Source organism: Pinus tabuliformis, chromosome X, assembly GCF_031772625.1.
Source record: "Pinus tabuliformis cultivar Carrire ecotype Pingquan chromosome X, CPIR1, whole genome shotgun sequence".
Lineage (NCBI taxonomy): Eukaryota > Viridiplantae > Streptophyta > Pinopsida > Pinales > Pinaceae > Pinus > Pinus tabuliformis.
Window position 1 is genome coordinate 102100733 of NC_142308.1, and position 72089 is coordinate 102172821.

Consider the following 72089-nt stretch of genomic DNA (forward strand, 5'->3'; position numbering starts at 1 on the left):
ATCAAGTACAGAACATCCACCCCTTACCACCCACAGGCTAATGGGAAAGTGGAAGTAACAACAGAGCATTGGAAGGAATTCTAACCAATTTTATTAGTAGCATTAGAAAGGATTGGGAAGACAGATTAGTTGAGGCCACTTGGGCCTACAATACCACTAGGAGGACCACCACTAACTTCACTCCTTATGAGCTGGTCCATGGGAAGAAATCCCTCTTGTCCATTGAATTTTAAGTCAACACCTTAAGGATGGTAGCACATATTGATCCTGATATCATAAGGGCACAAAAAGAAATATTGCTCCAGTTGAATGGGTTAGATGAACTTAGGATGCAGGCCCTCCTACACTTAGAGGTGACTCAAGTTTAGAAGAAAATATGGCATGATAAGAATATAAAAGACAAACATTTTCAAGAAGGTGATTTGGATTTTTTGTATGATTCCTAGTACAAGGATTTTAAATGCAAGTTAAGGACTATATGGTTAGGTCCTTGTCTCCGAGAAAACTAGTGTTGATTCAAACTGCTAGTCCCACTAAGTTTGGTAGTGATTCAAAATGTTAGGTGCAATAGATAAGAGGGAAGAAAAGGGGACCAACCTGGATCTTCCGCTTTGATCCTTGCTTGATTTCTCTTTCCCTTGATAGAATTTTCCACTCCTCTCCTACTTGTCCCACTTTAAAGATTACCTCTAGGGTCAAAGTAATAGAAAACCATCAAAGCATCTCTATCTAAAACATCATAAACAATGTAGAATCAGAAACACATTGACCATACAATTGCATTCATAAACAATAAGATTCACAAACACATGATTATATGGAGGAAAACTCAAAGAACTTTATTAATAGTAGAAGAGAGGATTACGACCTAGCGGTCTGATCCAGCATCATCCTACCAGCATAGAAGCCCGCTTCACCTCATGAAAAGCAAGATCACCCAACAATACAATGTCTCTTCTCACAGAGAAATCAAGAGCACTTCCTTACAAATTACAAAATTCCAGCCCCCTAGATCTCTCAGATGAGGGATCCATTTATAGTTGTCTTGCAAGGGTGTGAGTCAGCTTTGGGTTTTTGATTAGGGTCATTCCACTTGTAGTTCTTAGCTCCAATTGGATATTTCTTGGATCTCTTACTAATCCCTGGGCGAATTCAGAGAGGTAAGTGTCATATGAGAAGTTTCTGGAAGATTCCATGATCATCCAATTAGCAAAGTATCTTGGAAATTTGTCCATCCTCGCTCATCACACCCTACAGAAGGCCTTTTCATTATGCATCGCACCTCTAGTGTGTAGAAGATGAGATGCATTGCACCCTGCCAGTGGAGCAGTCAATATGGTCCAGTTTTGGCCAATTCTGAGTGGTTTTTCAGGTGGAACTTCTGGGAAATGATGTAATCAGTTGACCATGATCATTTAGGGTATGAAACAACACTTTTAGAGGTTAAATATCCCTTTGATTATGGACATATAGGATTGGGGTTGTAGTGCCCAAATATGTCTATAATAGTTGCCCCCTAAAGCATGAGGTCGTAAATCTTTTGGTGTCGGGTGGAATGCTTTATCAGGAGGATCCGAGGTATTCGAACTGGAAGGTGACCTGTATAAGATACAATACAATACATCATCATCATATTATTTTCATGATCTAGCTGAGGTGGGCATTCCCATGCTCAACTTTATAAATTCATTTTTATGTACATAGGACAGGCAATCATCTGTTGTTGCAGACTCGTGATTGTTCGCATGAAGAGTCATCTCCCTTGGCTTAGATGACTATCTATGTAGCTTCTGTGTACATTTGATGGCTTTATGTTCCTGAATATATCGCAGCTCGAATGGATGAAACTAGATCGGGGTCTTCAAAACTCATTCAATCTTCGCCCGATGTACAAGTCGATCCATGTAAAAAGATGTTCTGAAGTCGAACATGGAAAGACATCGCCTGATTACCAACCAATAATGTAATTTGTTAACAAGCGCGAGAGGAATCACCAATAATGATAATGACCCTCAAGGTACTACAGTACAATTCATGTGGTGTGAATATATGATCTGATGTCAAACACCATGCAAAATCTTTCGGTCGAAGGCCATTGATGTAAACCTGTCACTGGAAGTGAGAAACTTGCCATTGAGGCATGCAAGCTTGAAAGTACTGAAAGGGTTGTTTCTAAGTCAACTTCTTGGATAATGAGCTGATGTCGACAAGAAGTGACCCGCCGTAGGAGGGCCTTGATGTATCCCACATCTATGACACGAAACAAAGAAAATGATTTTTCTAGAGGTGAAAACGATCTGATGATACAAGGTTCAGGAATGGCAGTCATGAAAAATGAAGGGTGAAGGTATTGCAGTGGATGAGACGTTAGTTGGATGGTAAATTCTCTAAATTACTTCTCTTGAACATGTCGGCGACACTGAGATGGATTGGTAGTGTTAACCCCAAAAGATGGATGGTGTGGAGGACCAATGGTGATATGACCAGTGAACGGAATAACCCAACCCGACTCAATCATGGTGATGGAGTGAAAGTGTCATGTTCAAGAGCGACCTGCTACCAATAAAATTCTTCAAGTTTTCTTCCCTTTTCCCCTGTCATTGTTGACCAGTACCTCTTTATTTTTGTCAAGCTTGAGGAGGATAACATATGCTTGTTCTATAATTTTCCCTTCAGGCAAACCCGTCGCTATATTTTAGTGAGCCCAGCGACAGTGAAACTCATTCTTATCTAGATGGACAAGTTTGTCGCTATTTTTTTTTAACGAGTTTAACGACAAAGATAACTCAGTCCTTTTCATGTTTAGAGAGTTTGAAAAGGGATGAAAAGGAAACTCCAGTAGTCCTTTTTCGTAGCATAATCCTTTAAGTTTGAAAAAGTACAAAATAATATGAAAGGGATGACTTTTCGATCGCTTTAGCGAGCCGAAAAGACAAGCACTCGATGTTTTTGTTTGATAATTCCTCAGGTCCAAAAAGATTAAAATATATAGGAGGGATGGTGCTTCCCCTTACTTTAACGAGATGGAAAGGCCAATCGCTCGACAATATTTTTATATTTAACGAGTATTAAAAGAGTTTAAAAGAGACTCGTTTTTGAGGAACAAGTGGTGTTTTTGGGTAGCAACTGGTTCCAGGTAAGTTTGGAACTTCTCAAAACATGGCAGTGTGAAGAGGGTGGCTAACAGGACCACTCATCGCAGCTATTCCTCAAAAGGGTAAACAATCAAGTGGAGGTGTATGATCAGCCAAAAGAATGGAGGTAATGGTAGGAACACAACCAAGGTTAAAAAGGTTGATAGCAGGGCAATCACAAAGGTTATTTACCAAGGGTGGATTCATTTTTTAATGAGCTTGAGCTGGTGGAAACTATGCTCATAGGCAGGTTTATTCTTTAACAAGCTTGAACCTTGCGGAAACATTTCTCATAGGTGGGTTTATATTTTAACGAGCTTGAACCTTGCGGAAATATTGCTCATTTTCCTTTTTATGTAAGCTAGGAATGACCAAACTATAAGGCTAAAAGGCTAAAATGATAAAAGGCTAAAAAATGAAATTGGTCATTTTTGCTTGCATAAAAAGGTATGCATGCCCCCAACATAAAAAAAAAGTCTTCAGTAACCATATGGAAACTTACTGCGGTTAAGCAGGATGATTTTCTGTCAATACTTAGACAAAACACTTCATGTACTTTGTCTGCGAAATAGAGAAAGGTGAAAGGTCCCTCAGACTAATCACATAACTTACAAGGAAACTTATCTCTATAACTAGGTTTGTCTACAAAATAGACAAGGGTGCATGCCCCCTAAGCATCATTATATTTTCCGGACTACTCGCAGTAATTAGGTGGATGGAATGAAGGTTGAAGAGTCATACTTGACTCAAAGAGACCATTTAGGGATGACATTTGACTTGTAGCTGTGTTTGAACCGGGAAATGAAAGCTGGTTGATAAGCTGGACAACTTTCCCTTCATGTGGGAAACACATCACTCGAAAGAGTGTGGAAACAATAGCTTCCATGCTATAAACATAGTCATGTCCAAGGAGTAGATTATAATTTAATGACCATTGGACCACCATCACGTTCAAGTGAACGTTTTTCCTTCTCAAAGTTATCGACAACTTAGGAAGGATCCCTAACAGTCGACTGGTTCCTTTGTTAAAACCTGATAAATTTTGCGTACCAGGCGTAAGCGATGGCGAACTAAGCGCTTTCCAAGCAGTTGAGGAAAGGATACTCACTGAAGCCCCTTCATCTATGATAGTTCCAGACATGATCATTTTGTAAAATTGTACTACGATCTGGAATGGTACATTAGATGGAAGGCAGGGTCCTGCTAGTTGATTCCAATTGAAGGAAACGACTAGACTGCTTGGAGGGGTTACCAGATAAAGGGTTGAATGAACCCCTTGAACTGGGGAATTTTCCTCCTATTGTAAAGGAACAGGTGGCTTTCCCCCAAGTTCATCGGACTATGAAGTAACAAAATAATTTGAACGATATCGTTCTCACTTTTTCAACCACTTGGTTACTAGCATCGCTATCTTCACCAAGCGAAGAGGAAGAAAGGGAGGGAGATAAGTTTCCACTGTGGCCACTTCCACTAGATTACTTGGAGGCGGGAGGGAAAAAGTACCCATTAAGGAAGGGTCTTTTAGGAGACCTACTCCAACATTTTGAAGCGATTGAGAACTTCCATGGATCAATGGAATGCTTCCAGTAGCTTGTGAGCTGTTGGGGAAAAAGGTTAGTTGGTTAATGATTGTACTTTTAACTTGGAAGGGAAATGCTATCTTTCTAAAATATGTTAACACAACGACGACCATAGCATAAATCCAGGGCCTTCCTAGCAAGATATTGTAGTCAAGGTTTCCATCAATGACCTCGACTTCAATTTCTACTGTCTTGCCCCCAAGTTCAACTTGCAAGTTACTTAATATCCCATACGGCATGTATGTTCTTCCATTGAATGCTTTTAATGTCGTTGATGATCGTGGCAAGGGTGGTGAACCTAAAGTTTTCCAGCAACTCATTGACATAATACAGGTAGATGCCCCTCATCAATGATTGTTCGATGAACAGTTTTATTGAGGGATTTTACCTGTATGAGGAAAGTGAGTTGGGTCGGTAACTGAGGTTCATATCCTTTATGGTTGAAGGCCATAAGATTGGAATCCGTTGGGTCAATTGCACCTATTGCTGATCGCAAAGCTTGCTTTCAGGAGGGGAAATTTTGCAGTACTCCAAGCATCGACATAGTAGATGGTGATTGAGCCAAATCCTCCACTATATTATAATTCTGTGCTGCTCGAGCACAAGGATTAAATTTTGATTTATTTACTACTCCCTTTGGCAGCTTTATAGTCAGTTCAGGAATGATGGGTGGAACAACTTCAGGCGAAGTTGTTGCCGAACTACTGGGTTGATCTATAACCTTGTTGTTTGACGACTGTGGATTCCCATAATCTTTATTCCTTTTCGATATCAAAGCATAATTTTGCTATTTCGAGATGGATAACATAAGCACTTGGGATGGAGAAGCATGATCGATAGCAACAAAATTGGTTTCTGGGCTTGGAAACGGATCAGTCAACACCACTGAGGTTCTTGAAGTTTTTAAAAATTTCATAGCCTCAGCTTTGTGTGGACAATCTTTCGTGAAATGCTCGTCATCACATATGTAACATGGATAACGAGGTTTCTTTTGCCCAGTTGGGTTTTGAGAAGATTTTTCAGGAGGTGAATTTTCTTGTTTCTTCTTATTATTTTTTCCTTTCTTCTTGCCCCCTGGTTGCTTTGGATTTTTGCCCTTATCAGATGACATGACATTAATCTCCAAGGCAAGAGGTTCTTCATTTTCTTTTTGACTATAAACTACAAGGGATTTTTTAGATGGAGCCTTTGTGGTTTTTGTGCTTGTTGTACCGATCACGCCATCGCCGACATGCGAGTCCTAGTTTGATTTAGGAGGGGGAGGAACGGAAAATTCTGGTCTAGGAGCGTCAGGAATTTTGTCGTAGAGCGTACCAGACTGAGTATAGATCAAGTCTAAATATTGTGCACGAGCAATGACTTGCTATTTAGTGACAACTCCTCCCTTAGCCACATCCTCTGTAATAAAGGGAAATAATGACTTTATAAACCATTCAACTAAAAGCTGATAAGGAACATACATCTTTACCATTCGATGATGAAACCACCACTCATGAATATGATCAGATATGTGAGTGGCCGTTGACTGTTTAAAGTTGGTAAGGAGTTCTCTCCCCTTTTTGTACCTTATGGGTAACTAAAAATGGGTTAAAAAGGTAGTGGCAAGGGTGCTGAAGTTATCGAATGAAGCTCTATGCAACTCAATATACCATTTTTCTGCCAGACTAGTTAGCGTTCGTTGAAAAGGGTGAAGCCTAATCGAATCATCATTCAGGTTGTTAGATGAGCACCACACATGGAAGGTCATTACATGATTTGATGGATCTTCACCTGGATTTCCATTGAATTTAGGAATATTAGAGGGAAGTTTATGAGGAATCGCTGGCCACCAAGGGGCGTAAGCAATTGGATCATTCATCAGCCAGTTCAGATCTGGTAATTCTAGAGCTGCCACAAAAGGCAACTATTGATTCAAGTTAGGCGAAGCATACCCAAGATAAGATGGAATCGCCTGAGCAGTAGGTCTTTGCATACCAGCATAATGTATCTGACACTGGTAACTTTGATAAGGTTGTTGGATATAACCATTATAGTATGGTTGTTGATAACTATTTTAAAAATGCAGTTGTCATTACCTACAAAACCTTGTTGCTCAAATCTTTGGTAGGTTTGTTGGAATTTTGGTTGTTGATATTGTACAAGCCATGGTTGTTAGACCATTTTCTGTTGCCCAATATTAGATGATTGACCAAGATGCGAAGTGATAGTACCTATTTGAGCCTAAGTCATTCCAGATAAGGAGGCACTAACCTGAGGTTGTGATTGAGCCACAGAGACAAGAGGCTGTTGTATTGCAACCTGAGAGACTTGAGGTTGACACACAATAGGTAGTGCTTGTACTTGCGATACAGTCACAATAGCAGGTGTAGTGGGAATATTCGACACAGGTTGGACTGGTTGCATTGAATATATAATCCTTGTTTTTTGAGGTAGTATTGGTACCCAACCACTTGATGTAATTCCAGTTTGACCTAAATTTTGTTGTAAACCCTCATATGGTTGCTCTCGGGGAGGGAACAATGAAAAGGCATAATGCCCCCCATATGGTGGTAATCTAGTGCTTCAAGGATAGATCGGTATTTGAAGAGTAGATTGCCCAAATTGATACTGACATACATGATCAATTTTTTGAGTTTCAACATAAGAAATACTAGATGAGACTCCGAATGAAGAAATAGGAACAGACCATGTTGTCAAAAAAGTCCCTGAGTGGACTCCAGCTAGAGGTAGGACAGATGGTATACCAGCAAACATTGTAGGAATGGCAGCAGGAAGCTCTGCTATAGTTGTGTTAGTTGACATAGTCCTAGATGTTGATGGTTGCTCAGACATATTTAGTCTATCCAAAATATTTTCTAGCGATTCGATAGGAACTTGCGATGAAGGATGATTAAAAGAACTAACTTCAGGAATAGAAGGATATAACTAGATCCCAGTTCTAAAATGCAATGGAGTACTGGATGGAATATCCTTTACTATCTCATCTATGGAAATTAGTTCAGGTGGAAGAGGTAGACTATCAGGTCCGTAAAATATTTCTGGATCCGAAGAAGGTATATTTTCTGCAGTAACAGATACTAGAGGGGTGACACCTTCTGAATTCTGGAAATCAAGTTCCAGATGTTCAGGTAAGTGAACTTCAGTCTTTGGTTCAACTCTAGATGGAGCGGTCTCAAGTATAGAAGTTCCTACCATTACACTAGGATCAGTTCTAATATCCTCTTGTAACCGTAGAGCTTCTTCTGTAAAGGCAGATGTACCAGAAATGATCGGAGTAACTGTAGTCTCTGACGATGTTGAAACACAAGTTTCAATTAAATTAGGTGAATTGGGCTCAGTTAAATGAGACCATTTTGCCTGGAATGGTTTCGTCTCCCAAGTAAAAGACAGTTGACTCACTAGTCTCTGCAAACAATGGGGATTTGATTGACTTTCTTCCATTATTACGGATTACTTGATCAACTCAAAATTAAGGGGAAAAATGTTCTGTATTAAATAAATTTTAATGATGCTTTGACACAACTTTTCTTTCTCAATTTTTAAGAGTCAAGAAAAAGCTAAAGATGACTCTAGTCGCCTTCAATTTTTAATGAGCCTGAAGTGACAAGTGCTCAGATGGACTTTTCTTTTAAGGAGTCGAAAAGGAATCAAAGTGACTACTCTAGAAATCTAGACAGAGGGATTACCAAACCAATCGCAAAACTGCAAAATACACCTTGGTGATAACTTAAAGAGAAATTACCATGGACTTATGTACAGCAGCCAATCTTCCTGAATGTTGTGTTCAATGCATTGTGATCGATAGGGCAACAGACATGTCTTCCTATGGATAAAGGGTATCAGCCTATTGTGGTCTCCTAATATATACTCGACGGTACAGGGAGCACAAGTCCGTACTGGAACTTGTCGTATGAAAGAGGAGGAATCACCCAACCTTCGATGAAAATGATAGTTACTAGGTTTTACGACCCCGGAACACGTCTCTAGCCTCGACTTCTAGATGTGTTGTGTTAGGTTCCAAAGCGTTTTTATGTTCATTGAGATTTATTTTATAGTTGATCTTGATTAGAAGTTTGTCTTTCAAGGTTCACCACGTGATGTAGATGTAAAATTCCTAAATATCCAATCTAAAATGATAAAAAGTCATTTATTTTGTTTTAGCAGTGAAAATCCTAGCTACTAAGGAAAGAAGAGTATGATTCTTTAGCATAGAGCAAAGAGCACACACTAAATGCACTTTTCCTAAATCATCTTTCGCACATAGTCTAAATGCAAATGCAAATGCATGTATTTGTTTTTCGCTTCCTTCATGTGAGAATGATCAAAAGAAAACTAAGTACAGATCTGAACTATTTTCTTCAAAGCGACATTTCAACAATTTCTTTTCAAAACGAAAGGAAGACTAAAACGACACTTTCAATTTTGAATGGAAAACTGCTTTCAACACTTCAAATATTAACTATTCAAATCAAATACAATGACAAAAGTACAATCGACTATCTAGAGGAGGAATACTTTATGACACTCTTGTTTTTGACTCAAAATGACAATTACGACACTTTTTGCATCAAAACGACAGTTTGATTAAGCTACTTTCGACAAAGGAGGACAATAAATGATGGAAAAATACATAAAAACATTTACAAATCCTAATCAATGGAGGCTGAATCATGTAAAGGAAGGAGGCTTTAACAATGAGATACTGATCATGAACAACAAAACTACTGAATAAAGCTGAAAATCAGGTGGAAAAAACCAACTTTTAAAGAGAGAAATAGTATCACTCAATCATCGCACCTGCAACACAGGGAAACAGGGATGCATCTATCCTGCAACACACAGGAGGTGCGATGCATATAGGCTACCTAGTTACAGACAGCGTGATGGGCTAGGGAGAAGAACTAAGTTTGGTTTTTGCTCAAAATGTGCAGCTAAGTTCAATGATTTAGGCTGGGTTATGATGGATAGTAAAAGCAAAGTATAGGGGTATGATCTTATGAGGTTATTGAGCTATCACAAGGGCACTTAGAATGCTTGTAAGTTAGATGTTCAGTTCATAAACCAAGCCAGAGATTGACTGAAGCAGCATTCATCTACTTCGCAATTTCATAGCAAAGGCAGTTCGAAGGCTAGCCATTTAACTTCAGGCTCCGTCTGTAGTTTATAAAGAAAACAATAAACAAACAAAACAAACTATTCGTTCCCCAGCGGAGTCGCCATTTTGTTTCCAGGAAAACTAGTGTCAATTCGAACTGCTAGTCCCACTAAGATGGGTAGCTATCTTAGAAAGAAACAATCAAGGAAATTTGAGATTTCCTTTAGGTGTAATAGATAAGAGGGAAGAAAAGAGGACCAACCTGGATCTTCTGCTTTGATCCTTGCTTGATTTATCTTTCCCTTGATAGAATTTTCCACTCGTCTCCTACTTGTCCCGCTTTAAAGAGTACAAGTAACAGAAAACCATCAAGGCATCTCTATATAAAACATCATAAACAATGCAGAATCAGAAACACATTGACCATAAAATTGCATTCATAAACAATAAGTTTCACAAACACATGATTATATGGAGGAAAACTCAAAGAACTTTATTAATAGTAGAAGAGGGGATTACAACCCAGCTGTCTGATCCAGCATCATCCTACCAGCATAGAAGCCCTCTTCACGTCATGAAAAGCAAGATCACCAAACAATACAATGTCTCTTCTCACAGATAAATCAACATCACTTCCTTACAAATTACAAAATTCCAGCCCCCTAGATCTCTCAGATGAGGGATCCATTTATAGATGTCTTGCAAGGGTGTGAGTTAGCTCTGTGTTTTTGATTAGTGTCATTGCACTTGTAGTTCTTGGTTCCAATTGGAGATTTCTTAGATCTCTTAATCATCCCTGGGCGAATTCAGAGAGGCAAGTGTCATATGAGAAGTTTCTGGAAGATTTCATGATCATCCACCTAGAAAACTATCTCAGACATTTTTCCATCCTCGCTCATCACACCCTACAGAATGCCTTTTCAGTATGCATCGCACCCCCTGTGTGTAGAAGGTGAAATGCATCGCACCCTGATAGTGGAGCAGTTAGTGTGGTCTAGTTTTGGCCAGTTCTGAGTGGTTTTTCAGGTGGAACTTTTGGGAAATGATGTAATCACTTGACCATGATCATTTAGGGTATGAAACAACACTTTTAGGGGTTAAAGAGCCCTTGGTTTATTGACATATAAGATTGGGGTTGTAGTTCCCAAATATGTCTATAACAGTCCTTATGTAATAGAAATGTTTCATGATAATGGTGTTGTGTAGATAAGAACCATTGATGTAGAGGCTATCCCTTTGCTTGTCAATGGGTATAGATTAAAAATCTACAAAAATCCCTTATCGAAGTAGGAATTCATCAATAGCATCAGCAAGATAGTGATGGTGGTAGAGCATGTCTCAGCCTCCACCCCAACAAGTCCTTGAAGAAAAAATAAAAAAGAAAAAAAAAAGGAGGAAAAAAGAGGCAAAATAAAGATACTAGGTGAAAACCTCCATGAGGCACCTCAGTCACACTGTTGTGTTGAAAACCTCTTGGGGCAGCCCAAGAGGGTTAAAAATAATAATAATAAAATATTAATAAAAATATCTCTGGGTGAAAACCTATTTTGAGCCACCTAAGGTAGGCAAGTAGGATGAAAACCTCCTTGGGGGCAGACTAGTTGTTTAAAAAAAATAAAATGATAAAAGACATAAAAGATGACAATTATGTTCTGCAAGTCTACAAGAGGAGGATAAGAATAACATGACTTGGAAAGTAGGACCTATAAAATCCATATTTTAATTTACCCATCTCATATCCTCCATTACCCCCTAGTCTTCCATCTATACACCACTCCAGATCATTTCAAATATGTTCTGTGTTTTCTACAGGATTCCCTATAATCCTACTGGAGTTTCATGTAGAAATGACATGAGATATTGAAAACTAGAAGAAGAGCAGTCCAATAGAAAGGTGATGATACAAGCCTGTGTCTGAATGAAAGAACCATTTACCTCACCACACAATAGCCAATACCTCTCATCACTATGTCACCCCTGTATCCATCAAAGAAATCAGTTAAAAAATAATTACAAAAAAAAGAGAAGAAAAAAAACAAAAAAAGCGAGAGAAAAAATGAAAGAGGAGGCATACCCAAGAGAAGCATCCCTCACCTACCATTCCATACCCCCCTTTTCCACTCATTCCAACACCCCTTCTACTTCACAGTTGAGAAAAAATGTCAAATTTTAAGGGAGAGGCAGCTACAGGACATCCTGTAGGAAATCCTATAGGAGCCTATCCCATAAAAGAAATGTAGAAATTCCCACTGTATATCAGCTGATTGTGCAATAGACTAAAGAAAAATACAAGGTCTACATCTACAACACTTTGGGGAAGATTAATCGAATTGAGCAAGATCAAGAGAGCACATATAACTAAGAATGAGAAGTCAATCACCCATAACACATAAGAAATAACCCTGGGAAAGCATCAGCCTAAAATCCCAATCTACGTATTATCATACAAGTGGAAATCTTGTTCAAGTTACAAAAATAATTATCTCTCAAGCTACCTTGCTCTCTCTGCAATCAAACAATACGTCTCACAGGCTGAATAGACATAGTATATGTCCTCCTAAATCCCTCCAAGCCTCCTATTTCCTTGCACAATTTTTCTTGGGGTCCAGTGAAGCCACGTGTGTGAATTGGCCTCATCACACTCACAAAACTAAAGAAGTAACTTTGCAATCCTCAAGGAAATAATTCCTTCTACATGAAAGGGATATTCACTATGGAATATTCTAGCAACTGATAGTACACTACCCCTTCATTTGATCTCAGCTGGGTCTCGATCTGAACTAACATGCATGAGTTATTTATGAGAGAATATTCAGTTATCTGAAGTGCAGTAGTTACATGCATGAATGCATTAACTAACTGAACTTACATTAATTCAACAAACTATTTGAATTAATCTAACTGGACTTGACTCAGTTAACTGAGCCAACTAATTACAACTCAATATTACAACTCATTCTTATCTCTTTAACTAATGGATAAATTACTCAATTAATGGAGAAATTGTTGGATGTCCCCACATAGACTTCATGTTTGATTTTCCTTAACTAATTAACTCATGGTGAATTAATTAATTATCTTACAAACAACTACTACGATCAAATTCGAATTTTACTTCACTATTTTAGTTTTAGGGACTGAATAAAATAGGAAGGTATCCCGAAATGCTATTTATAGTAGTACTAAATTTAGCACTTCTATATTTATCATTTCTTGTTGCTATTTTCAAGACTCCCTCTCAACAAGAAAGGGATTATCAGTGACCCCAATCCTGTCTCTGTGGAACTCGAACTTGCATTTTGACAATTCCTTAGTCAAAATATCTACATCATGTTCCTCGGTCAAAACATACAGCAAAAACATGATCCTCTTGACCACACAGTCTCGAAGATGGTGATACCAGATATCAATGTGCTTGGACCTATCATGAAAAACTAGATTCTTAGAGCGTTTGATACAACTCTGGTTATCACAGTAGATCACTGTAAGATCCATCCTGTGACCAAACAATCCCACTAGAATCTTCTGCATCCAAATGGCCTCACATGCAACCTGACTAGTAGCCGTGTATTCAGCCTCTACTGAGCTAAGTGCAACTGATCTATGTTTCCTGCTATACGAGGAAACTGTAGTTGAACCAAGGTTGAAGATTCCTCCAGAAGTGCTCTTCTGGTCTGATGGACTCCCTGCCCAATCCACATTTGTGAAGCCCTGAAGCTTCAGTCCCTCTATCCCTTTGTACCACAATCTAAATTGAGATGTGCCTCTGAGGTATCTCAACACATGCTTCATTGCCTTCCAAAACAGCTTGGTAGGCTGAACCATAGCTTGACTCAGCTGGTTCATCGCAAAGCATAAGTCAGGTCATGCATTCACCAGATACATAAGTGAACCCACCAGCGGCTGATAAATAATAGCAACTACTACCTCACCTGAAGTAGCATCCTCATTCCTCTAGTTCCCAGCTAGAGGAGTCTGCATGGGCTTGCACTTCTCCATGTGAAAGTGCTTGAGTATCTCATTGGCATACTTTCCTTGAGACACAAATACTTCACCATCTTTCTGCCACACCTCATGCCTAGAAAGTAGTGCATAAGGCCCATGTCCTTCATCTCGAACTCTCTTGCAAGGTCCTCCTTTCAAGACTGCATCAGCTGATCATCACCTGTCAAAATCATATCATCGACATAAACAACAATGATTAATGGTTTACCTTCTATCATGATGTGGTAAAGGTTCGCATCTGCTTCACTCTTGGTGAATCCCAAACTGGTGAAATAGTTGTCGATCCTGGTGTACCAAGCATGGGGTGCTTGCTTCAGCCCATACAAAGCCCTCTTGAGTCTGCACACATGCGACTCATGATCGAAGGTCTCGAAACCTTCTGGCTGCTCAATGTACACCTCCTCCTCAATCTTCCCATTGAGGAATGTTGTCTTCACATCCATTTGGTGGATCTTCCACCCCATCTGAGCTGATAGTGCCAACATCGATCTAATTGATGAGTACCTTGCTACAGGAGCAAAAGTCTCATCGCAGTCAATCCGCTAGACCTGTGACAAACCTCGGGCAACAAACCTTGCCTTATGCTTCTCAACACTGCCATCAGCTACCTACTTTACCTTGTAAAGCCATCTGGAACTCACCACTGACTTACCTTGAGGTCTTGGGACAACATCCCACACACTGTTCCGAATGATAGAGTCGTACTCCTCTATATTGTATCAACCCAGACTGGTTGTTGTACTGCCTCCTCGAATGAAGAAGGTTTAGTATCAACACACTCCCCAACTAGGGCCATGTACCCAGTGTACCGCTCGGGTGACCTCCTCTATCTGTAGTGGGAAGATGACTATCCCACATTCTCCTACACATCGAGCATCAACCTGTTAGCCTCCCTTGAGCATTTCCGCCCATTTGTGGAAGTATCAGCATGAGTGGATGTTTCCACTCCCAGATCCTCTGTATGCAGCTGCTCCGCATCAATCTGAGGCTCCTCCTCCTTAGGAACTGAAAGTTCCTCCTCTGCATGCAACTTGAGCTCCCTCTCAAGTGACACTTGCATGGCTTTTTGCTTGTCGAACTTTAGATCCCTGCATGCCACAGTCCTCTGAGTGGAAGGAAGGTACACCTGATAGTTGTGGGGTGTATCTGCGTACCCCACAAGTATTCCCAACTCAGCTATTTGGTCTAGCTTCTTCCTAGCATCTTTGGTCACATGACAGTAAACTGATGATCAAAATATTCAGAAGTGACTTACATGAGGTTGCTTCCTAGAATAGGCCTCCATAGGTGTCTTCATTCCCAATATACAGTGTTGGCTTCCTTTCTGCAAGTATACTGTTGTATTGCATGCCTCAGCCCACAAATGAAGTCGTAGGCTTTGGTCATGCAACATCGCTCAAGCTGCTCGCACAATCGATCTGTGCTTCCTTTTGGCCACCCCATTCTGCTGTGGATTATGGGGTGCCGTCAATTCCCATTTAATTCCTTCTGCAGTGCAGAAGTCTTTAAACTGTTGGGAGACATACTCTCCACCATTGTCACTACGCAAGGCTTTTATTTTCTTTCCAAATTCTTTCTCTATGAAGGCTATAAACTCACAAAACCTAAAGAAGGTCTGATCGTTCTTTTGCATAAAATAGATCCAGCATCTACGAAAAAAATCATCAATAAAAATAACATAGTACCATTTTTTAGTAGTGGAGGCTGTAGAGAAGTGTCCATAAACATCTGAGTGAACTCGCTCCAGGATTGCTCCAACTCTACTATCTCGATCCGGAAAGGAAGATTTCTCATACTTACCCAAGGTACAACCTTTACATGTAGTCGTTTACTCAAGTTTTCCCTTGGGTAATTCGGTAGAAATATGTTGCATGATCTTCAGGGCTCCATGGTAAAAGTGGTCCAGTCTTCTATGCCATAGCTCACCAACATCGTGGCTCTGCACCATCTCAGCTTTGGAACTCAAAGCAGCACAATTGTCTACCTCCAGCCTGTAGAGATTCTTAACTTGAATCCCTATTCTATTTGTCTATATAGTACTAATATGCCTTAGGAATACCTTTGCTTTACTAAAAACTACATCATAGCCTTTATCTTCTAGCATAGTGACAGACACAAGATTCTTCTTCAGACTTGGTACATACTTTACATCAGTCAAGGTGAGGAGAGCTCCATGCTCCCTCTGAAACACAACCATACCTTCGCCTAAAACACAGTACTTTCCATCATCACCCATCTTGATCCGCATCTGGAGATCCTTCTCCTCCAAGGTATTGAAAAGATTCTTGTCACCTGACATGTGGAATGAAGCTCCACTGTCCAGGTACCACACACATCCCACCATGGATGAAATCATGCATGTGATAAGTGAGAAATACAACTCAAACTATGAGGTCAATGCCTCACCATCAGATCCCTTCGAGGAACCCTTCTTGGATTTCTTTTGTGGACAATTCATAGCATAATAGCCCACTTCATGACAATGAAAGCATTGCACTTTCGATTTGTCAATCTTCTTCCCACCATGGGAAGAACCAGATTTTGGATGGGACGCCTTCCCTTTCCCTTTCCTCTCCTTACTTTCTAAGGCTATATTTTCCTCATCATCTTGCTTTGATGAGAATCCATCTTTGGTGCTTCTTCTTATTTCCTCTTGCATCAGATCCGACCAAACTCGTTCCCAATCTGGCAGTTTTTCTCTTCCATTAACTTAGTCTTGGTAGTTATGCCAGCTCTTAGGAAGACCAAGGAGTGCAAGACTCACCATGTCATCATCAACAATCATGATCTCTACACTTCCAAGCTCATCCCTGTAGGTGGTGAGCTTGTTCAGTTATGCAGAGATCGTGTCGCCCTTTTCACACGTGATCTTACGAAGCCTGTCATTCAGCGCCAGCGTCCTCTGATTGTTGTTGTTCTTATATAGATCTTTCAATGTTTTCCACATTAAAAATGGTGTCTCCTTCCCATGGAGGTTGGAGACAATGTGGTCTCGAACTCCCTCCAGGAGGATACTCCTTGATCTAGCCACACATTTCTTCCATTCTTCCAGTTGAGTAGCATCAGCCGACTTGGGGACTTCTTGATCAATGAAGTCCTTTAGACCGTTATCCTCTAATACTGCCTCCATGTGATCCTTCCATGCTATATAATTCAAGCTGCCATCAAGGGAATACTCAAGTCTTAAACCACTGAGCACCATTGGTGAAATTGAGATGTGATAAGAACTCGATTTCTATAATTAGGAACCTCAAACTTCAAACTTCTCCCTTCTCGTATAATGTTCTTCACCTTGATCACCTTTGCTCTGATACCATGTAGAAATTACCACTGTATATCAACTAATTATGCAATAGACTAAAGAAAAATACAAGATCTACTTCTACAACACTTTGCAGAAGCTTAATCGAACTGAGCAAGATCAAGAGAACACATATAACTGAGAATGAGAAATCAATCACACATATCTGATGAGCCCCAGAAATGGGTAATTATATGGGCTCATTTTGCCTCTTAATTTGACTTAATCGACAATTCTCATTATTTTATTGCATTTTTTTAATTATATTTATGCTAATAGAGTGAATTGGGTTAGTCATTATACCATGAAGTCTAATGTGTGCTTTATGCAGATTTTTGGTCAATTTTGAGACAAAATCAAAGGATTTGTGAGCATTTGGTAGTCAATATTCGAGGAAAATAGGGAAGAGGATTTGTAGGGGGTGTCCCATTCATTTATGAACCCTTACCTCGAATTCTCCATTAGAAACTCGGAGCACAAGTAGCCACATTAGTGCATCCAAGGGGCAGCGGAGCAAGTAAAGAACGACTATTGTTTATCTGCAGTTTTGGGAAGCTGAGCTACTTGATTTTAGGAGGGTTGTTAAAGGATTCGATTTCTATAAATAGGGGGGCTTATAGCCTCTGTAGGTTAGTCAGTTATTAGTAGAATTTTTGCACTTTTGTGTGTTAGGACTCAGAATTGACCTATTTTGACCTTATATTTTTGCCATAATATTATCCTTTTCAGTCATAAGTTGTAAGCTTTGATTACATAATGACTTAATCTCCCCAATGTACGAAGTAACTTTCCGCATATCTATATGTTTAATTGTTCATTGCATATTTGTGAGTATCTTTATATTTATCTTTGAAAAGCTGACTAAGTTGCCAAGTAATTGTCTTAAGCCTGCATGAATTATAATTTATAGTTGCTGTAACACCAGAAACAACAACCACGCAGTTGCTGCAACACCAGAAACAGCAACTACGCAGTTGCTGCAACACCAGAAGCAGCAACTACGCAGTTGCTACAGTCAGCAACAGCAACTATCCAAAGCAGGCTATTTTGCAACCGCTGGGAATAACAACTGGCAACTATCTGAAGAACGCTGACGCGGCACGATCTGCAGCTATCTAAAGCAGGTAGAACACAGTTACCATTGCTTAAATCAGGAACAGCATGGGGAAACGGCAAAGGAATGCGAAGATCCCAAGAAGACGGTCGAAGACAGTTACCAGCTGTGTAACAGCCAGAACCTAAGAAAGAATATGTTGTTATACTGTTGTAACAGCGGTCTGTAATTCTTATTTTTGATAGAATGGGTTAACTGAATGAACTGTAACAATCTATTGTAATAGATGTCCCCTCTATAAAGAGGAGACATCTACATTAGAAGGGGTTAATGGGTAATCTGTAAGGGAGATTTTGAGAGACATCAGCAAGTCTGAACTTTATTGTACTTGAATCTTTTGGCAGATGAATAGAAGATTGTTCTGAGCACTTAATCTAACCTTTGTGTTCTGGGGAATCTTGTGAGAGGGACTGGGCCCGCGTTACTCACAAGATTCACCCATTTACTTTTCTGTTAAAATGTGTACGTGTGTGATAGTTTCTTTCCGCTAGTACTCTGTTTGGATTCTGTAGCATTACCTCTGGTATTTCCGCTTTGCTAGTACTCTGTTTCATTCATTGCTTGAAGTTGTGCAAGGATATTTCACCGGTGAATTAGAGTGCAGTGTGTGTTAGCAATCTGGTTACAGAGGCAGGTGCTGAATGTCCTCACCTGGAGGATAGGGTCCTGATCCTCTGCCAACAGAGCATCCATCATTTCGCTTTTCAGATTTGGAATTTTAATTAATTATTTGTACTGTGATAGCTTAGCGTAAGAATCACGTATACTACAGATTTTTAATGCTTTTAGGATCAAGTACATATAGTACGTGGTAGCCTTTGAAATAAAAAGACTTTCCCAGGTTGACAATTAATGTGGTACTTGAATGTTTAATCAATAAACAATTCAACTAGCCAACATTTTGGCGCCGTTGCCGGGGAAGGCAACTAGAGATTTCTAAAGGCATTAATGATTTCTTTTTGAGAATAACAGATGCATGAGAGGACGCAAGAAACCTAATTTCATAGGCGGAAAAGGAGGAAGAAAAACTTATATTGACGAAATCATCTTAAAGGCTGAAACATCACAGAGGACAAGTTCCCAGAGACCTCAGATCCAGTATTCCTCCCAAACAGACCGACAGACGGAGGAAGTAATAGGACCTGAAAGGAAGCTGGAAGTGCCAGAATACACCGAGGAATCGGTAGAAGAACCTGAAGAAACAAAAGACACAGAAGATAAAGCAAGTGATTCAGGAAAAAGACCAATGGAGGATAACAGAACAGAAGGAAGAGGGGAAAACTCGATCTCTACACTGGAATTCCCTATTGGGGAGCTCCCGAGAGGAACAACCCCCATGAAAAACATTCCACTCTCAGCATTACCCAACTTTCATGGGTTATCCTCTGAAGATCCGGATGAATTCCTCTTCGAATTCGACATACTATGTAGGAGTTATGATTATGTGAGCGCTAATCAGAAACTAAAACTATTTCCAGCAACACTAAAAGGGAATGCGCTAAGATGGTTTATGAGCCTAGGAGCTCAGGCAATCACTACCTGGGACCAGATGAAGGAAAGCTTTCTGGCCAAGTACCAAGACTACTGCCGGACGAGAGAAAGGAAGGAAGAATTGTTTAAAATGGTTCAGAAAGAGGACGAGAATTTGGAAGATTTTGTGGAAAGGTTACAATATAATCTGCAGCGGTCTGATCATCCTAATATGAGTAAAGATATTCTGAAGACTATACTGCTGAAAGGAGTACGAGATGACTGCCTGGACATGTTAAACATGCTGGGAAAAGGGGACATTTCCAAAGAACCCTTTGATGAAATTATCAATCTCTGCATGAGATGTTCGAGGGGAGCAGTAGGCAGATCAAAAAGCAGAGATAATGTATATTCAAGAGTTCAGAAGTCAGCAAGTGGAGGAGCAACAAGGGCTGAAATAGGTAATTTATTAGAAGAATTTAAAACTGAGATGTTAAGCTCTTTTGCTTCACAAATTGATGCTCTGCAGGTTAAGAAGAAACAGGCGGAAGCAGAAGCTGCTCTAGCTATTTTCTGTTCCAAATGCAGAGAAAAACATCCACTCAGGGAATGCCCACTAGATAAGATACCTATCTGCACAATCTGCGAGAAGGACCATGAAACCCAGCAATGCCCCTCTCTGCCTGGAATCAAAGTAGCATTGCAGTCAACTGAAGAAGAGGCTGAAGCAGTGTACCTGATGACACAGAGGAGGCAATGGGCACAAAGACAAGCTATGAACTCTAACACAGCATTCAGTCGTTGGAATAATAACTCTCCTTTTCAAACAAACTACCCACCCATGAACCAAATGCAGTACCCACCCTTTAATACAATGAATTTTCCACTTATGCAACAACCAAATCTTCCTTTTCCTGATCCTACTGTGTGGAATCCTTGGGCTCCCAGCAACCGTATTTTAATCAATGGAATCCAAACTGGGCAGCCCAACAGATACCATTTCCTAAACAACAACAGTCTCTTTCCTTACCATCCAATACTCCTCCAAATAATCAGGCAATGAGACCATAGCTTCCTGTGCAACCTAACCCCAATCCAAGTAATAATAAAGCCCTGCAAGTTATTGACATTCAAAATCAGCCTGTCTCTCCCCTGCAATGTAATGATATTCACCTTCGCTCAGGGAGAATTGTTGAACCCATTATAGATGATATTACTGACTCTGACAAAGAAGAAGCTAGAAAAGAGAAACCAGCTAACAATAATGCTGAAACAACAGAATCAACACCTAATAATAATGATCAAACAATAGATCTGCCATTCCCTGAACGACTGGCTCTCACTAAAACACCTGAGCAACCTACCTTTAACCTTTTAGGAGAGCTACAGAACTTGTATGTTAAAATCCCATTATTTCAAGCATTAAGGGATGTTCCTATTTATGCTAGAACTATTAGAGACATTTGTATAAAAAAGCCTGGAAGGAAGGCTAAGGATCCCCTCACAGTTCATGTGATGGGAGAATTAACTGCTTTAATGACCGAAAAAGATTATCCTGTAAAGTATGGTGACCCTGGTCACCCTACAGTAACAGTCCAGGTTGGAAAAACCTTTATCTCTAAAGTCCTAGTAGATTTAGGAGCTGCAATGAATATTATGACACTCGAAACAACACAATTGCTCCAGTTAAAAAACTTTATCAGGGAAACTCCAACTATCTTAGAGTTGGATGACTGTTCTACAATTAAACCTGAAGGGGTCATTGAAGATCTCATAATCTCTGTAGAATCCTGGAATTACCAGGTTGACTTTGTGGTGTTACAAACTAAAGCAAAGTTGGGGGGTCATCCGTTGATTCTAGGGAGACCTTGGCTGGCTACAACAGATGCTTTCATCAGCTGTAGATCTGGATCAATGACCATCTGTAATGGACAAGAAACTAAACAGCTTACCCTCTATCCTCATGCTACACCCATGATTAATAATGACAATTCTGTATGGGTAGACTATGAGGATGAAGAGACCCAACCTATATTAACTATTGGACAAGCTTTGACTTTTAAGGACTCCATCGAAGATGAATTAATCAGCAGCTTTATTTCTGAACCCTCTTCGGTCAGCCCTGAAACATATAATCACTTCACTGCAATCTTAGAATCTGAATCCCAGCAGAACATGAAAGATGAAAAATTATTTCAGACAGTAGTAGGCAGCCCTTCCAAAAGTACAACAATTGAAATTGAACCTGGCAAAACATTAAATATAAATCCTGATTTGACTGATAATGAAAAACAGAAATTAATAAAGTTACTCCAAGAAAATAAAGAGGCATTTGCATGGGACTACACAGACATGAAAGGGATCTCCCCTGAACTATGCACTCACCGTATTTATATTAAGGAGGGATCCCGGCCAGTCTGCCAACCCCAGCGAAGAATGAACCCGAACCTTAGAGAAATTGTCAAGGAGGAACTTCAAAAACTCTTGAATGCAGGATTTATATACCCTATATCTGATAGTGAGTGGGTTTCCCCACTTGTAATTGTACCCAAGAAAAATGGGAAATGGAGAGTATGTGTGGATTACAGAGCATTGAATAAAGCCACCCAAAAAGACCATTTCCCTTTACCATTTATTGATCAGGTATTGGATAATTTAGCAGGTAAGAAATTCTTTTCATTCTTGGATGGGTTTAGTGGATATAATCAGATTAAGATTGCACCCCAGGACCAGGACAAGACCACATTTACTAACCCATGGGGGACCTTTGCTTACAGAGTACTTCCATTTGGGCTATGTAACGCTCCAGCAACATTCCAAAGAGCGGTGATAGGGATCTTTTCTGACATGTTAAATGATTCATTGGAAATATTTATGGATGACTTTACTCCCTATGGAGTGACCTTTGAGGATGCACTGCAAAATCTTGAAAAAGTACTTAAGCGGTGTATAGAAGCACACCTTGCTTTAAGCACTGAAAAGTGCCATATGATGATGAATCAAGGTATTGTATTGGGTCACTTTGTTTCATTTTTAGGAATTCAAGTCGATCCAGCTAAAATACAGGTAATTCAGAACCTCCCTATCCCCAAAACACAAACTGATGTAAGAAGCTTTTTAGGACATGCCGGATACTATAGAAGATTCATTAAGGATTTTTCCAAAATAGCTTCTCCTCTATTTGTGTTGTTAATGAAAAATGTTGAATTTAAGTGGACTGATGATTGTGAAAATGCATTCAATAAACTTAAACATCAGTTGTCCGCAGCTCCCATTTTGAGAGGACCTGATTGGGCATTACCCTTTCATATCTCCTCTGATGCCTCAGACACGGCAATTGGAGCTGTCCTGGGTCAGGAAGAAAACAGTCTCCCCTATGCCATCTATTTTATTAGCAAGAACATGACACCAGCTGAGCTAAATTACACAGTTACTGAGAAGGAATTTCTAGCAGTTATTTATGCTATCAACAAATTTAGACATTATATTACTGGCTACACTACCTTTGTGCATACTGATCACTCGGCCATTAAGTATTTAATGAATAAATCAGTTACAAATGCCCGAGTCACCAGATGGTTATTACTATTACAAGAATTTGATATCACAATTGTAGATAGGCCAGGAAAAGAAAATGTAGTTGCTGATTTCCTTTCTCGTTTAAAAACTGATGAAAATGCTCCAGTAGATGATTATTTTCCTGATGAGTATTTATTTGCAGTATCTGCTCACTCACCTTGGTATGCAGACATTGCCAATTATCTAGTTGCAGGAAAATTACCATCACACCTATCACACAGGGAAAGAAGAAAGATCATTCAGCAAAGTGCTAGGTACAGCTGGATAAGCGGGTGTCTGCTCCACACAGGAATAGATCAAGAAATCCGGAGATGCATTGGGGAAGACGAGATTTATGATATACTAAAAGCTTGTCACGATGGCCCTTGTGGAGGACATTTTGCAGATAAAAGAACAGCTCACAAGGTACTTAGAATGGGTTATTATTGGCCATCACTTTTTAAAGATGCTAGAAAATATGTGAAGGCTTGTGACAGCTGTCAAAGAATGGGCCAACCTAACCATAGGGATGAAATGCCACTTAATCCCCAGGTAACTCTTGAACCTTTTGAGAAATGGGCATTAGATTTCATAGGTCCCATTAATCCTCCATCTAATCAAAGAGTCTATATTTTAGTATGCACGGATTACATGACTAAATGGGTAGAGGCCAAAGCACTCATTAAAGCTAATGAAGAAGTGGTACTAACATTCTTATTTGAAGAAATCTTTGTTAGATTTGGACTACCCAGAGAATTAGGCACTGATGGAGGACCTCCTTTCAATTCTCATGGCTTCAAAGATACGCTCCAAAAATATCATATCAGGCATAAAATGACCACACCATACCACCCCCAAGCAAATGGGCAGGTGGAAAGTACCAACAAGGTCATAGAAGCCATCTTAACAAAAACGATAAAGGAGAATAGAAGGGACTGGTTTCAGAGGTTGCCCGAGGCTCTATGGGCCTATAGAACCACTTGGAGGAATACAACAGGCTTTTCACCCTATGAATTAGTTTTTGGAAAGAATGCTATTTTTCCTGTAGAGTTTGAGATTAAAACCTTAAGAACTGCCTTAGTTGTTAACCTTGATTTAACTGATGCACAGACAACCAGGTTGCAGCAGCTGCAGGAATTGGATGAGAAAAGACTGGATGCCGTCCATCAAACAACTATGATACAGCAACAAAGAAGCAGATGGCATGACAGAACCATCAAGCAAAAGCAGTTCCAGAAAGGTAACTGGGCTCTACTTTATGATTCTCGTTTCGAGAATTTCCAAGGGAAGCTAAGAACAAGGTGGTTAGGGCTATATGAAGTGGATGCTGTTTTTCCAAATGGAACAGTCAGACTTTTAACAATTGATGGAAGCAGAACACCACTGTTAGTGAATGGCTACCGACTTCGATTATATCAACGGCCGGTTTCCAAAGAGGATTTTAAAGCCACTTGCATGGCAATAAAGCAGTATTCTTTTCCAGGGGAACTTGCTGTCCCTCAAAGCACTTGAGTTTCTACTATTTATGTAATTTTTTTAGGTTAGATATTCTTTTTTTTTAAGAAACTAATAAATCCTGCCAAGGATTGCGATATTACATTTCAGTATTTTGCAGATTTTGGCCTGGGAAGTAGCTGAGAACAAAAGTTTCAAAGGAATTACTTTGCGGACTCGGAACTCCTGTTGCTGCAACACCATTTCCCTGTTGCTGCAACACCATTCCCTGTTGCTGCAACACCATTTCCCGTTGCTGCAACACCACTCCCATTGCTGCAACACCATTCTCTGCTGCTGCAACACCATTCCTATTGCTCTAGCACAATTCCTGTTTTTACAAACATCTCACATCATTCCCTGTGGCCACATCAGCAATTTCCCATTGCTGCAACACCAATCCCAGTGCTACAACATCACTTCCCGATCACGAAATATCCTTCCGAGCAAATTCCCTCACGTACGAAAACACCAGTCTTACCACTTCAGCCCCAAGTAACAAATTTTGATAAAATATACCACTTTTTGTGATGATTACAGCACCCTACTATCACTTCCCGTCATTATCATTACAAATCACCGGTATTCCCATGCTTGTAGATCCGCGGTAATCATTATGATCCAGCACAAGACAAGACAAGACTTTTTGACGCAGCAATAAAAAAGGTAAAATCCGAAGGTACACATGATTATGTATGGACATTAAATAATAGATAATGCAGAGAAGTTCATAGGACTATCAAATCATTGTACTTCCAATCATATCATTGACATGTAGGAGGGGGGGGATTACCAAAGCAACTATCATAATGACATACCACGCCAACTACCGCCACCCTTAACTCTCCCGGTAATATGTAAAAGCCACCCTATCACGGCATGTTACCATTTTCGACGTTCTACTCTGAATTGAAATTGGAAGCTCAGCTCTGAACTCTGAGATTTACTGAAACAACAGCTATGGGAGGAACCCTCATTATACATGAGCCTGGCACGACAGCAGTCCTTGAACTCTTTCCGGAGATTTATCAAATTTTCTTGCAAGCGGGATGGATAGAGTACTTCAGGAGACTTCCGGACTTTGACGAGCAGCAAGTCCTTGAATTCGCATGCAATTTAACAGAAGGATTCTCTGTCGTCCAGGGAATTCAAGTTCCAGTCACGGAGGAAATCATAGCTGAAGTTACTGGGCTACCAGCTAATGGCACACGGTGGTTCAACAGAAAGCACCTGATTCTTAATGCGCAGCAGGATTTTCTCCGACCAGGCGAGCAGGTAGAGCCCAAAGGCAGAGGCGTAGCACTTCGGTCGTTACCTCGACCGTGGCCAAAAATCGCTGAATTCGTCAAGCAATATCTGATGTGCGAAGGCCGCTACCAGGTAATTTCCTAGCACGATTTCGTCCTGTTAAATCATTTGAGAAATGGTCAGTTAATAAACATGCCATATTATCTATTGGGTTGTCTCCAAAATATGTCACGTTATGCTGTGAAAGCGAAGCATCCACTAGTTTCCTTAAAACACCACCGCTTAGCCCAATTGCTGATTAATAGAGCTCTCGCTCTAAATAACCCTCCACCCCCCATTAATCCCCATCAGGAGGCAGAAATTCCACAGCCGGAACATGAAATTCCTCACCAAGAAGAGGAAATTCTTCACCAAGCTGAGGACATACCTCAGCAAGATGAAGAACTTCCTCAACAAACAGAGGATATGCCTAAACAAATCCCTCTGGAAAACCCTCAGCAAGCAGAGCACATTCCTGAACAAATCCAGCAAACACCCCCGCAAGTTGCTGAGAATGCCACAAGAACAACCCCATCTCCCAAAGGAACCAATCCTTCCATTCCTATACTTGGTATTTCTACTGATGACTCCGATGACAATATCCCTATTACCCTGCTTAAACGAAAAAGGCAGCAGGAAAAGAAAACCCCATCGAAAAGAAGAAGAACTAGGGTTTCAGCTAAGGCACCTGCTACTCCGGCTACTGTCCCCATCCTAAAGAAAGCTAGCCTAAAGAGAAAAACACCTGAATTCCCTGCTTCTCTACCAAAGAGAAGAACTCGGTCATCGGTAGCAGTTAAATCTCCTAATTCCCCCAGTTCACCACCCATCACTATAAGGACTCGCACTCCCACCAGTCCTCAAAACTCCTCTCCCTCACCCTCGGAAGCTGAGATGCAGAGTGTTCATAGCTTCATGACATCATACTTTAAGGGAGATGACACACAAGAACCAGCTGCCGACACCCAAGATAATAGTGACCAAGTGGCTGCAACACAAGAAACAACCACTACCCCAGGTGACACACAAGAACCACCTGTGGGGAATACTGAAAAGAATGATGAAACACAACCTCTGCCTCCATTGGAATCTACTGCTCCGCAGGACCAACCTACCATACCTGCCCTACAGGAAGAAATTGAATTCCTGAGATCTCAGATTCAGGACTATCAGGAGGAAATAATAAGGGTTAAGGAAGCATATCAGAATGAATTCAGCCTGCATGTTTTAGCACGAGTAGCGTCTGTAGCAGAGAAAAGTAAGGATAATGAAGATGTGTGTACCTATTGTGGTGAAATATATACTCAGGCAGGATATAAGGTGGTGGCAGAGCCAATGAAGGAAGCATCCGATGTTGTAGATGAAACAAAAGAGCCTGCTGTTACACAAATGGAAATGCCGCAATCCTCTACTGAAATGAAAGAACCTGTTGTCACAGAAGAACCAACAGGCTCTCCAGAAAAAGTGCAGACAGAAGAACCTGTTGTCACACAAGAACCAACAGGCTCTCCAGAGAAGATGCAGGACCAAGCTGAAGAACTTACTGACACACAAGAACCAGTAAGTTCCCCAGAAACTGCACAGGTCCGAACAGAAGAACTTACTGCTACACAAGAACCAGTAAGTTCTCCAGAGATTGCGCAAGAACAAGCAGAAGGACTTGCTGACACACAAGAACCAGCAAGTTCCCCAGAAATTATGCAGGAAGAAACAAGGAATGAGAAAGAGGAGAATACAGATTCACCCCGGCCTACCCAAATTACTATGGAAGAAGTAGTTGCACAAGAATCAGGAAATGCAGAAGAAAACACAGACTCATCGCGGCCCACTCAAAGTGTCATGGAACGAGAGGAAGAAATAGAAGAAAATCAAAAAAAAGGTATAGACTCACCCCGGCCTACCCAAACTGTTATAGAGGAAAAAGAAATAGTTTCAGGAGAAAATGAAGAAAAATCAGACTCACCCAGCTCTATTCAAATTGCCAAGGAAGTAGAAAAAGAAGAAGAAAATCAGGAAAAAGAAGAAGAAGAAGAAAATCAAGAAAAAGAAGAAGAAGAAGAAAATCAGGAAAAAGAAGAAGAAGAAGGAAATGAGGAAAAAGGCACAGACTCACCCCGGCCCACCCAAATCACCATGGAACAAAATGAATCAGTACAACAGGAAGAAGAGACACTAGCCAGAAATGAAGAAAAAGATGTTGGATCATCCTAGACTATTCCTACAGAGCAGGTTATCCTTGTGGATGCCTTTACACAGACAGAGCTTCCCTTCGTTACTGATGTATGCACAGAAACAGATAGTTTTCAAGCATTAAAAGGACAGTGGTGGAGGGAATATGAGCAGTCGCAAGGCAAGGCATTGCAACAGCAAAAAGGGATCTGGTTTAGTCACGCATACAAGAACTGGGAAGCACTTGAGCAGTGCAGAGCCCAGTATAAAGAAATCAAGGAACTCAAAGCCAGATTGACCCAGATGTTTGAATTGTTCCAAAGACTACTTGCTACAAGGAAACCCTCTTTTAATTATGCAACATTTTTTAGGGAAAGACTCACATTTTTGCAGATAAAGGCTGTCAAAGAAGGTAGACCTCATCAGGTAGTTACGTCAGAGCAGTTTATGCAAACCTTTGCAGAGGCACCTAAAAATGATCAACATTTGTTATGCGAGCTCTATCTCCATAATGAAGACATGTCCGAAGAAAGAAATATGAATATGATACCTGTAGTCGGCGACATACAGCTGAGAGCCTTCATCTCCTTTTTAGCTAATCAATTTACATGGCAGAACGCCTTTGCTTCAGCTCAGCATAATGAACAGAATTGTCTTGTGTGGATTAGAGCTGAACCGCAGAACGCAGCCACCTTTATTGCACAACACCTGAGAATGGTAAGTGATCCTGAAATGAAGGACCATGTTAAGCAACTGCAAGCAATGGTCCTGAAAGACTGTCAGCATTATGTAAAGACTAAGGCATCCTTGGTTGTCAAGGCAAACAAACTGTTTTGGGAAAACTGCCCCAAGGAGAGGCAGGAATATCACCCTTATAATCCACCTAATTTGCAGGTGGCACTCTCAAGGGTACCTCATTATATTAATTGCATGCAGCACTGTGCTGAAAATTGGATGGGTTACAGATTTATATTTCCACTTTTATGGTTGTCTGGTGAACAATATAAAGGACAGTTTGGATTGTCTAGCAGGGAAGAAGCAGCAGCATGGAGGCAAATACAGACTGCCTGTGGATTCAGGAAGAAGTTTGATGCCACTTCCTATAACTATTGTCTCAGTAATCTACATTGTTCATCCCAGTACTTCGACTCAGATTCAGAGTAGGCATTGCATGGGGACATGCAATCTCTTCAGTTGGGGGGGATGTTAGGACTCAGAATTGACCTATTTTGACCTTATATTTTTGCCATAATATTATCCTTTTCAGTCATAAGTTGTAAGCTTTGATTACATAATGACTTAATCTCCCCAAGGTACGAAGTAACTTTCCGCATATCTATATGTTTAATTGTTCATTGCATATTCGTGAGTATCTTTATATTTATCTTTGAAAAGCTGACTAAGTTGCCAAGTAATTGTCTTAAGCCTGCAGGAATTATAATTTATAGTTGCTGTAACACCAGAAACAACAACCATGCAGTTGCTGCAACACCAGAAACAACAACTACGCAGTTGCTGCAACACCAGAAGCAACAACTATGCAGTTGCTACAGTCAGCAACAGCAACTATCTAAAGCAGGCTATTTTGTAACCGCTGGGAATAACAACTGGCAACTATCTGAAGAACGCTGACGCGGCACGATCTGCAGCTATCTAAAGCGGGTAGAACACAGTTACCATTGCTTAAATCAGGAACAGCATGGGGAAACGGCAAAGGAATGCGAAGATCCCAAGAAGACGGTCGAAGACAGTTACCAGCTCTCTAACAGCCAAAACCTAAGAAAGAATATGTTGTTATACTGTTGTAACAGCGGTCTGTAATTCTTGTTTTTGATAGAATGGGTTAACTGAATGAACTGTAACAATCTATTGTAATAGATGTCTCCTCTATAAAGAGGAGACATCTACATTAGAAGGGGTTAATGGGTAATCTGTACGGGAGATTTTGAGAGACATCAGCAAGTCTGAACTTTATTGTACTTGAATCTTTTGGCAGATGAATAGAAGATTGTTCTGAGCACTTAATCTAACCTTTGTGTTCTGGGGAATCTTGTGAGAGGGACTAGGCCCGCCTTCCTCACAAGATTCACCCATTTACTTTTCTGTTAAAGTGTGTACGTGTGTGATAGTTTCTTTTCGCTGGTACTCTGTTTGGATTCTGTAGCATTACCTCTGGTATTTCCGCTTTGCTAGTACTCTGTTTCATTCATTGCTTGAAGTTGTGCAAGGATATTTCACCGGTGAATTAGAGTGCAGTGTGTGTTAACAATCTGGTTACAGAGGCAGGTGCTGAACGTCCTCACCTGGAGGATAGGGTCCTGATCCTCTGCCAACAGAGCATCCATCATTTCGCTTTTCAGATTTGGAATTTTAATTAATTATTTGTATTGTGATAGCTTAGCGTAAGAATCACGTATACTACAACTTTTTAATGCTTTTAGGATCAAGTACATACAGTACGTGGTAGCCTTTGAAATAAAAAGACTTTCCCAAGTTGACAATTAATGTGGTACTTGAATGTTTAATCAATAAACAATTCAACTAGCCAACATTGTGCAGCACTTGTTCAGCTTATTTTCGAGCTTCTTTTTTAGAATAGTTTATGTAATGTGACTAGTCCTTTTGATAATGAAGATGAAACAATTTTAGAGCCAGCGTTGATCTCTTTCAGAGGGCTGAAACTCTTGGGTTAGGACCCAACCCAAGCTTCCCAGCACCTCATTCTTTGTACTTATATGTTTTTGCTTTAGTTCATGAGTTAATTTTTGTTAAATAGATTCATTTTACTTTGTTTAGATTAGGTTGCTTTTGATGGTTTGCATACCTGTTTTTGTTCCAGTTGCTCAAGTAGGTTAATGTAGTGACAAACTGAGATTCAAAAAGGCCAACAACAGGCCCTGATATCCTTCTCCGTTTGTGGGACTATGATTCGAGGTCAAGGCACTACTGCTACCACCAAAAACACAATTTTTCTCTCCCATGCAATTTCTAGTGTGATGACTTAATTTGCAAAGATTAATGTATTGCCTCAGATTCAGTTTCCTAGATCATTTCCTGTTCTTTTACAATAGATCTCTCTGCATGCTTTTCTATTCAAAGGTTACGGTTTAGCATTTTCTGTTTGTAGGTCAGAAACTAGGTCAAGCTACAGAAATTTCTATTTTCATGGTATAGTTACTCCTTTCTTTGATCAGTTTTTGTAAGTAGATGCGCAGATCTCTTGCAGGACACCTCAGCTCACCATACATCCATAAAGCAGCCAACACCAGCTCACTTCTCATAGATTTCCCAAGTCATTCGCAACATTTCACCAATCTGCCCTAACTTATGCGTTTCTCCATAAGCTTCCCTCTTGCCATTTCAACAAATCTAACCATCATGTCCCCTCTTCATCTTCCTTGACAAGCTCTAGACACGTCAACACCTTCATCTAGCCTTCAGTTACCCTTTTCCATTATTTTTCCGCCTTCAAAACATCCAAAAATAGCTCCCGTCCTCCTCCTGTAGATCCTGTTGTGGATGCTCCTGTAGATCCCTTGCAGCCTCCTATAGAATCCCCTGTAATCGGTTTTTCAAAATCCGATTGCAATGGAAGTCTTAAGAAGGGTACTAGGGGCTTCTTAGGACATCTCCACACCTTCTTCCACCTCTACAAAAACCAAGTCTATCTTCCTTCACCACCAGACACAACCAGATAAATTACAAGCATAATAATTTCACATAAAAACACTCAAAAGCACAAAAAGATGTTTTCTTCTCATTTCTTTTCAGAGGTAGCTTGAATAAATGTAATTTACTTTTTTCAGTAGTCAATGGAACTCATCGCATCAGTTTCTATCTCCTTTTCTGCAAAAGTAGGGTTAGTTGGATAAATTATGGTTTGCTAGGGTTTGCCTTAGATTCCAGTCTTCTTTCTCTTTCTGCAAGTAAAATAATCCTCTTAGAGTTAGCTTTCTTTCATCATAGCTAAAACCTTCTTATGAGAATTCATAGAATTAGGCTTGAGCTACTAGCGATCTTGCGCCAGCTAACCAAGTGACAGCCTACAGTAAGAGCTAGTACTTGTGCATACAGAACCATCGCTTCCAAGTTTGTTACAAACTACCGAGTTGATAAAAGTAAAGTAGGAAGCCCTAGGAGTTGCAACATTATTACTGCAATACTAGTGCTCACCACTTTTTAGTGCCGTTGCCAGGGAAGCGTCAGAGTATTTTGTGATTACTGCTTTTCTTCTATCTTCTATTGTAACATTTTGCTAAATAGTTTATTTCAACAAAAGTAGAGTAGTTGTTCTTTCGATTTCTGCATTTCCTTGCTTTCATTTCAATTCTGCAGTTTCCATTTCAGCTAAAGCAGATTAGTCATTTCCTTGGTTTCATTTCAATTCTTCAATTTCTATTTTAGCAAAAGTAGATTAGTCCTTTCAATTCTGCAATTTCCATTTCAGCAAAAGTAGATTAGTCATTTTCTTGCTTTCATTTCAATTTTTCAATTTCCATTCCAGCAAAAGTAGATTAGTCATTTCCTTGCTTCCATTTCAATTCTACAATTTCATTTCAGCAAGTTCATTTTAGATTAGTTGGAATTTGTTTGTTCATTCAATTTCAGTTTTGCAGGTACAAGAAGAAAAGAAAAAACCACCCAAAAAGAGATTTCCTTTCATGCCTGATAGGAACATGGATAATTCAAGAAAATGTTTTCCCAACACCCCCACTGCTTCACACAGCCAACCTTCTTTCTTCTTCGGTGGCTACAATCAAGAAAAGACCTTAGGTAACAACCAGACATTTTGAAGAACCTATAAGGGGAAGAAGAAGAAGAAAACATTCCTCTCGAGCTAATGGTTGAAAACAAAAATGTTGGGAGCAATACTTTTTCTTCCAATTCATCCATTGAAAGTGAAATTGGAAGCATGCTGGAAAACCTCAAGAGTAAGATGCTACCAATTCTTGCCATGAAAATGGATGCCTTCCATATCAAAAGGAAACAAGAGGAAGCAGATAGGGCTTTGGCCATCCTTTGTCCTAGATGCACCAGGAGGCATCCTAGGAACGAATGTCAATTCAACTCTATAGAGGTTTGTTCAATCTGTGAAGAAAATCATTCCACAGAAAAGTGTCCATCCTTGCTCGGACTTAAAGCTATATACCAAGTTGCCGAAGTAGTCATTGAACAGATCTATTACATAAACCAAAAAAAGGTTTCATGTGTTAGCGCTTGAATTTGGCCTCAGGCTGAAAAAGACAAAATCCAAGGCAACATCAAACCACTTAGCCTCGTAGCTAGCCCTACGGGGCAGGAGAGGGCTCTCTCCGGGTCTATCTCGGCGAAAGGTCTTCAAAGTGCAGAGATAACCAATTAAGAACACTGATTTTAGGCTAGTAAACTGATAGGGAAAGTTTGATTTTAATTTTTTAGAGTTTTGGTGGAAAACTGAGCACAACAATTTTGGGTGTGGGGATGAGACACAGTTTTTGCAGAGGTCTTTTTGGGGCAAGGTAGGAGATTTTCTTGATGCCTTTGAATTAAGTGAATGGATAGAAACGACCGGTGAGGAGCTAAAGAGAGCAAGAAACTTTCGAGTGTTCTCTTTAGACAGAGGAAAACATAGATATTAAGCAAACTTAAAGGCAGAGCATATAAATTATGAATTCTACCTTAACACTTCATTTACTTAATGTGCAGAAAGAGAAGTTGGAAAATGATACACATAACACACTTACAAGTACAAGAGAGAAGCACAACATCAACACAAATAACCACAGGAATCCCAAATAGTGCTGCAAAACCCTGGTCTTTCCTTTACCAAGATTGCAGAGATACAAAGTGTAATACAATAGAAGCTTATCCCTCAAGAGTCCAACCATGAAAATGACTAAGAAAATACATAATATAGGCAAGCTAACACCTTTCATTGCCTCTAGGGGTCGATCTCATCATCCTAGGAGCTATTTCAACCAATTCTAAACTGATCACTAAAATCTAGGCAATCAAAATCACTTGCCTCTATAAGCTAGGAAACCAATTCATTCATTAAATTTTTGACTTTTTATGAATGAATCTTCTAGAAGAGATAAATAAGTGCCATGACATCATAAAATTACATCAATTACATCAAGGAGGATGAAAAATTACTCCAAAAAGTCAAAACTAGTCAAATCTGCGTTTTGCTGAGCTGTAGGTGAAAATCTGGCAAATTTCCCTGATGCGTAGTGCCCCAATTCTCAACGCATAGCGCCATTTGAGCCAACTTTTGAGGCACTTCCCGACATCAAAATGAGGAAAACGTAGGCTTGTTGGAAAGTTCTGGATGTCTACTTTCTAGCCCAAGTGGAATTTCTCAATTTGGTGGTCATTTGCCCCTCCAAAATTGCAATCGCCCAAGACTGCTCCCTGTGTGTCCAAAAAGTGGCAGAAAGTCATTTTTTGCATGTTTTTTGACCTTCTGAGGGCTCAAAACCTGATGAAATGTCTTGGAAATTGCTGAGAAAGTGTAATTTGTCATGAAAAATCCAAAAATGCTGAGTTTTTGAGAAATGGACTTGCCCATCTTCAGGGTAGCGCGCGGCGCAGTACGCGTTGAGAGCAAAAACCTATGTGTGGCACAAAAAAGTCAAAATTGACCAAAATTGCTCCAAATTCTCTGAAATTTGAGCTGAAGGTGTGTCATTTAGTACCATGCTCCTACAAGGAAGCCTCAACCAAAATATGAAGGGGATCAGGCCTTTTCCTCCGTTTTAGTGCCTTGGCCAACTGTCCTTTGAGCACCTTCATTCTTGCTTTACACACATGCATTCGAGCCCAATAGTGATTCTTCATGTGTCAGAGCATGTCTTTGTCCCTGTTTGCCTTTGCTATCAACCTCTCTAGATGTGTGTTCACCTGAATGAGCATAGATCTTTGCTCCTTAGGTGCCAAATCATCGGGTATCTTGCGAGCCAAGTTCCGGTCTTCTCGGATCCTCCGCAACTCATCAAGAGAGTGTTCATCGTCTAATTGCTTGTTGCGCTGCTCTAAATAAGTAATTGTCCAATTTTCCATCTCCAATTTTTGCTGCAACAAGTCATTTTCAGCCCTTAGCTACTGGATGATCTCCTCTGACTCTAGGCTAGGAGAAATGATATCAAGGTCAACAACATCTATGCCTGGAACACCTGATGGCCCCTCATCAATCTTGGGCTGCTTGCCTCTCTCTGGTACCTGTGCTGTTGTCGAAAGCAAGGCCCCTTCCACCTGATTTGGAGATAACACTCACTGTGCTGATGAAGAAGGTGAGACCCCTTCCACCTGATGTGGAGATAATACTCCTCGTGCAGAAGCAAATAAGGCCCTGTGGCCTCTCTGATATGTGACAAATGGAGGGGAGCTGACATGCTCGGGCTCTGGAATGTCAAACTGATGTGAAGGCCCTCCCTCATCATGGACAACCTCAGGAGGTGGCTGTGGCACTGTGAACAAGTCACGAGAAATGAAATCCTCCCATGGAATACCATGCTGTGCCAACTGATGCATGACCACAATATTGATCAGTGCATAATGATAGATGCTCCTGTGTTGCTGTGCTGTGCTCTTTCTTTGCACCAAGGGCACCATCCTCTCTATATTTCGGCACATGAAGAATGGAATGTTCATCATTCATACCCGTGTGAAATGCATCAACAAACGGATATGGTATGAATATAAACGTGAAAATCTGCGCTTGCAAGTGAAATAGCGAATGATGATCCTCATCAAAGGTGCATACTCATCTCTTAAGAATCTGAAGGGAAAAACACCAGTTAGGTGCCTCATATATACAGGTTTGATATATGGCTCATAATGAAATCTGTCCAACTACTGGCATTTGTTCCACTCTTCTCCAATATGGGGTATCCCTGTTGCTTGAGCAACGATCTCGGGTGAAAATGTGAAGTCCACTCCTGCAAGATTCACATGCCCATTGTGCAAATGTAGGACAAACAAGCGGGCCAATTCCTTGTGGTGTTGAATTTGGGAGATTCTCTCACAATATTCATAGCATGATAGATATCGGAAACATGACACTGCAAGTGGACAAGCTTGTAGATAAGCCAAAGAGGTGGGCTCCTCCCTGACATGCTAACCACCTTTACCACCCCTGTGATGCCTCCTTGGCACCTCTACCTCTGGTGTTGTTTCACGGTCATCACTTTGCTCATAATCTGTTTCGGTTTCTGACATGGTTTTTGGAGGCAAGTGACTGAAAAATAATGCTGACTGTGCACCCAATGAACTGTTGTTTTGACTTGTTTAGATGCTGTTACCAAGGGGACAAACACACATGGGAAATGTTAGGGAAAAGGGAACATTGAGGGGATTAGGGAAAACAAAAGTGAAAGGAAATTTTAGGAAAGGAACATGGAACATATACAATCATAATTTTTGGGATTTTAATGGGAAGTGGGTTTAGGAAATTTACATAGGGTTTTAGGAATTAGTAGGGTTTAGGGATTTTAATGATTTTTAATAGGGAAATTATATAATTTGCATGGAAAAATGTCAAAGAAAATGGTGAGGAAAATATGGGGAAAGAGGAATGGAAAAGGGGTAACCTTGGCAGCAAATTTCAATGAAACCCTAGCACATTTGCATTTTTAAAATTTGATACAGCAAGATAGGGTTTTTACTTCTTATTAGCATGGAATTTTTTGCATGTTCATTGCTCATTCATCTTAGCCAAACCAAAAATCACCATGATTAGAGGCCTACCTGAAAAGATTTTGAGAGAGAAGTAGTTTTGGTGGCTTGCTAGCGATTTCCTGAGCAAGAAACCCAACGCGTAGCGCACCCAACCTGATGCGTAGCGCGCCTTCAACGCGTAGCACCTGAGTTAAATTGAACTGGAAAATGCGCGCTGATGCATAGCGCGCCCTCAACGCGCAGCGCGCCTCCTCTGATGCGTAGCGCGCTGCTGCAACTGCTCAAATCGCCCAATGAACTTTGAAACCGTCTTGACAAGTATTCTCTTGGAGTGTTGAGAGGCAAATGAATTACCAATGAGGGATGGCATGCTTTTATAGGCTTCCCTTTAATTTTTTACTTGCCCAAAACCCACTTTGTAATGTTTTGAATGTTGACACTTTTTGCTTTAATTGGCTCTGACCTTTAATTTAATTTCTTTGAAAAATTGGTTGAAATGATGATTTCTTCTGAAAATTTTTGCAGGGATAGCTTCTGGGATGCTTTGGCAAAGGAGACCAAGGCTGCACTTCCACATTTGAAGAATTTGAAATTTTGAGAATTTTTACAAAAATGAGATAATGACCTTGTTTTCAAAAACAGAGTTTTTGAGAACAAGGTAAAAATTTAGCTATACAATGATGAGAAATGTTTAATGAAGGACATCCCTCTGGCCTACTTCTCAAGATAAAATTAGACTCAACCCTAGACCTAAAACCAAAAACTTGAAGCAAGATGAATTACCCTTCGAGGACTTTATTTATTTGAACAAACCTGAACCAGTAGTGCCAAACAAGAGGGGAATAACGACATAAACTCCTTCCACCAAGATTATGGCATGCCTAACGGAATGCAACATGATCACACTGATGGGACACCTAATCATGAAATGCAAAGAGCTTTGATCTCTGGTGGAGGGCTACTAGACGAACTCTAACATTGGCTCCAATGGGGATGGTAGCTCCTTGGAGGTGCCAAGAACAGCAGATCTTTGGGAGAGCAGACCAGCGCCTTCGTCCATTGGTCTATGGAGTCCATTATTTCGGCAAACGACACAAGACTTTGCCTCATTTATTGAATGAAAACTAACTCAAGCCGACACAATTATGAAACCAACATAATTGAAAACTGACTCATAAATTACTCATGATTGACTTAATGAAAACAAGAACTTACAAAGCTTATTGAAGGGCAGCAGTCTATCAAGATTTGAAATCATGATGACAACCACCTGTGTTTCTTACGAGACAATATACCATCAAACTATATCAAAATGCCAATGCAACCAATCAAGCAGATGCCTTCTTGATTGGTTCTCCTGATCAGATCTTCTGGTCAACAATGAATACTGGTAACTGGGCATCCAAAAATATAGTCGACCATATTCTCCTTCATCACTGAATACTGCAATAATCACCGTCACTGTTGACTGCAACAGGGCTGCCATTGGATCTTGAAAAACATGAAGTTTTGCCACTGCCACCTCTTGCTGAAAGAACAAGGTGTCTTTTGCTTCAAATTCTGATCTGCCTTCATCATATGCTTCGGTAAAAGTATGCTCATGGGCTTCAAAAAACTCCGAACAAATGGATGAGCAGATCTCTTCTTGGAAAAACATTTCAGCACATGAAACATATGAAGAATCTGAAAGGTAATCCTGTATGCCCTGATCTTCTGTAGTCTGACAATATGGTAAGTCATCTTCAAATGATATGATAGCCAGATTATCATCTTTGTGAAGGAAAAAATTATCTATTTGCTGATCTACAAGACAGTCATCTTTTTCAACAGAGGAAGAAGTTTTCCCAACACTTTCCTGACTATGTGTGCACTGCAAATCTGCTGTAGCTTGGGCTGTAACAAGACCTTTCAAGAGCTGATCTATCTCCTCTTCAGACAAAGGAGACAATGCTTTTTGTTTTCTTTTGCTTAAACAGTAATTATCTTCATATGACAGGGCATTCAAACTATCATTTATTACTGAGTTATTGAAAGGAGATTTATCACTTGCACAAAGATCTCATTCTGTTTTTTATGAACATCTGAATCCACAACTCTATCTATGATCTCAACAACAGAGCTCTCTTTGATGGCATTCAGTACAAGGTATTCTTGGTCATCATGATCTGAATGTTGATCTGAAATAGCTGACTTGACTGCATCACATTCTGAAATTGAATCTTGACTACCCTGCACACTGTCTTCTTCTGTGGGTAGATCTGTAATAGAACCCTCTCTTTCATCATCTTCCACCATATGACCATCTTCAGCCTGCTGATCGTGATTCTGCTGCAAAATGTCCTGATCATCTGGACAAGTATCCTCTAAGTTTTCTTTATGCTGCCGAAATGGATTCTCATACAAAGCCTCCATGATCTCAACATCCATAAAATTATCATCTTCATAATATTTCTCAAGGCTTTCAATAAAAGTTGAAGCATGTTTGCAACAGTCATGAACTAAATTTAATGATGGATAAGATGCTTGATATCTTTCAATAAACAAGGCATGAAAATCCTTTAAACAGTAAATACAGGCCTGCGGCAAATTTTCATACCAAGATTGGGCTTTACCTTCCAGAGTGGCCATGAATATCTTCATCAAGCAATCTTCAGGAAAATCAACCTTCAACTTGCGAATATGCATGTGAAATCTAACCAGATGTAGAGTAGCGTCCTTCCTACCATCATCTTTAAATGTAGGCAAATTCCTTGACCAATCTACCTTTGGAATTTTATTTGGAAAACCAGGGATGTGATCTCGGCTCATGGGAGCATATCTTCTTCCAACCCGATCCATTTTGAAAATCTCAAAGCTACTAATCTTCCTGCAGTGAAGTCACCATGAAGCATTGATCTCTTCAGCTTTCAGTGAAGGAGTCACTAGTGAATGATTTCAGCCTTGTCAATGTCTGATCGTTGTCCACCATCAACAATCAAATCTGAACTTGATACATGTACTGGGGTAATTAACAAGTTAGATGTCACGTTTACAAGCTAGACGAGAGATTGACTGAAGCAGCGTTTATCTACTTCCGCTAATGCAAAGCAAAATCATTTCGAAGGCTACCTGGCATAACTTCAGGCTCCGTCTGTAGCTTATAAAACAAACACATCAACCCACAAACAATTTTGTTCTCCCCAGTATGGTCGCCAATATGTTAGCGCTTGAATTTGGCCTCAGGCTGAAAAAGACAAAATCCAAGGCAACATCAAACCACTTAGCCTCGTAGCTAGCCCTACAGGGCAGGAGAGGGCTCTCTCCGGGTCTATCTCGGCGAAAGGTCTTCAAAGGGTGGAGATGACCAATTAAGAACACTGATTTTAGGCTAGTAAACTGATAGGGAAAGTTTGATTTTAAATTTTTAGAGTTTTGGTGGAAAACTGAGCACAACAATTTTGGGTGCGAGGATGAGACACAGTTTTTGCAGAGGTCTTTTTGGGGCAAGGTAGGAGATTGTCTTGATGCCTTTGAATTAAGTGAATGGATAGAAATGACCAGTGAGGAGCTAAAGAGAGCAAGAAACTTTCGAGTGTTCTCTTTAGACAGAGAAAAACATAGATATTACGCAAACTTAAAGGCAGAGCATATAAATTATGAATTCTACCTTAACACTTCATTTACTTAATGTGCAGAAAAGAGAAGTTGGAAAATGATACACATAACACACTTACAAGTACAAGAGAGAAGCACACCATCAACACAAATAACCACAGGAATCCCAAATAGTGTTGCAAAACCCTGGTCTTTCCTTTACCAAAATTGCAGAGATACAAAGTGTAATACAATAGAAGCTTATCCCTCAAGAGTCCAACCATGAAATTGACTAAGAAAATACATAATATAGGCAAGCTAACACCTTTCCTTGCCTCTAGGGGTCAAGCTCATCATCCTAGGAGCTGTTTCAACCAATACTAAATTGAGCACTAAAATCTAGGCAGTCAAAACCACTTGCCTCTATAAGCTAGGAAACCAATTCATTCATTAAATTTTTGACTTTTTATGAATGAATCTTCTAGAAGAGATAAATAAGGGCCATGACATCATATAATTACATCAATTACATCAAGGAGGATGAAAAATTACTCCAAAAAGTCAAAACTAGTCAAATCTGCGTTTTGCTGAGCTGTAGGTGAAAATCTGGCAAATTTCCCTGATGCGTAGCGCCCCAATTCTCAACGCGTAGCGCACCTTTGAGCCAACTTTTGAGGCACTTCCCGGCATCCAAATGAGGCAAAAGTAGGCTTGTTGGAAAGGGATGGATGTCTACTTTCCCGCCCAAGTGGAATTTCTCAATTTGGTGGTCATTTGCCCCTCCAAAATTGCAATCGCCCAAGACTGCTCCCTGTGTGTCCAAAAAGTGGCAGAAAGTCATTTTTTGCATGTTTTTTGACCTTCTGAGGGCTCAAAACCTGATGAAATGTCTTGGAAATTGCTGAGAAAGTGTAATTTGTCGTGAGAAATCCAAAAATGCTGAGTTTTTGAGAAATGTACTTGCCCATCTTCAGGGTAGCGCGCGGCGCGCTACGCGTTGAGAGCAAAAACCTATGTGTGGCACAAAAAAGTCAAAATTGACCAAAATTGCTCCAAATGCTCTGAAATTTGAGCTGAAGGTGTGTCATTTAGTACCATGCTCCTCCAAGGAAGCCTCAGCCAAAATATGAAGGGGATCGGGCATTTTCCTCTGTTTTAGTGCCTTGGCCAACCGTCCTTTGAGCACCTTCATTCTTGCTTTACACACATGCATTCGAGCCCAATAGTGATTCTTCATGTGTCAAAGCATGTCTTTGTCCCTGTTTACCTTTTCTATCAACCTCTCTAGATGTGCGTTCACCTGAATGAGCATAGAGCTTTGCTCCTTAGGTGTCAAATCACCGGGTCTCTTGCGAGCCAAGTTCCGGTCTTCTCGGATCCTCCGCAACTCAGCAAGAGAGTGTTCATCCTCTAATTGCTTGTTGCGCTGCTCTAAATAAGTAATTGTCCAATTTTCCATCTCCAATTTTTGCTGCAACAAGTCATTTTCAGCCCTTAGCTGCTGGATGATATCCTCTGACTCTAGGCTAGGAGAAATGATATCAAGGTCAACAACATCTATGCCTGGAACACCTGATGGCCCCTCATCAATCTTGGGCTGCTTGCCTCTCTCTGGTACCTGTGCTACTATCGAAAGCGAGGCCCCTTCCACCTGATGTGGAGATAACACTCGCTGTGCTGATGAAGAAGGCGAGACCCCTTCCACCTGATGTGGAGATAATACTCGTCGTGCAGATGCAAATAAGGCCCTGTGGCCTCTCTGATATGTGACAAATGGAGGGGAGCTGACATGCTCAGGCTCTGGAATGTCAAACTGATGTGAAGGCCCTCCCTCATCATGGACAACCTCAGGAGGTGGCTGTGGCACTGTGAACAAGTCACGAGAAATGAAATCCTCCCATGGAATACCCTGCTGTGCCAACTGATGCATGACCACAATCTTGATCAGTGCATAGTGATAGATGCTCTTGTGTTGCTGTGCTGGGCTCTTTCTTTGCACCAAGGGCACCGTCCTCTCTATATTTCGGCACATGAAGAATGGAATGTTCATCATTCGTACCCGTGTGAAATGCATCAACAAACAGATATGGTACGAATATAAACATGAAAATCTGCCCTCGCAAGTGAAATAGTGAATGATGATCCTCATCAAAGGTGCATACTCGTCTCTTAAGAATCTGAAGGGAAAAACACCAGTTAGGTGCCTCATATATACAGGTTTGATATATGGCTCATAATGAAATCTGTCCAACTGCTGGCGCTTGTTCCACTCTTCTCCAATATGGGGTATCCCTGTTGCTTGAGCAACGATCTCGGGTGATAATGTGAAGTCCACTCCTGCAAGATTCACATGCCCATTGTGCAAATGTAGGACAAACAAGCAGGCCAATTCCTTGTGGTGTTGAATTTGGGAGATTCTCTCACAATATTCATAGCATGATAGATATCGGAAACATGACACTGCAAGTGGACAAGCTTGTAGATAAGCCAAAGAGGTGGGCTCCTCCCTGACATGCTGACCACCTTTACCACCCCTGTGATGCATCCTTGGCACCTCTACCTCTGGTGTTGTTTCATGGTCATCACTTTGCTCATAATCTGTTTCGGTTTCTGACATGGTTTTTGGAGGCAAGTGACTGAAAAATAATGCTGACTGTGCACCCAATGAACTGCTGTTTTGACTTGTTTAGATGCTGTTACCAAGGGGACAAACACACATGGGAAATGTTAGGGAAGAGGGAACATTGAGGGGATTAGGGAAAACAAAAGTGAAAGGAAATTTTAGGAAAGGAACATGGAACATATACAATCATAATTTGTGGGATTTTAATGGGAAGTGGGGTTTAGGAAATTTACATAGGGTTTTAGGAATTAGTAGGGTTTAGGGATTTTAATGATTTTTAATAGGGAAATTATATAATTTGCATGGAAAAATGTCAAGGAAAATGGTGAGGAAAATATGGGGAAAGAGGAATATAAAAGGGGTAACCTTGGCAGCAAATTTCAATGAAACCCTAGCACATTTGCAATTTTAAAATTTGATACAGCAAGATAGGGTTTTTACTTCATATTAGCATGGCATTTTTTGCATTTTCATTGCTCATTCATCTTAGCCAAACCAAAAATCACCATGATTAGAGGCCTACCTGAAAATATTTTGAGAGAGAAGTAGTTTTGGTGGCTTGCTGGCGATTTCCTGAGCAAGAAACCTAACGCGTAGCGCACCCAGCCTGATGCGTAGCGCCTGAGTTAAATTGAACTGGAAAATGCGCGCTGATGTGTAGCGCGCCCTCAATGCGTAGCGCACCTCCTCTGATGCGTAGCGTGCTGCTGCAACTGCTCAATTCGCCCAATGAACTTTGAAACCGTCTTGACAAGTATTCTCTTGGAGTGTTGAGAGGCAAATGAATTACCAATGAGGGATGGCATGCTTTTATAGGCTTCCCTTTAATTTTTTACTTGCCCAAAACCCACTTTGTAATGTTTTGAATGTTGACACTTTTTGCTTTAATTGGCTCTGACCTTTAATTTCATTTCTTTGAAAAATTGGTTGAAATGATGATTTCTTCTGAAAATTTTTGCAGGGATAGCTTCTGGGATGCTTTGGCAAAGGAGACCAAGGCTGCACTTCGACATTTGAAGAATTTGAAATTTTGAGAATTTTTACAAAAATGAGATAATGACCTTGTTTTCAAAAATAGAGTTTTTGAGAACAAGGTAAAAAATTATCTGTACAATGATGAGAAATGTTTAATTAAGGACATCCCTCTGTCCTGCTGATCCTTGATGACCTCTCAAGATAAAATTAGACTCAACCCTAGACCTAAAACCAAAAACTTAAAGCAAGATGAATGACCCTTTGAGGACTTTATTTATTTGAACAAACCTAAACCAACAGTGCCAAACAAGAGGGGAATAACGACATAAACTCCTTCCACCAAGATTATGGCATGCCTAACGGAATGCAACATGATCACACTGATGGGACACCTAATCATGAAATGCAAAGAGCTTTGATCTCTGGTGGAGGGCTACTAGACCGACTCTAACAGCATGGACCTAGACCATACTAGCAGGGGATGCAAGGGACATCTTAGGCATACTACAACCCCAACAAAGTCACATTCATAACTTCTTGTGGCCCCCTTGCTCATCCTTCCTGGTCCACACCTTCTCCTTGGTCCTTCTCATCTCCATATCATACCCAACCAGCCAACCATTCATTTCAATCCTATGATCAACCACCACCTTAATGGAATGCACCTCATCACGGGTGGAGGCCTTAGTACAACTCTCCTCCTACTCTTTTGCCTTCACCACCTGCTCAACCATTGCCTCCTACTCCACCAAGGCAACCTGAAATGCCTGCCCAGCCAAACCCAAACCTGAGCAACAAACAGGCCCAGCAAGTATATAGGAGGGAACCACCATTTCCAAACCCACACATTGGAGTAGCTCAACCCAATTACAATGCTGAGGTACAAGACTTCCAAACAACTCCTCTTGAGCTCAATGATATTAACCATAGTTCAGGAAGAGTATTGAAAAAAAGAGATTATATTGATATCATTGAAGGACCACATCCAGCAGAAGAAGATGCAAAAGAGAAGATCAAAGAACCATTGGCTGCACTTGATGAAGAGAGGACATCAAAATCAGAGATTGAGAGAGCTCCCTCATGGTTACCATAAAATCCTCCATGTATTCAAGAGAAAAATCAACAAAAAGAGGAAGATGTGAAGGTCATGGTAGAAGGTGACATGAAGAATGATCCAGATCAGCAAAAGGACCAAGGACATCACAACTATATTCAAATATGGTTCTAGACAGTCATTAAGTTGCAGCAGTACTCTCTTCCTCAACTATGCTTGATCCCTTCAAAGTCAAATCATTTGGTCTCTAAAATCTAGATACCTGTCAAAGCATGCATTTCAAGCCTCCACATCATTTTGTCTATCATCTCGATGTGCACATGGCTTCATTGGAAGTATTCTTATACTTTGTTGGGTGTGGAGCCTAATTATCTTTTGTATTCAAAGGTTTCAGCTGGATGTATACCCCAGGAAGACTGTACACCCTGCCACGTGGGGGTGGGGGGGGTGCGGGGGGGCTAATCCCCCCCGACTGGGGGTCTGGGGGCCAGGAGTCCCCCGACGGGGGTTCGGGGGTGAAGCTAAAAATAGATGTAAAATTGCCTTGTAAAAGTCTAGTAATTTCTAGTCAATTTGGGTCGTTCATTAGGCAGATGATCTGACGGTAGAAGTTATGATTAATTTAGGGTTTTTTTCCCTATAAGGCAACCCCTCACTATATATGAGGGAATTGTATTGCGTCTATGTATATCTGTATTCTGAGTGACAAAGAGAGAGGAGATTGAGAGCAAAGAGGGTGTTACAGTGGATCTGTTGTAGGTTGTATCTCTTCAGTTTTCTAGATAATATAAAAGGAAGGACTGGTTGTTTCTCCGTGGACGTAGCCCAAACTGGATGAACCACGTATATCTGTGTATCTTGTTTTGTGCATTTTTTGTGTTTATATTTCTGCAATATTTTATGTGTTCCATTGCTCTATAATATATAATTTTCTAACATACATGAAAATGATTTTGTTTTTCAAGTAGGGTAAGGTAGAGAAAGAAAAGAAAAAAGAAAAAATGAAAAATAAAAGGACAAAATAAAAATCTAAGGTGAAAACCTCCATGGAGGCGCCTCAGATTGACTCATTGATTGAAAACGTCCATAAGGCGGTCAATGGGTTGGAAAGAAGAGAAAAGAAAAAGAGAATAAGATCCCTGGGTGAAAATCTCCCTTGGAGGTGCCCAGGGTAGGCAATTAGGGTGAAAACCTCCTTGAGGCACCCTAGTTGTTTTCAAAAAAGAAAAAGAAAAAAGACAAAGAAAAAGAAAAAAGAATTTCCAGTTGTATTGCATGTTTGTAGGAGAACTTCAGGAAGTAGAAGAAGGTGCCAAGAAGGCTCTGAAACCAATAATAGCACCTATCCTACCTTCCCTCACCTTTCTCCATCATTCCTGACATTCTTTCCACCTCACTGTGCTTTTTTCTGAAAACTTTGTTTTCTACAGGAGGCTCCTTTAGAAATTATAGAGAGCTAGAAATGGATTTTAAAATCAGTTTGGGGAATCGGGAAGCTTCATAAAGGGTTTATAAATCCTCCTATACTCTTCAAACCTCTCTTCCATCATTTCCAAGCTTGCATCACAGTTGAAGCTCATTTTTTCTTACTGTCCAAAAAACTGCAGAATGCTTTGATACAAAAATACATAGAGCATAAAATTGTTTTTTCCCTAACTTGAAAACCGTGCATCCAATTAAAAAAATGTTTCATGGAGAGTTGTATAGGTATGATGGCAACATGCCCAAGCAATTTCAGCTAGTTCCAGTCCACGGTTTCCAAGAAATCAGCCTCCATCACCTTTAGCCATTTTTGCATTTTCTCCATATTCGTGCATCCATTTAAAAACCTGTTTCATGGTGAGATGCATATGGGTGATGGTAACATGCCCAAGCAATTTCATCCAGTTCGAGTGCACAGTTTCCAGGAAATCGACCTCCATCACCTTTAGCCATTTTGAGTTTTTCTCGAAATTCGTGCATCCATTGAGCAAAATTTTTCTATGGGAGGTGCATAATGATAATGGAAACATGCTCATAAAATTTCAGGTCAATCTAGTCTACCGTTTGGGAGAAATGAACAAAACAAGTCACTGTCCCATTAAAATCTAGCATCAGCAGCATGAGGGTGCAAATCTAAAGGTTGAAGCAGACTCCTGAAGATCAGATCCAGCCAAGAAGGAACCTGCACATAGTAAACAAGCCACACATCAGGAGCAGAAAGCATACAGCAGAGGAGATACAGGCATGCAACAACTGAAATACGAGCATGCAACAGCAAAAAGGAACCAAAAGGATGCCTCACAGCCAATACATTCGACTTGCAGGTAAGTGTCTAAACCCATTCCTCTATTGCATCTGTATAATTCGAAACTACATAAACGAATGGAATGGTTGAAGATTAAACCCGAAAGGTGGCCAGTTAATTGGCCACCCTCGTCCAGTTTGACCGTGCTCATCTGGAGATCACACTGCACGTGTGTCTAGTCAACTCACGGAATATCCAAAAAGACAGGTAGTGGCGGATGTTGAACTCCAACGAAAATAATGGGAAGTGATTGCGGGTAGAAAGTGTAAAGTCTCATGATGACACTAAAGTAGGGACCAACAGTCCAAATAATGCCAATGCACATTTTTTCCAGCTCACCATTAGCAGAAATATCTCAAAGAAAACATAAGTATGCCTCCTCAAAACTCCTTCACCACCTTTTTTTTCCATTTCATCCTTGTCCACTTAGCTGCAGTAAGCTCTATACCACCACCATAACCTCGAAATCATGATCCTCTATCGTTTTCAACCATTTTTCTGCTATCGGCATTCTACAGGAGCAGTAACAAGTTCTACAGGAGGGCCAGTAAGCTGTTTTGGAGAGGAAAAACATGGTTTTAGCACAATTCTCGGGCTGCAGAGGTAGGTTCTTGGCATACCTCCATTGAATATCAAAATATGCTAACAGTGGTTTAGCTTTTGAGGAGAGAATACAACTGTTGGGTGGAGGAAATTCATAAAAAAATTGCTGCTTATGGTTGAAAAAATACAGTCTCTGTCTCTCTATCAAAAAAAAGAAAAAAATTCTCTCCATTCCCATGGTTGGTTTTCTAGGGAAGCATAAACAAAATGATAGGAGGTTTTATGACAAGGTGAAGAAACTGATGATTTAGAATAACAAGAATGGAAGAAGGAAGAAAGCAAGATAGAGGAGGAGAAAGTTGAAGAAACAGAGCAAGGAGAGATAGAAACAGAGAAAGAGATAGAAGGAGGAAGAAAGCTAGAAGATCAAACCAAGGGGTGGAAGACATTGGGCACATGGAAAACAAGTTAACAGAAATGGCTAAGGAATTGAGCATGGTAAGACATACATAATGAAATATTAAGGAGACATCTACAGGAAGGAGAAGCCCAATTAGCCTGCATGGCCAGATTGGCTATGGAGGCACTACAATGCAGGAAGCCAGCCAAATCATATGCACTTTACCTCAAAGATCAGTGGTTACAATTCCATATCAAGACCCTGGCCCAGAGGGGCACCATACCTTTCCAGGATTATGGACAGTTCATAGATTTGTGTGAACACAGTTCAGCAGAGGACAAGGTGAAGTTGGTAGAGTTTTATCTACATAACATGGCCTTTACTAATATGGACCTATGGGACGCCAATGCGAGGTTAGGTGACTTGTAGTTGATGGCTATGGCATCCTGGATGAGTCATGAGGACAAAAGAGCAGCAAAAATCCAGAAGTTGATGGCAAAAGAACAAAATGAAGCTCTGATGATTAGAGCAGAACCATCAGACCCTATGGCCCTAATTAGCACACACTAGCAACTTACTACTAATCCTCAAAGTGCCCCTAAGTACAACAATGAGAAAGCTCAGGCTATTGCACATTTTAAAGACATGGAAAGATTGTTTGGTGAAGATTGCATCCATGCCTGCATGAGAAGGTGTAACACACTACCCTACAGCCTACAGATTAGGGAGTACCACTCCCCAAACACAATGAGAGAAGCACTAAGGAGAGTGCCCCTGTATAAGCTCTCTATGCAAAGTTTGAAGGTCCATTGGATTGGTCTGAAGCTGAATCCTCCACTGCTACTAGGATTACTAGAAGGCATAAGGGAAGAAGAAGAAAGACAGCGGTGGGAAGAGGTAAATGACAAAGTTGGATTCCGTGATAAGGAAGAGGAGCACATATCTAAGGCATGGAATGTTAGGGAGGCCATCAAGGCAATCAAGGATGAGGAGATGGATTAGTTTCTCAGAGGATGAGCAACACCTTCAGTAGGGGGTAATGATGAGCTCGAGAAATTGGTAATTATATGGGCTCATTTTGCCTCTTAATTCGACTTAATCCACCATTCTCATTAGTTTATTGCATGTTTTTGATTATATTTATGCTAATAGAGTGAATCAGGTTAGTCATTATGCCATGAATTCTAACGTGTGCTTTAAGCAGATCTTTGGTCAATTTTGAGACAAAATCAAAGGATTTATGAGCATTTGGAAACCAATATTCGAGGAAAATAGGGAAGAGGATTTGTAGGGGGGTGTCCCCTTCATTTATGAACCCTTACCTCGAATTCTCCATTAGAAACTCAAAGCACAAGTGGCCACATTACTGCATCCAAGGGGCAGCCGAGCAAGTAAAGAAGGATTGTTGTTTATATGTAGTTTTGGGAAGCTGAGCTCCTTGATTTTAGAAGGGCCGTTAAAGGATTCCATTTAAATAAATAGGGGGGCTTAGAGCCTCAGTAGGTTAGCCAGTTATTAGTATAATTTTTTCACTTTTGTGCAGCACTTGTTCAACTTATTTTCAAGCTTATTTTTTAGAACAATTTATGTAATGTGACTAGTCCTTTTGATAATGAAGATGAAATAGTTTTTGAGCCAGCACTGATCTCTTTCACAGGGCTGAAGCTCTTGGGTTAGGGCCCAACCCAAGCTACCCAGCACTTCTTTCTTTGTACTTATATGTTTTTGCTCCAGTTCATGAGTTAATTTCTGTTACATAGATTCATTTTACTTTGTTTAGATTAGGTTGCTTTTGATGGTTTGCATAACTGTTTTTGTTCCAGTTGCTCAAATAGGTTAATGTAGTGATAGAATAAGATTCAAAAAGGCCAACGACAGGCCCTGATCTCTTTCTCCCTTTCTGGGACTATGATTCGAGGTCAAGGCACTACTACTGCCACCAAAAACACAGTTTTGCTCTCCCATGCAATTTCTAGTGAGATGATTTGATCTGGAAAGGTTAATGTATTGCTTCAGATTCAGTGGCCTAGATCATTTCCTGTTATTTTACAATATATCTCTCTGCATGCTTCTCTGTTCAAAGGTTACGGTTTAGCATTTTCTATTTATAGGTTAGAAATTAGGTCAAGTTAGAGAAATTTATGTTTTCATGGTATAGTTAGTCCTTTTTTTTATCAGTTTTTGTAAGTAGATGTGCAAATCTCTTGCAGGAAACCTTAGATCACCATACATCCATAAAGCAGCTAGCACCAACTCACTTCTCATAGATTTCCCAAGTCATTCGCAACATTTCAGCAATCTGCCCTAATTTCTCCGTTTCTCCATAAGCTGCCCTCTTGCCATTTGAACAAATCTAACCATAATGTCCCCTCTTGTTCTTCCTTGACAAGATCCAGACACTTCAACACCTTCATCTAGACTTCAGTTACCCCTTTCCATCATTTTTCTACCTTCAAAACTTCCAAAAATAGCTCTCAGCCTCCTCTTGTAGATCCCCTGCAGCCTCTTGTAGAATCCCCTGTAAACAGTTTTTCAAAATCCGATTACAATGGAAGTGTTTAGAAGGGTACTAGGGGCTTCTTAGGACCTCTCCATAGCTTCCTCCACCTCTGAAAAAACCAATTCCATCTTCCTTCACCACCAAACCTCTGCACAATCACAACCAGATAAATTACAAGCATAATCATTTCACATAAAACCACTCAAAAGCAAAAAAAGATGTTTTCTTCTCATTTCTTTTCAGAAGTAGCTTGAATAAATGTAATTTACCTTTTTCAGTAGTCAATGGCACTCATCGCATTAGTTTCTATCTCTTTTTCTGCAAAAGTAGGGTTCGTTGGAGAAATGATGGTTTGCTAGGGTTTGCCTTACATTCCAGTCTTCTTTCTCTTTCTGCAAGTAGAATAGTCCTTGTAAAGTTAGCTTTCTTTCATCAAGTTAAAAGCTTCTTCTGAGAATTCATAGAATTTGGCTTAAGCTCCTAGTGATATTGCACCAGCTGACCAAGTGACATCCTGCAGTAAGAGCTATTACTTGTGGATACAGCATCATCGCTTCCAAGTTTGTTATGAACTACCGGGTTGATAAAATTAAAGTAGGAAGCCCTAGGAGTTGCAGCATTATTGCTGCAATACTGGTGCTTACCAATAACACAGAAGAAATAACCCAGGGAAAGCCTCAGCCTAAAACCCCAATCTCTGTATTATCATACAAGTGGAAATATTGTTCAAGTTACAAAAAAAATCAGCTCCCAAGCTATCCTGCTCTCTCTACAATCAAACAATACAACTCACAGACTGAATAGACATAGTATATGTCCTCCTCAAGCCCTCCAAGCATCCTATTTCCTTACACAGTTTTTCTTGGGGTCCAATGAAGCCACATGTGTGAATTGGCCTCATCACACTCACAAAACTTGAAGAAGTAACTGTGCAATCCTCAAGGAAATAATTCCTTCTGAATGTAAGGGATATTCACAATGTAATATTCTAGCAACTGATAGTACACTGCCCCTCCATATGATATCAACTGGGTCTTTGTCTGAACTAACATGCATGATTTATTTATGAGAGAATATTCAGTTATTTAAAGTGCAACAGTTACATGCATGCATGCATTAACTAACTGAACTTACATCAATTCAACAAACTATTTGAATTAATCTAACTGGACTTCACACAATTAACTGAGCCAACTAATTACAACTCATCCTTATCTCTTTAACTGATGGATAAATTCCTCAATTTATGGAGAAACTATTGCATGTCCCCACATAGATTTCATGTTTGATTTTCATTAACTAATTAACTCATGGTGAATTGATTAATTATTTTACAAACAACTGCTAAGATCAAATTTGAATTTTACTTCACTATTTTAGTTTTAGGGACTAACTAAAATAGGAAGGTATCCCAAAATTCTATTTATCGCAGTACTAAATTTAGCACTTCTATATTTAGCATTTCTTGTTGCTATTTTCAACAAGAAACCATAGAGACTGCAACCATCTTCAGCACAGGGTATACAAGGATGAGGAAGCTCATCTAAAGCTCAACGGTAGTAGGAATATCACTAGCAACAAGGTCGAGCACCTGCACATCATCAAAAAGGAATAAAGCATCAAAAGATTGAAAACCACTAGAAAGTGGCACCACTCTCTAGCATGCATCATCAACGAAGCAAAATACCCATAGGTATGCCATCTTACCAATCCTCTATCATAAGTACGATATGATAAAAATTGTAGCAATAATGTGAGAGATAATTTTATAAGTGAAGGTGGCCAATTAACTTGGCCAACCTCGATTAGATAATGAGAAGAAAAGGGTTAGACCACTACACAAGTGGCAAAGGTCAAATCAAAGGAAAAAGGGAATGAATCCAAAAATGGGTAAGTTATAGAGGATAAGAGTGGGAGACGATTACGAGGTAAGGTGAAATGATGGATTGATAGTGGGACCAATGGTCCAAAAGAAGGTTCCCATACTCGGCTAGCCAACACACCACCACACATGATCATCATAAATAGAAATAAAAAAATAATTCCCATACGAAGAAAGCAAAGGAAACTTCGAGGATTCACCGAACGAAGAGGTTACTCTTGGCATTCTTGAAATAACACCTACAAGAAACAGTCAACATCTACAGTAAGGAGGAAAACTACAGGATATAAAGAGATTGGACTATAGAGATATCAGTGGACACTAAGGGCAATCAAATCAAGGGTTATCATCACCAGAACATGGTGAAGTGAGGTAGGTACCATACCTTCCATATTTTCCATTTAAAAATAAGAAATCCTCAATTCGGTTAGGAATTTGTAGTGCATCTCAGGATAGAATGATTGTATTGCATGTCACTAAAAGTTAAATTCCAAAACTTCCTCACCTACCAAAATTCTTGAACAATATCCACACAAACCTCAAGAATTACAAGGAAAATATGGTAGGATGTTTCAATAAGAGAGAACCCACCAACACAACAAGAATCCACCAACATCCTCCTGTGGTGGAAATTTTTACAAGGCATCAATGAATTGGGTTCTTTGGGAGGATGAGAGGATATGATGATGATGTGGCTAGAGAATTTTCCCTCTCACTCATACCCCTCACTAGAGCCTGTGCCACTGTTGTCGTAAAGGGTTTATTAGTAGAAATTACCCTCGAGGTTACAAGCAGATTAGCTACGCTCCCCCTAGGGTTACAATGGACAAAAGAGGACAAGACTAACAACACCCTTGCAAAGAAAAGTTTCTTTTTCGAAGGAGAAGATCCAATTGAAGACAAAAATGGGGTTAGAAGGGAGATAATTCCATATCCTTGGAATGAATTCAATTACCATATCATCAAATATATTTCATGTGAGGGGAGATACAGTGTAGTGTATGGGTACCATTTTAGACTCCTCCAAGAATTATGATTTGGACAGAACACAATTCATCATAATAGACTAAGCATGCACTATGTTCTTCTACAATCCATGATAGAAATGAGAATCAAGGTGCAAGAGGGAAAACATCAGCAACTAGCCAATCATGGGTTGATCAAACTCGTCTTTGAAGATGATCTACAAAACTTAAGATTCCTCGTTGCATAGACAAAATTTGCAAACATGCATGCAGAAGGGGCAATTCAAGCCATTGAGTATGACAGAAGCCCTACTAGTGAGGGGGAAGAGGAAACGGAGGATGAAAATGAGGAAGAGACAGAGGAAGACAATGAATGACAAAAAAGGAGGAAACAAAAGAAGAAACAGATGAGCAGAGTGAAGAAACAGAGGAAGAAAAAGAAGTGGAAGGAGGAGAAAAAGAAGAGGATGAAAAAGAAAATGGAAAAGAGGATGAAGGACAAAAGGATGAATAGAAGTCTACAACTCAAGGTAGAGAAGAAGAAGAATCACCAAGAGTGTCTCCAGAGCCTACATAAAAAATGGCAATAGCTACTCTAACTACCTTAAGTACACCTATCAAATCAAAGGGGAAGAGACAAAGACAAACCCCACTTTACTTCAGAACAAGAAAGAGCACCAGGATTAGAGAAGGGAGAGCTCAAACCCCTACCAAAACTCCAATTTTCGTAGAGGACTCACCAAAAAAACAAGAGAACGTAGTCCCTTTAAAGAAAAATGAAGGAGAAGGAACATCAAAACAAGCTTCTCCCAAGTCTCCAATCACCTATGTTAGGAGGCCTATCACAAGGTCAACCTGATCAAAAGGAAAAGGTATCCTACAGGAGACAGAGTCAGACCTATAGGAAGCAAAGACAATCCTATAGGAAACTTTATCAAACCTACAAGAAACACAGAAAAGAGACTAGGAAAGAATTAATCAACAAGAAACAAAGCAAGAGGGCCAACAACTGAAGGAATCTAGCCCATAGCCAAACCTCAGCTCCTACTATAAGTTCATTGAAAGAGGTAGGGTGATACCACAAACGTCTGCCATTCCTCTATTATTTTAACTTGAAAAAGAGAGGGAAAGGAGACACGGGTTGATGCAAATTACTAAATCAAAAGAGGTAGAGGATGCCATATGGAGGAGAAATTGTAGGAGATGGGAAGCGAACTAAGCAACATAAGAGATAGAGAAGCAATAATGAAATCTTAGTTAGAAGTTGAGAACACATGGCTAAGGAAGTAGCTACAAGAGAGGGAAAGCCAATTGGAAACTATGGCTAGTTTATCCATGGAGGCAATCTAGTGTAGGATGCCTTATTCCTCAAGGAAAAATGGCTACAATTCTAGATAAAGACCTTAGCACAAAGAGGAACTATGCCTTTCCAAGACTACAGATAATTCATTAACCTCTATGATCAAATCACCTTGGAGGATAGAACAAAGATATCTGAGTTCTACCTACACAATTTAGCCTTGATAGATTTAAATGTGTGGGACCCAAATCTAAAGTTAGGGGACTTGCTATTAGTGGCCTTGGCATCTTGGATGAACCATGAGGAGGCAAGAGCTACATAGATGAGAAATTTATTGGCAAAAGAAGAGGTAGAACCCCTTATGATCAAAGTAGAACAATCTAACCCAATGGCTGTCATCAACACTCACCACCTCATTGCAAATGATCCCAAGCTTGCACCAAGGTACCTTGTTGTAGAAGAACAAGAAGTCACACACATTGAAGACATGCTAAGATTTCTAGGATATGACAGCCAACAAGCTTTCCAAAGGAGATGGAACACCTTATGTTACAGCCTAAAAATCAGAGAATATCATTCTCCTGAAAGAATGAGGGAGGCACTAAATAGACCCAAAATGTATAAGCAAGCATTACAAAGACTCAAAGTCAATTGGATTGGCTTCAGGCTCAATCCACCATTGATTTTAGGAGTTTTGGAAGGAAGAAGAGAAGAGGAAGAAAGAAAGTAGGAGGAGATATAGAAGAATGTAGAGTTTTATTCACAAGAGGAAGAGGCTACAGTAGAAGCATGGGATGTCAGGGAAGCCACCAAAGCAATGAAGGATATGGACATAGATTGAGTTTCTCAAAGGATGAGAAACACTTGGGTGTAATGATGAGGCTCATCATTGGGTAAAATATATGGACCTTAATACACCTCCAAGCTTACTAAAATCAACTCTTCTCATAATTATTTACATGTTTTAATTATATTTTGCTTAATGAGATGAGTAAAAGTAAGATGTCATGTCGAGTGGTATAATGTGCACTGATTGCACGTTTTTGGGAGAAAATTATGGCTAATTAGGTGCACGAACTCAAATGAGACAAGACTAAGAGATTATAGGAGATGGATCTACCTCATTAAAGCCTCAATCAAATCACACCAGCTCGGAGTTACAGGTAGCCGAGTCATGAGGATCATTGCCAGCCAGACTAGTGATAATTAAGAACCAGTTAATATCATGATTGGGAGCCAAGCCTCCCTATATTTAAGGAAGTTGTTGGAAACTTCAGTTGTATAAATAAAGAGGCTTAGAGCCTCATTAGGATTCAGATTTCTTATGAAAAATAGTTAAGCAGTTTTCAAGTTGAAGGATTGTGACAAAACACTGTTATGTAATTTTTGATATGTTAATGAAAATGCGCAACATTCTCTTGATCCTGTTGGAAATAATACTGAGAGGGGGGGGGGGGTGAATCAGTATTATCAGATCAATCAAACTTTTCAATTTCATACTCAGAAACATATACGCTACTTCAATTAAGTTAACCCGCGTGTACACGCTACTGTGTCTAATGAAACTCGCGTATATCCAGAGATCTTATAATTCAGTTAGCTTAATCTTCAGTAAATGCATCAGATCATTATTAAGCATATTAACAGTAAACAGGTGCAGAATCACAGAACAGAACATCACACAAGAGCCACACACATGAACACAAAGATATAAGGTGGAAACCCAATGTGGGTGAAAACCACCTGCTGCAAGTCATCTCAATCTTCTTCTTAATAAGAAAATCCTTTTACAATATTTGTACTGGTGCAGTCTTATACCAGTACGGGAGCTACAACCCCCTTTGCTCTTGTACTAGCCGATCCATTTACTAGTACGCAGGCTGCTACCTGCTACAATGCTCCAAAGATCTCCCTTAGCTTTTGTACTAGCTTAGATACTAGTACGTAGGTGCTTGCCTACAATCTTCTCACCTCCAGGTACCACGTTTCATCAATTTTCAGACTGGATACACTGAAGCACAACACATAATCTGAAAGGCCACTTTTCATCCAATTTTCATACTGGACCCATAACTATCATTGAAGCTCAAAACAATCATCAAACTCTGAATCACTGAAACCTTGTTAACAATAGTCACCAGAACACAGAGCAAACACAGAACTCTGTAATAACCATCAGATCCATCTGCAACTTCAAATATTAAGATTTACAATGTATACGCTACTTCGATGAATCAAACCCGCGTGTATACGCGCTTTTATCAAAGACAACCCGCGTACAGATCTAAAAATAATTTCTCATAACTTGCAGCTGTACCAGACATCAATCATACTCATAACACTTATAGAACAATACATGCGTCAGTATGTAGATCTAGAATAGGCATCATAAAGATAGTTCATTTCAAACCATTTGATCCCGATCTCTCCTTAGATCTAGTTCTCCATCAACAGGTGAGATCTCTCCTTAGCTCAGATCAAGCAATGCATCATCAACCCATAACCCTGCATACTGGATCTAATGCTTCATCAGATATTCAAGACATTTCAGATGCCCTTGCCTATTGATTTCCTTCCCTTTATATAGCCTTAGGCCTTGTTCAATACCAAGAGCCAAAACCATAGAAATCCAATACCATCAACTTCAAAACTAGGGATCGACACGCCCGTCGAGACACAATGGTCCGAAACCATAGGCACAACTTCCAAGGACTAACCGCCATGGACCAAAGGTACTTTTCCACATACACGCACTTTTGATGAAGCCAACCTGCGTGTACACGCGACTTGGGCTTAACGAACCTGCGTGTATGAACTTTCTCTTCTTCTTATAGTCTGATCATCAATTCCTTGCTGCTGACCTTCTATACTATGATTTGTCATCAGTGAGGTTTGCCATCAAGGACAACACTTATCTCATAATGCCAACAATCTCCCCCTTTGGACTTGATGGCAAAGCTAACTTGTCATACTTAGAACTATCATCTGATTCCTTTGAGGTGTCCTCCATCAGTCACATCTGATATCTCTTCTGAAGATTCATCATCTGATTCCTTTGAGCTGTCCTTCATCAGTCACATCTGATATCTCTTCTGAAGATTCACCCAGTTATACATAAGTGAGATATTCTTCTATGAGAGGGTTGCCATCAAGTACAACACATGCATCATAATGCCAACAATCTCCCCCTTTGGACTTGATGGCAACAACACCAAATCACTCTCCCCCTTTGACATCAAGGGCAAAGGGTGGAACAAGATATTCTCTTCCTTTGCTGAATCATTCCACTGTCCATACTCCCCCTGAGTACCTGCTGAAATATCTGAATAGTCTCCCCCTTTGTATATGCCAAGGTGCACCAATCTGTCCATGCTCCCCCTGAGTACATGCTGAATCTCTGTACCGCTGAAGTGTGTTGTTCATGCTCTTCCTGACTGTAGGCAAGATCTGCAAAAGATGTTCTTCAAGAAGAACACAACTCTATACATCATAAAAGATCTTCCTATCACCAAAGACTCATACATACATCCATCTCTCAACTAAGTGAGGATATACAAAAATTGACTCATCCACCCAACCTAGTGGGGATACATCAAAAGTTTACATAACCAAACATATTGCATCAATCATCCCAGGCATAGTGGGGAAACCAAAATAGGTCGTTACATGACCTTGACACCATGACAGAGATACCACAAAAGAGATATATGACATAGAGACGAAAGAACTAGACCAAGACTTATGAAAGTCACCAACAGCATCTGATAATCACCATTCAGATCAGCAACCAAGAGATCCTTCTGTTCTTCCTCTGACTTTGATTCACCTGAAATCAACAACAACTTGTGAACTAGAACCAAAGGCTTCTAAGATAATGCCAACAATGCATCATTGGAAGATTATCTGCTCCCCCTGAACCTGTGCCAGATGATCTCTGTCAGACCTATATCAGACTTTCTGCAACCAACATCTGTCCCTGCTGATTTCCTTCAAATCTCCATATACGCGTCTGTATACACATAAACAAGCATATATACGCAGATATCCCTTACGCAACACGCGTACACCATATACGTGATTATCCCCTTGTAAAACGGCATATGCACGCGGATATCCTTTAAACAACACGCGTACACAAATTTCCATATCAGCAACCTATAAATGTCCTGTAGAGAATAGGTCATCAACCTATAACAAGGTATGTCTGCATCAATTCATCCCTTTGAACAGAATTCAGAGTCATTCACATTGTATCATGAGTGAAACCACCATAACCATTTCATCAAGCTCTACATGATCCAAGTATCATTACTTGGGGACATCTGCATCAATTAACATATGTAAGAATAAACCTATCATCATATAGATAAGAACTCATCACCATGTCTCCAATAAAGCAACTTTGAGTAGTCATCCATGTATCAACATTATGTATCTTGAGCTCAAGCTTATTTGACAAAACTTCTTGATATCATCAACAACAACAATCCTTATCCACAAGAGTGCCTGCATCATAACTGCATATGACAACAACAGTATATGAGTGACCCATCATCAAGTGAAGATGTATATTCAAGCTTTGTACTTCTTCTTGTCCTTATGAAGATCACCATGTAAGCACCATATATGCATCATCAAAGAATCAACCATAAATCTGATCTGAACATCTTCTATGTAACTTCAAGAATGAGAGTTTATCATAGACAACTCACAACCACATCATAGCAAGATATATCATTTAGCCATATAAGAATCATCACCAAGGATTATTAACCATAATGCCAACAACGAATTACTAAAGGCATATGCTCCCCCTCAACCGGTGCCATCTGTTAGATCTGATCATGCATATATCAGCAATAAGCATCAAAACATCATCATCCCCAAGTTAGGATCAAAGACACTTCTAGACATCATACAAGTAACAAAACATTTCCACACATCCTCAGCAGACTGTAACCAATAGAGCAAATAATAGACTGAATCATATCAGATCCTTTTTCTGATCCTGTTCCCACTGCTTTTCCTCAGACTGACATATACGCGACTTTGCAGTGTCTAACTCGCGTATATACGTGATTTCCCTTTAAGGAACTTGCGTATGAGATTCAGGACACTGAAGTTTTACACTTTCAGCTCCCCCTGAGTCTGATATGTCTGTGCTGTGCTGTGTCTCAGTACATTGTGCTGACTGTACTTCCTTCTTCCTCCATATCTTCAAGTGTGATGAGGTTTTCTTCTTTTGGTGTGATGTCCATCCTTTGTTCCTGCATTCCTTTGCTATATGTCCAATCATGTTACATGCATAACATCTTACATGTTTCATATTCCTCCTGTAGCAATCAGCAGCTTTGTGACCATACATATTACAAGCAAAGCAATATCCATTAAAGTACCTTGATTGAGATGACTTGTCTGCATAATGGTCTTGAACTCTTCTTCTTTTACATCTAGCTGCAACATGTCCAAGATTATGACATACATAACATTCAACATTATTCATAGGAGGAGTAAAAGATTTTCTTTGAAGACTTTCTTTCCTTGGTTGACCTTTCATCTCCTTGTTGATCATTTTGGATTTCTCTTTAGAGTTCCTTGCCTCACCTTGTGAACTAGATTCACCTTCAACAGATTCATGAAAACCAAGACCAGTCTTGATAGCAGGAGACCTTTGACTACTAAGAATATCATCCAAGACTTTAGAACTATCTTGAAATCGTAAAAGCTTATCCTTTTCTTCTATTTTACCTTTCAAGATATTTACCTCAACTTGAAGTTGTTCCTCCTTTTCTAGACATTGCTTCTTCATGTCTTCTCCATATTTCCTTCCTTCTTCCAACTGATGCCTTAGTCTGAGAATCTCCTTTTCTTGTTCTTCATTCAGATCCTGCTGCATTTGACGAACTCAGAAGGCACATTCTAGTTGAGATTTTAAGCTGGTGGCTTCGTTTTCTTGTTTTGCAATAGCTTGGAGTAGATCTGTATTCTGCTTCTTTGATTCTTCAAGATCTCCTTTTAGTGAGAGGATTGTAGCTTCAATATTTTCATAGTAGCTGGATCTATCTTTGAGTTTCTTGATGGTTGTGCTTCTTTCGTTGACTTCTTTTCTTAATGATGTCACTTCATGCTGCAATTTTTGACATTGGTCTTCCTTGTCCTTGAGAAGCTTTCTCACCTTGTTTCCTTCTTCTAGTTGGGCCTTTAGTTTGGTAACTTCTTCTTTGAAAGCACATTCCCTTTTGTTCAATAGATCTTGTTGATCTTTAACTTTGTCTGCAAGCCTTCTAAACATTGCCTCTATTTGACACTTTTCTTGCTCACCCATAAAAGCATGTTCAGTAGTTTCGCTATCACTTCCATCACTTTCACAAGGAAATATAGCAGGAACATCAGAGGATAACACATTCATACCTGATAATGATTCTGAATCTGATTCTGAATCTGAAGAGCTTCTTATACCTAATCCCCAATCGACTCTCCCACTGTCATAGTCCTTCTGAGATGTCTTCTTCTTCTTATGAGCTTTCTTCTTAAGCTTCTTTCCCATTGATCCACGGATCTCCTTCAAGCGATCAAGCTTCTATCAAAGGACCTGCTCTAATACCAATTGTTGGAAATAATACTGAGAGGGGGGGCTGAATCAGTATTATCAGATCAATCAAACTTTTCAATTTCATACTCAGAAACATATACGCTACTTCAATTAAGTTAACCCGCGTGTACACGCTACTGTGTCTAATGAAACTCGCGTATATCCAGAGATCTTATAATTCAGTTAGCTTAATCTTCAGTAAATGCATCAGATCATTATTAAGCATATTAACAGTAAACAGGTGCAGAATCACAGAACAGAACATCACACAAGAGCCACACACATGAACACAAAGATATAAGGTGGAAACCCAATGTGGGTGAAAACCACCTGCTGCAAGTCATCTCAATCTTCTTCTTAATAAGAAAATCCTTTTACAATATTTGTACTGGTGCAGTCTTATACCAGTACGGGAGCTACAACCCCCTTTGCTCTTGTACTAGCCGATCCATTTACTAGTACGCAGGCTGCTACCTGCTACAATGCTCCAAAGATCTCCCTTAGCTTTTGTACTAGCTTAGATACTAGTACGTAGGTGCTTGCCTACAATCTTCTCACCTCCAGGTACCACGTTTCATCAATTTTCAGACTGGATACACTGAAGCACAACACATAATCTGAAAGGCCACTTTTCATCCAATTTTCATACTGGACCCATAACTATCATTGAAGCTCAAAACAATCATCAAACTCTGAATCACTGAAACCCTGTTAACAATAGTCACCAGAACACAGAGCAGACACAGAACTCTGTAATAACCATCAGATCCATCTGCAACTTCAAATATTAATATTTACAATGTATACGCTACTTCGATGAATCAAACCCGCGTGTATACGCGCTTTTATCAAAGACAACCCGCGTACAGATCTAAAAATAATTTATCATAACTTGCAGCTGTACCAGACATCAGTCATACTCATAACACTTATAGAACAATACATGCGTCAGTATGTAGATCTAGAATAGGCATCATAAAGATAGTTCATTTCAAACCATTTGATCCCGATCTCTCCTTAGATCTAGTTCTCCATCAACAGGTGAGATCTCTCCTTAGCTCAGATCAAGCAATGCATCATCAACCCATAACCCTGCATACTGGATCTAATGCTTCATCAGATATTCAAGACATTTCAGATGCCCTTGCCTAATGATTTCCTTCCCTTTATATAGCCTTAGGCCTTGTTCAATACCAAGAGCCAAAACCATAGAAATCCAATACCATCAACTTCAAAACTAGGGATCGACACGCCCGTCGAGACACAATGGTCCGAAACCATAGGCACAACTTCCAAGGACTAACCGCCATGGACCAAAGGTACTTTTCCACATACACGCGCTTTTGATGAAGCCAACCTGCGTGTACACGCGACTTGGGCTTAACGAACCTGCGTGTATGAACTTTCTCTTCTTCTTATAGTCTGATCATCAATTCCTTGCTGCTGACCTTCTATACTATGATTTGTCATCAGTGAGGTTTGCCATCAAGGACAACACTTATCTCATAATGCCAACAGATCCATGATTGAGTTTACTCACATCGATGAATCTCTCGAGTTAGGGCCCAACCGTAGCAGCAAAGGTTCCTCTTATTGTACTTGTATGCTTAGTACCTCATAGATTAGTTTTTAAATTGATTTTGGTGTTGTTAAATCGCAAGTATTGGTAGATTTGATTAGTTTGCTTCCATTTGGGGATAGATTTAATAGTAGCAGTATAGAGATAAGAAAATATTCAAAAAAATCTTGATAATAGGTGGAGCTTACCTCATTCCTCCCTTCAGGGACCATGGCTTGAAGAACAACTCCCATTCAGCCTAAAAAGACACAATTCTAGTTGCTTATGGAATTTAGAGTTCTTTTTCTAATTAGGTCATCCTCTTTCAGTTTTAGAAGATTAGATTTCATGTTACTGCCATAATAGGTTTCAAGTATTTCCATTCACAAACGTGGTAAATAAATGATGAAAATTTTGTTCTCTTATATTTTTGTAAACCCTTTTTGTTTTGAGATGATTAATGGATAAATGCCATCAATGATGCATATGTTGCATGAGTTTCTACATGGAAATAAGAACTGATGTCATTAGCCTCATCCAAACCATATCCACCCATGATTGCCAAGGGCCACTAAGTTCTCAATTCGAAGTATCATTTTTACAAAGACAAATTTCCATGCTTATTGAGCAAATCGAACCATCATAAAGCTTTGGTTTGAGCTCTGAGTGAGTTCCAACCACTCCCTTGCCTTATTTCTTCCATTCCTCACCTTACCTAAGCTCCATACAACCTTCCAAATCCTTCCTTATGCTTTGGCCTGTTCCTGTAGGAAAACAGGGGATCCTGTAGGTGAACTAGGACATCATGTAGACTTCTTGTAGGAAAACCTGTAGTGGCCTGTTTTGAGCCCGATTTGTGAAAAAAGCATCATGAAAGCTAGGGGAAGACCCCTGCTTGTCTCCCAAGCCATTTGACCCATTGCACTCATATCCCTCCACACTATCTCACCTGGCATGCAACTAAGAAGGATTAGCATTCATGTTCTTACAAAAAGATAAAAAGAAAAAGGTTGTTATGTTTACTCATGTGCACAACAATTAAGTTCTTGTTTAGATAAGATTCCATGCTCAGGATAGTTAAGATTTTAGATGTGTTAAATTAGAATCCTTTTGAAATTAAGGTATGTTAACAAATAGCTAGATGAGTTGTGTGTTTTAGGCATCTATTTCAGTCTTTCATTACTACAGTAGGTAGCATTTCAATCCTCTCAATTAGGGTAAAATTCTCCTTTCTTAATTGGTAATCAAACTTCTTCTAAATCAATAGAAGGTTGGTTTGAGAAACTGTAGTGTTCTATCGCCCTAGCTTAGTAGTAACAAAGATTGGACTAATTACATCGTTTTATGTATACATCATTATTACCTCCAAGTTTGTACGAAGCCCCGGTTGATGAAGTAAAGTTGGTAGCCCCAGGAGTTGCAACATTCTTGATGTAATACTGGTGCTCATTAGTGGGGCTGAGGGCTAGGCCTTAGTTGGCCCACTATGCCATGTATTGTGCCATATGACCAAGTGCTAGAGTTAAAGGAGCCAACAGAGAATGGGACTAGCCCAGGGTCATATGGCCCTGCATATGACCACACCGATAGAAATAAAGAGCTAAGTGAAAACTTTAGCTATGCTAGAATTTCAACCACAAATCAGGAATATAGGCCAGTTTTTTTGTGTAATTACCATGTTCATAGCGCACATGCCAGTTTCTGTCCAAATTGTAGGATTATTAACAACATAATTGGGAAAAAACTTAAAATAGTGATATTTTACTCAGTTTTTGGCCAAATGAGATGTAAAAAGAGTCAAGACAATGGTTTTTGATAGCGTTGGATCCATTGGGGGCATTATTTTTTCTATTTGAGCTTTCTAAAATCATGTAATTATATTTTGTTTAATATGAATTTAGATCTCTTCTCCAACTTTTATTGCAAAATTTTAAAACTAACTTGGTTCAATTTTCTTTTCTGATCTTCCAAATCACAAAGAGTGCAAGAAGAGAGCATACTCAGCAATATTGAAACTCTTTATTCAAAACAAAGCAAAAGGATTTGGTTTCTAACTTCGAATTGTGGCTCTCAAAACTATATTTGTATCCTTCTCAAATATTCCTTCTCTTTCTTTATTTTCATGCAAATGATTAGTGAGATGGGTGGTTGTTATTACACCACCAATAAATAAAATTGCAAATAAAATGATATCTAACTTTAAAACTTAAAAAAAAAATGACCTTTTTTTCATTGATTCTACCAAACTCTACTCTACTGGAAATAGAATATTTGTTTCAAGTGTATGCATATTTCTAGAGTAACCATGTGCATAACAGGAGTAAAAATATATTCATGCTTATTTCTGAAAATTGTTCATTAAAACACATCAAAGCATGAAAAGCCAATTGTTTTGATAATGCAATTAAGAAATAAAGTGATTTAATCCTTAATTGGAACCATCTTACAATAAGGCCATGACATTCTTGATTCCTTTCTTGGTTTAAATCACTTTGAATATCCTCCTTTATTATGCATTCCTTAGATTCTAGTAGTTTCTCCGCATCAATAATATTGCATGATCCTTTAGTCTCTTCAACAAATTGACAAGAGGAATCAAAAGAGACTTGAAGATATTCTTGTGGAGGTAGAGAGAGAGATAAATTTTTGAATGTAGTTAAAATATACTCTTCCTGAGAACCAGATATCCTAATTGTTGCTAGGATTCAAGGGAGTTCTTCGAAGGACATTCTTCATATTCCTTAATTCTCTGTGAACTCAACAAGTGGATAATTCCTATCGTGCACACAGATTAGTACGAAGTTTTGAAAAATTATTAAAATCTAAAATGCAAATGATTTTAACATGTTTTTATCCATGCATCTAAAAATGAATGCAACTATAATGAGTTGTCTAAACTTCATAAACACCTATGTATACCTCCCCGACAATGACACCAAAATGTTGGGTGATTTAATTGTAAGTTAAAACTCTGTCATTAATTGTCAACCCGTGTTTCGTAGAACTGACGAGATATACCCATACTATATGTACTAGGTGATTATTTATTAGAATAGATTAATCTAATGCAATTAGAAATGATTTAAAAAATAAATTAAATCAGTCTAATCCAAAGTAAACCAAACCAAACATAAATAAATTGAAATCACTCTTGCATAAAGGAAATCACACTTGCTTGAAAATGAAATCACACCACACTTGCATAATTGAAATTAACACCACACTTGCATATATGAAATCACTCTTGCTGAATTGAAATCATACTCACACTTGCATAAATGAAATCACACTCACTTGCACAATTGAAATCACACCACACTTGCATAATTGAAATCACACTTTGTTACAGGGAAAAGTGTCTATATAGAACTGCTCTATCCCACTAAGGTGTGACAGCTGCCTTAAAAACAAACAGAGAAAAACTACTTTTGTATTTCCTTTATGAATTATAGAGAGAGAGGAATAGAAAGAACCAACTTGTGTCTTGCGCTAATCCTTTGATCCAATCCCTCTCTTCTTTGATAGTCTCCGGCTACCTGCTCCCTTGCATGCCCAGCTTCACAAAGTACCTGTAAGATCACAGAAGAAGAGAACTATACAAAGACATGGATCTATATTCATAAACAACTTAGGATCAGATTTAAGTTAACCATACAAATGTAACAAGCATCAATGATACAAAAGCATGGAGGAGAACTCAAATAGTTTTTGTTGATAAACAAGAAAAGATCCAGGAGGAGTTACAACCAGCAGTTCCGACCCAGCATCAACCTCCCAGCAAAGAAGCCCCTCTTCACCTCAAACAAAGCATAAATCACCCAACAATCTGATGTTTGTCTCTAGAAACCAACAACAATTCCTTACAATATGCAAAATTCCAGCCTCTGGATCTCTGGGATGAGGGATCCATATATAGATATCTGTAAGGAGGATGAGTCAGCTTGTGATTTGATTAGTGTCTTCTCTCTATCAGTTCTTGCTTCCACTTGGAGACTGAGGGCCTCTTACTCATCCTTGGTCGAATTCAGTGAGGCAAGTGTCACAGGAGAAGATTCTGGAAGCTTCCTTTGCCTCTCCACCTCGCGGAATGACACTGCCATTTGTCATTTCTCACCCATCACACCCTACAGAAGGGAGTTTTGAAATGCAACACACCCTCACAGTGTATTTAGGTGCAATGCAATGCACTTAGCCAGTGGAGCAGCTGAAATGATCCTGTTTTGACCAATTCTGAGCAATTTCTGGTGGAGAACTTCTGGGAGAAGCTGTAATCTGTTGACCTTGTTCCTTTAGGGGTTAGAACAACACTTTTAGGGACTTAGGAGCACTTGGTTTATGGACATTTCATGCTTGGAGTTGTAAGGCACAAAAATGTCTATAACAGTTGCCCCTAAAGTATGAGGCCGTTAACCTTTTGGTGTTGGGTGAAATGCTTTATTATGAGGATCCGAAGTTCTTTCAATGTTGGGAGGAAACCTGTAATAAGATACAATACAATACATTATCTTCATACTGTTTTCATGATCTAGCTGAGGTGGGCATTCCCATGCTCAGCTTTATAAATTAATTTTCATGTACATAGGACAGACAATCGTCTGAGTGTAGACTGATGATTCTGATAGAGCCATCATCCTTTTGGTAGGATGATTATCTGTGCTGCAATGCTGTACATTTAATGTCTTTATTTCCCTGAATATATATCGCAGCCCAGATGGATGAAACTAGATCCGGGGTCTTCAATCTCGTCCGATCTTCACTCGAAGTACAAGTCGATCCATGTGAGAAATGTTTTGAAGTCGAACATGGAAAGACATCGCTTGATTACCAGTCAATGATGTAAACTGTTAACAAGCGCGAGAGGAATCACCGACAATGATAATTATCCTCAAGGTACTGCAGTACAATTCACGTGGTGTGAATAAAGGACTTGGCGTCGAACACCACGCAAAATCTTTTGGTCGAAGGCCATTGATGTAAACCTGTCGCCGAAAGTGAGAAACTTGCCATTGAGGCATGCAAGCTTCAAAGCACTGAATGGGGTGTTCCTAGATCAACTTCTTGGATAATGAGCTGATGTTGACAAGAAGTGATCCGTCACAGGAGGGCCTTAATGAATCCCACATCAATGACACGGAACGGAGCAAATGATTTTGATGGAGGTGAAAATGATCTGGTGATATAAGGTTCACGGTGGCGGTCATGAAAGAATGGAGTATAATGTATGGTAGTGGGTGAGACACAGGTGAATTCTCTGGATGACTTCTCTTGAACATATCGGCGACACTGATGTGATGGATTGGTAGCATTAACCCCAAATGTGGATGGTATGGTGCGACCATGGCGATGTGACCGGTGAATGAAACAACCCAACCTGACTCGGACACGGAGCGGAAGTGTCATGTTCAAGAGCGACTTGCTACCAACAAAGTTTCTTTGAGTTTTCTTCCCAACTTTTCCCCAGTCATTGTTGAACAGTACCTCTTTAATTTTGTCAAGCTTGAGGAGGATAACATATGCTTGTTCTATAATTTGCCCTTCAGGAAAACCCATCGCTATGTTTTAACAAACCTAGCGATAGTGAAACTCGTTCTCGTCTAAAGACAAGTTTGTCGCTATTAATCTTTTTAACGAGTTTAACGACAAAGATAACTTGGTCCTTTTCAATTTTAGAGAGTCTGAAAAGGAACGTAAAGGTAACTCCAAAATTCCTTTTTCGTCATCTAATCCCTTAAGTCCGAAAAAGTATAAAACAATACAGAAGGGATGAATTTTCGATAGTTTTAACGAGACGAACAAAACAAGCGCTCGATCTTTTTGTGTAATAATCCCTCGGGTCCAAAAAGATTAAAATTTAGAGGAGGGATAGCACTTCCTGTCCCTTTAACGAGCTGGAGAGGCCAATGGCTCGGCAATCTTTTCATATTTTACGAGTCAGTTGAAAAGAGCTTAAAGGAGACTCGTCTTTTGAGGAACGAGTGATAAAACGGGTAGCAGCTGATTCCAGTTAAGGTTTGGAATTTTCCAATTACGGCAGTGTCACAAGGATGGCTAGTGAAATCACTTTTCGCAGCTGTTCCTCAAAATGGGTAAACAATCAAATGGAGGTGAATGATCGGCCAATGAAAAAGTGGAGGTGATGGTGCAAACACGACCAAGGCTTTAATGGCTGAAGTACTACATTCACGATGGTTATTTACCGGGGAATAGTTCATTTTTTAACGAGCTTAAACGCGGGTGGAAACATTTGCTCATGTCTTATGTTTATTTTTTAACGAGCTTGAACTATGTGCTAAAACTGCTTGATCAATCCAGTCGTGTGATAAGAATGTCTCATATAAAACGAAAATTTTTAGAGTTTTGCCCCACATCCTTTCTTTATGCAAGTTAGGAAACGACCAATCAAAAAAACAAATAAATGATCACTCTTTGCTTTCACTCCAAAAGGTTTGCATGCCCCCAGGTATAAAACAGAGTTTCAAGGTTACCCCTTCTTTAGTCCGTTAAAACATTTGTTTTACCGAGAGAGGCCTACCTCTTACAGGTTACCCAAAGATCGTTCTATTCACAGCGCAAACAAAACACTTCTCTGGCGATGTCTACCGAAATAAACAAAGGTGAGCAACGATGCCCGCCAACTCACATAACTTTGACAAGAGAATCTTGTTCCAGTCCAACTCCCCCTTCCAATCATGGACGGGAGTACGGAGGTCATATTCTCTCGCGGAAACCTGCCCTATACCCGAAGTTTTCCTGCCGAAGCAGACCAGGATGCATGCCCCCTGGGTTTCAGTCATATCGCTCCGAATCACTCGCGCTCATCCGGAGGACAGACTGGAGATTGAGACATTTCTTGAGTGAAAAGACCATTCAGGGATGGTATATGACTATTTGCTCTGTATGATCCGGGAAATGAAAGCTCGTCCACGAGCTTGACCACTCTTCCTTCGTGCGGAAAACACATTGCTCTAAAGAGTGAGGAGACAATTGCTCCCATGCAATAAATATAGTCTCGTCCAAGGAGTAGATTGTAATCCAGGGGCCCTTCAACTACCATTACGTTCATGTGAACGATTTTCCCTCTCAATGTTATGGGCACATCAGGAAGGATCCCTAACTGTCGACTGGTTCCTTTATCAAAGCCTGTCAGATTTCTCATTTCAAGCAAAAGCGATGGCGAACCAAGCGCTTTCCAAGCAGTTGAGGAAAGGATACTCACAGAAGCCCCCTCATCTATGATGGTACCAACCATAATCATTCTATATATTTGAACGATAATTCAGAATGGTACACTAGCTGGTAAACGGGGTCTGTCTAGTTGATTCCAGTCGAAGGAGACAACTAGGTTGCTTGGAGGTGGGACCGAATAGACGGCCGGGTACGACTCTGACGAACTTCCTTCTTGTGGTAAAGGAACGGGTAAATTTCCCCCATGTTTGTTGGAGTCTGTGCTTATGAAAAGAATTTGGACGGTGTCATCCTTGTTCTCTTCAGTGATTGTATCATCTGAAGATGGAACCTCTGAAGGCAAGACCGGGTCAACTGCCGCCTCGACCTTTTGACTCTTGTCTGGTATGGATTCAGATGGTTCATCTCCAATGACAGATGCTTCGGCCGACCACCTGAGTGGGTTAGCCGGATTTTCCACTAGCGACGGACTCGGCAAGAGTTTTTTATATCCAGGAGGAAGTCGTAACGGTGAAACTGTACGATCATCCAAAACTCTTTTAGCTTCGTCTAAGAAGGGACAACGGTGGACGGCATGATCGCCAGTTTACAAGGAAATCTATATTTTCCTTTTTGTCCTGGGGCTTCACTTTCACTAGTTGACGGTGTGTTTTCAACATGATCATCAGAGGTTGACGACACTGGGTTGTGCAAACGAGGAGACCATTCCCTTAAGATCCGAGGGATGCAAGGACAATCTCTGTGAAAGTGGTCTCCTTTGCAAATGACACATGGCGATTTAGGCCTGGTCGGTGCAGTGTGTGGATTTTCGTTAGACGACACTCGTTTGGCCCCATTCGCTTTCGACTCCTTCTTCTTCTTATCTTTCTTCTTCTTTTCCTTCTTCTCCTTAGGAACTTGACTTTTGGCTTTACCAGCCCCAACAAGCGAAGAGGAAGGAGGAGAGGAAGAATTAGAGGAAGTAGAAGGTTGGTGGGTAACTCTAGACTCGTCTAATTGCTGATTCGATTGTTCAAGAATAGTGGTGTTCTGAACGACAGAGGTTGAGAAGAGCCATACAGGCAAACCAATTGTCAGTCTTGGAAGCGACAATGTGGCCATATGGGGTGCACCAACATCTCCCCAAGCGGAGAAGGGACTAGGATTTCCTCCAAGGGGAATTCCTTGGTTGGTGGACTCCATTTTCTCAACCCAAGATCAACATAGGAAAGGGGTAATGAATATTCCGTTTAAAATAAATTTTCAGACACTTTGAAACAACTTGTTTTTTCAGTTTTTAAGAGTCAAGAAAAAACAAAAGATGACTCTAGTTGCCTTCGATTTTTAATGAGCCTAAAGTGACAAGTGCTTAGATGGACCTTTTCCGTTAAGGAGTCTGAAAAGGAATGAAAGGGACTGCTCTGGAGATCTGGGTAGAGGGAGTACCAAACCAATCGCAAAACTATAGAATACTTTTTACGGTACGGCAGTCAATCTTCCCGAATGCTGTGTTCAGTGCATTGCGATCGATAGGGCGGCAGACACGGCTTCCTAAGGATAAAAGATTTAAGCCTATAGGGGTCTCCCAAAATATACTCGACGGTACGTGGGAGCACAAGTCCGTACTGGCACTTATCGTCTCAAAGTAGAGGAATCACCCAACCATCAGTGAGGACAACAGTTACTAGGCTTTACGACGCCGAAATACGTCTCTAGCCTAGACCTCTAAATGTTGTGTGTTAAGTTCCAAAGTGTTGTTAGATTCATTGAATTTATTTTAAGTTGATCTTGTTTATGAAGTTTTCCTT